Source organism: Arvicanthis niloticus, chromosome 16, assembly GCF_011762505.2.
Source record: "Arvicanthis niloticus isolate mArvNil1 chromosome 16, mArvNil1.pat.X, whole genome shotgun sequence".
In the NCBI taxonomy this organism is placed as follows: domain Eukaryota; kingdom Metazoa; phylum Chordata; class Mammalia; order Rodentia; family Muridae; genus Arvicanthis; species Arvicanthis niloticus.
Window position 1 is genome coordinate 27,617,954 of NC_047673.1, and position 72,089 is coordinate 27,690,042.

Genomic DNA, 72,089 nt, shown 5'->3' on the forward strand with positions numbered 1-72,089 from the left:
AAATTGGGGAGCCAGTTGAGCACTCGTGTGCAGTCACTAATTCCTGCTTTCTACTCTTGAACAGGAGTATGGAATGACTAGATGTTTTGAATCCCTGTATTTTAACTTCCCTGTAGTGGGAGTTGCACTACCACCCCTCCCAGGATCCTCAAATGAAAGACACACACACACACACACACACACACACACACACACACTAGCTTATTTTTAAAATTCCTTGGCTACCTCAAATGCTGGACATTCCTAAACCTTCCCTGTTAGCCCGGGCTCTTTCAGGGAAGTGACCAGTGACCACTTACCCAAAATCTCACATGGCTGATTGGCTTTACCTCCTGCCCCTCTTTTATCCCAGAGTTCTGGAGATTGTCTGTCTTCTCCCCCTCTGCATCTTAGCCTGCACAACTCTAAGGGTTCCAGCCTTGCCTAGCCATTGGTGGTCGACATCTTTATTGATTGATCAAAAACCAACTGGGGACAAGGACCTTTAGCAATTGGACATGCAGATTTCCGATAGAATCAAAGCATTGGAACCAATCTCTAATATTTCCCTGTAGAGATGACCTGGAACTTGGAACTATGAACCAAATAAACCCTTTCCCATGAAGTTGTTGTTGCCTGTTGCCTGTTGGGCATGTTGTCACAGCAACAGGAAAACAAAATCAAAAAGCTGAGACACCTCTAATACAGCACACTTCTGGTGGTAAGCAAGACACCAATCATTTATTTATCATTTTATTTATTACTCTGTGTGTGTGTGTGTGTGTGTGTGTGTGCATGTGTGTGTGCATGTGTGTGTGCATGTGTGTGCCTCAGCACATGTGGAGGTCTCTATACTGAGCTAGTCATGTGATGGGCAATGTCAGGTGTATGCAAGTTAACATGTGGGTACCTGTCTCCGCTTGGGGAAGCAAGCCATGCAGGTACTGAATCATGCCCATGCACAAGACAGGTGCTTAGAGACTTCAACCTTCTCCTTCTGATGTATGCGCCAGACCTGAAGAACTAAATAGAGGGTGGGACCAAGTAACATCATCACCATCACAATAATATGAACATCACATAGTGTAGTCAGTCATAAAAGATAATTTTAAAAGAAACCAGCTAACTAGGCAGTATATAGTGTTTTTTTCTGTAAGTTCAAAAAAAAAAAAAAACAGGTAATAGCTTCTCAGCATTCTACAGTGGTCTGGTCTCTGTAGATGCTGTGTCAACACACATCATCATTCAGAGGATATCCACTGTTTCTACTGAATTTCTTTTTTTTTTTCTTTTTTTTCTACTGAATTTCTTTCTACTAATGACATGTGTATCATAACTGATATCTTTATATTTTTTCCTTTTTCATTTATTTAACATTTTATTTATTACTCTCTCTCTCTCTCTCTCTCTCTCTCTCTCTCTCTCTCTCTCTCTCTCTCTCTCTCTGTGTGTGTGTGCGTGTGTGTGCCTCCACACATGCGGAGGTCTCTACAGAGGACTAGGAGATAGATATTTTGTTACTCTTGACAATGCAATAGAAATCCAGACAGAAGTTCTCCCTGGGCCACCCCAGTAGACTGAGTACTAGAACACTATCCCTGAACTAAACTATGTGATCTCCAGCAACCCTGCTAGTGGCGTTTTAAAGGCACATTATTTTTGTGAGACCCTTGATGAGCCCCTACCAACACCCATAACAGGACAGCAACTCAACATGGGGTTCTAAAAGCCAGCAAAGCTTTACTGAATGGGCTCTGATTCCACAGAACATGTATTAAAAAAAAAAAAAAAAAAAAAAAAAAAAAAAAAAAAAAAAGTACAGAGAATCCTGCCCGTAACTGTGTTGTTTACTAATAGGGGTTAAAGGTTATTAGCTATGACACTGAAAGCAATTAACACTATTATTGCAGAAACAATGATCTATGTCCATTTGGGGCGATCGCTTCTAAATTCCACCTTGCACTGTTGTGACATGCGCGGCTTTTAACCCGCTCATTTTAGCAAAACATTGAAAAGATTAAGCAAGTGTGCCTATGCGGAGACAGGCTGGACTTGATTCCTCCAATCCTGAGTCAGCCCTCGTGCCCAGATACCCGGTAGGGATTTTTCTATTACAGTATGTTGCAGGTCAGGATCAAAAGGGAAGAGTTGGGCTCAGGGTCACGTGGGTGTCACCACAGGTACTGGGCTGCGCTTAGGGCCCGCCAGGTGTACCCCGCCCAGTGGCGTCTCTCCCGCTTAGGACCCTTCACCCCACCAAACACTAGAGTAGAGAGAGGTGGAAGACAGGAAGGTCATCCTGACCCCAGCCACTGGCGCGTCTGGGCGCAGTGATCGCAAGGGACAGATAGAGCGACCACACCGCTTGGGCTCCGCCGCGCGCCCGCGCCGCACCGAGCCGACTCCCGGGCGCCGCGGGCTTGTGGTCCTTGCCTTGGGAGAGGTGAGGGCGGGTCCAGGCGGCGGGGACCGCGCTGGGTGGGGGTCGCAGGAAGTCGCAGCTGCTGTCACTCTGACGCCCAAGCCGTGCGGCTCCGCAGAAGATCCCCGCGCGAGCCTGGGTGCGCGCGGCCTCACGGCTGCATTCCAACTTCTCGACGGAGCCGCGCTCCAGCCCGGGCGCGCGCTTCCGTCCTGCGCGCGCTCCCGCTCCCGCTCACACTCCCCCGACCCCCTCCCTCTCTCCACTCCTCTCCCTTTCATTCTCACGCTCCTAGGCCGACCGGTGGAAGTTGCATCCTGGACAGCCCGGGCTGCGACGCTGAAGAGCTCCGAGCCAGTGCCCGGCCGAGCCTCCCGCCCGGATCCCGGGCAGAGACCGCCCAAAACCCGGTGCTGACCTTCGTCTGCACCGCTCTATGGAGTCTCCGCTGCTCTAGTTGCAGCCGCTCTGCACCCCCAGAACTGCCAGGGCGTCCGGGATCTGCAAGCCTCGGTGAGTTCCTGGTCTTCCTGGCCATCCTTGTTACAGTGGGAGAACCTGTTTACCCTGCAAACTTGAGGCGTGACCAAAGCAGAGCAGCCTGCCTTGCAGGACCTGCTTCAGATGGCAGGGAGGATAAACAGGCTCTCAGAGTCCAAGGCGACAAGCTCAGAGGTATAAAGATGAAGACGAGTTCTTGTTTCTGGTCGCACGTGTATCTTTCCCTTTAAAAGCCGTGACTTGGGAAATGGTTTTCTACCCAGCAGGAGGCGGGAACTAAGATAACTCAGCAGCCTGAAAGTTTCCGAAGCTGAGGATGAAAATACAGTTTATTGGAAGGAAAGTCAAAATGGGATACTGGGATCTATACAATGATAGGTGCCTCCTGTGTGCGTGCGCCTGTTTGCACTAACTTGAACTCTTTTGTCATAAATAACATGCAGAAAGAGACAAGGATGCAAACAACTCCGAGCCTGGCCTTTCTTTGTGTATTTAGTTGGTGTGCATGAAATCTTTAAAATGCACCTGGGAAATTTCGTGTAGGAAAAGGTTACACTAGATTCCTGTCGCTTGGAGATTAAGGTTATTCCCAACACACCAGCAAGAATTGGCATTTAACACTTTCCCCCCCAGATAAAAGCACTGTTGTTCCCAGGGCTCATTAAAGTATCTATTCTTTCTGCTTCCTGGGGGAAAACAAATCAGTGATTAATTTGTATTGAAGTTTAGTGAAGGGAAAGTTGTAGGATTTTTTCAGAGGTCAAGACCCCTGCCAGCCTGCTAGGACAGCATAGACAGCTCCGGGTGTGATCCATCAGTGCCTTGGGGGTGGGTCTCTGGAGGTGGAGATCTCTGGGGAGGAATGGCCAAGAGCCACTGGCTGACTTGTGTGTGGTGTATTTAAAAGGAGACTGGGATGAGTTGCAAAGCATCTCATCACTAAGGAAACCATTCCAGAGAACTGCTGCTTTGTTGGAGCCACATTTGAAAAAAAAAAAAAAAAAAAAAAAAAAAAAAGCTCTTTATATGCTCCTTTCCTCACTGAGAAGAAAGCCTGCCTCTAGACAGATCTGGTTGCTCTAATGATTCTCTTTGAACATAGTTTGCCCTTTGGTATATGTCTTAGTATACCTAAGGCAGTTCAGGTATTCTAATGTTTCCCCTTGCCAAAGGAATGGTGACATTGAAAATGCTTGGTCTGCATAATTAAGAACTTAACCTGATTTTAAATGTAGAGGGTAGGTAGCAGTGGATTCCCAGGAAACCTCCAACCTCCATTGTGTGTGTGTGTGTGTGTGTGTGTGTGTGTGTGTGTGTGTGTGTGTGTTTATAAAGCCGAATCGTACTGATGTTTGGTGGACTGTAAACAAGAAGTGCTAACTGGGCTTAGTTTTGAAGGGTAGGGGTGTCTGCTTCTTTAAGACTTGGGGGTATGTGTGTCTATCTGACTATCAAGGTTCTGTCACTGCTTTGAAGAAGCCATGGCTGGCTGTACACAGCTTCTTGACATTGAGAGAAAAGTTCCTGGTGACTCTCTGGCTGAGATTCTTAAACAGGATCTGAGGAAAAGATGTCATTGAAAAGAACCTATGGCATGACCAATCGTTGCGACTCGTCGTCGATGCCAATGGCCATCTGTACGCTCCTGTTCTCACTCTTACACAAGGAGGATGTGTTCTAAATACAGTAGCATGGAAGTGTGATGGAAACTGTGGACTGTGAGGAGAGACTGGGGGACTAAAGCCAAAGTGATCCCCGAGGAACCTGACAGAGTAGTGAAGCTAAGGGGCCAGCTGAGTGTCCCTTGACTTTTTCGACTCACTTCTCCAGATAGCCCGAGAGAAGTTTGATTAAGGACCTTTGATAAGAGGTTCTCAAAGTGGGTGAATGTTATTCATTCGGGGAACTTCTAAACCAAAACACCAAAGAAGCAAGCAAAGAAGGCATTTTCTGAGTTGTAACCAGGTCTCCTAAAGTGAAGCCCAGCTTGAGCCTGAGAGACTGGGGGGGGGGGGGGGAAAGGCATAATGATTTCTCTGAAGGTGATTGTGGGGAATGGGTGAATGGTGGTTATAAAATGCTTACTTTACTGTTAGCAGAGACCAGCAGTTACGAAGAGTGGGTAGAGGTGCTGGGGAGATAGCCTGGTCAGGTGAATAGCACCCATTGCTCTTTCAGAGAACCAAGAGGTCAAATCCCAGCATGGGGACAGCAGGCAGCCATAAATGCCTGTAATTCCAGGCATCCATGGGATTAGACACCTCCTTCTGGTCTCTCTGGACACTTGTACACACACACACACACACACACACACACACACACACACACACACACACGGCGCAGGGCTGGGGAGACAGACAGATAGACACTGGGTAGAAACAGAAGTGAACTGAGTGTATCAACACAGTGACACGCCCTGTGGTTGCACAGAGGGTTTACTGCATTGTTGGCTGAAGTGAAGATTTACCTGTAGAAAGAATTCCCAAGTCAGCCCATCAAGATACATGAAGGAAGAACATTTAATGGAAACTGAACACTACCTGTCCAAAAATCAGGGCTGGGAGGAGAGAGCACAGGCATCTTTGACAGGATCTGTGTGGAGGAGGCAGAAACAGCAGGGCTGACCTGGAAGAAATGTGTTTTTTTTTTTCTTTTATATAATATGAGCAGAAATCTTGTTATATGTGACAGTCTTGCCTTGAGATTGTTTTATTCAGATTACACTATTAAACTGTAAAAGGGAATTTGCAATGTTTAAGCTAATCTGAAATGAAACAATATTTATCATAATTCATCTGCCAGTGCTTTGTACTACAGGTCTGACCTTAAGATCCTGTAGGGCTGGAAGCATAACTCAGTAATCAAGTAAAGCCCTTAGTCTACCCTGTTGTAGAAATTATTTAATCCAAACACGAGATTTCTACCAGGCCTTTGACCATTTAGTTCCCAGATAAAAGACACATACAACCTTTATATTTACATCACAAGAGCCTTAAACATCACAAGAGCTGGGCAGATACCTACCCTCTATGCTATTAGAATCTACTTTCCTTTCAATAACCCTGTGTTATCACTTACCGTGTTTCCTCTGAGCTGCTCTTAACTCCAATTGGCCAGCCCTCAGGGCAATGCTCTTTTCTGGCTCACCTAACTCCTGGCAGCTTCTCTTCTCCTCCTACACCTTCTTCTCCCTCTCAAGGTTCTTCTCTGACCCCAGGCCCAGGAAACCTAAACCTCACCCATGTTTCTTCTGTACAGCTATTGGCTGCTGGCATCTTTATTTACCAATCAGAAATACCTTGGGGATGGGGTCACATAGCATCTCTTGGGTCTACATGTATACCCCAAATCTTGGGGGTTCACATTTAACATTATAATAGACAACAAGACCAAGCCTCATACCTCTAGCATCGTGTTCCAATGCTAAACAAGGTTTAGATTAATCTTCCTTTTATATATACATATATATTTTTTCCTGTTGGTCGCACAGACATTTTATTTGAATCTGGGGATCCATTAAGGACGTGTAGGGCATGATTCATTTTGAAATTTTATGGGGAAGGCTCTGATTTCTCAGAGGAAAGTTCAGACTAGAAACATGGAAACATTCTCCCCTGGTGAACAGATCTCCCAAGGTCATTTGAAGGACTTGTGGTTGGTCATCTTCTGCACATAGGTGGATTCATTATTTTTGTCTTTGTCTTTCCTCTCTGTACTTCTGTCTTTCCTTCCTTAGTTATTTCTCAGCATGTCTAATGATGTTTTGACTTCAACTCCATCCCTTCATCTAGGTAGCCTGGGTGGGTTGTGTGGCCTTGTTTTCTAACACACAGTTGTGTGTCACATGGGCACAGTCCCCTTCATTTTTCTCCCAAAGCACTTTCTACCATTGGTGTATTGAATGCTCCCTTTCTGGTGACAATTGGAAAATTGTCACAGTGACTTAAGCAGAAAAGGGCTTAGTGTGGAGATGAAGTGGTCACAAGAAAGTTACAGAGGGAGGATGCTAACTGAAGGGAGAGGGGAGAGTGTTTGTGAGCTCCATGGGATTCCTGCCAAGCAGCTGGGCTGAAGTGGCCCTGGGGCTGCTGCCTTCATGGCCACTGGTGGAATTCTGAGACTCAGCCACCAGCTGACTTCATGACCATGTCATTTTTCTGTATTCCACTAATCAAAGGAAATGCTGCATTCTTTACCCCAGGAGCCAAGGGAGTAAACACTGTTGCCAACAGCAAAAACAGGCCAGCCAATAGCATCCCTAGACACATCCTGATTCCTTCTCTAGCTGTTCTCCCGGTAGAACCTGACCTCTATCTTACATCCTTCAAAGAACTCTGAGAAATGGAGTCTAGAGATTTCTAATCTCAGAGTTGATGGAATGAACACTTGGAGACTGAGATTTGAGTGGCAGGCCATCACGTCTAACACATATCTAAAATATCGTCGTCAGAGACAGAATATTTAATTCAAAGTAAGCTAAGACTGATTTGGGGTAATATTTTGTTTTGTTTTATTTTAAAGTGAAAAAAGAAAGTTGATAAACAAGTTTTCTTTCAAACAAGTATATTGTAGGTACAGAGTCAAAATTTCTAGAAAGAAAAAGTGTTAAGTAAATAAAACTTACTGAGTTGTGGCTATACATCTAAACATAAAAATATTCTTCAGTTTGGGTTGGTAATCAAAATAAAATATTAGGAAAATGAGCTTTTATATGTAACTGTGTGTTTCTATGGTGTTTGTTTGGTGCTTACTAGTGTGGATGTGTGTATGTGTGTATACAGAGCTTACCGGTCAGAAGTTGGTATTGAATGTCTTTCTTTGATGGTTGTCCACCTTCATTTGTTGAGACAAGATCTCTCTGTGAACCTGATGATCATCAATTCAGCTAGCTGATAAGCTTGAGGGATCCACTTGTCTCTCCAGTCTCTCCCAACCAGTGCTGGGGCTGTAGATGCAAGCCATGATTCCTGACTTCTTATATGAGTTCTAGGAATCCCAGCTCCAGTCTTTGTGCTTCCCCAGCAGGCACTATAGCTTAAGCCATCCTTCTTGTCCCAGGGGAAAAAAAGACTTTTAAAATGATCCTCCCCACCAAAGCTTCAGAGAGCAATACCCATTCCATGACCCATAAAACAAAGGAAGACCACAGTCCATTCATAGTCTATGGTTGGCTGGTTCATTTATTAGATGAATCACCTGTGAAGTTGTGTTTTTGCTGACTCTTTCCTCTGCAACATTCACAGTACTCTCTTTAATGCTGACAAAGACAGAAATGACTTGTTTCTTGGAGAGCAAAATAAAAGTATGCTTGGATTTACTCCAATCACTTCTTTCATGTCCTGGCTTTGGTCAGATTCCTCTCCCCGCGCACCCCCCCCCAATCTCTTCTGTTAGTAAATTATGACCTTGTTTGCACTCAGAAACTGCATTAGGACATCTAGGAATAGTCTATCATTAAATAAAGTCATCTTCATTTTGCTGCTAAAACTTGGGAAAGGAAAGGAGACCAAAGCAGACTGGGACGCATAATGAGTTTGTTAGTCTGTTGCATCAGTGTTCTTGTATTGAACGTTAGCTCTTCAAAGGTGGCAACCAATTCATTAGCTTCCCTAGTGATGGATGAGAAACATTTAAATGCAGAACTACAAATGTTACCTGGATAAATCATACTCTCATGTGACTGTATGCTTTAGGTGTAGTGGAGGCATCAGTAATTTAGCTACTCAACCTCTTGCCATCAAGAATGAACATAGCTAAATGTTGCCGTGATCCATGAATAGCCTTTCAAGGGCATCAAGCTGTTGTTCTTGAAGCCCACGTATTGCTGTTTGATTAATTATAAAGGAAAGTAGGCGATACTGACCTTTCTATGTTGTAGTGACATGTAAATGACCCTCCCCCCATTCCAGCTTCTCTTCCTTTCCTTAGTTTTCCTCTTTAAGTCATAGTTGAGCAAACATTAGGAGTAGAGCTCTGTGTTTCTTTCTCTGGGCTGTAAGGCTGACACATTCTTGCCTTGTCCAAACATATTGAGTGTACTTAGAGATAACGATGTTTACAAAACTGCTGTTGCAGACTTCGAGTCAATATGGGGCTAAAAAGATGACTGGAGAGTTAAAAGTGGTTGATGCTCTTTGCAGAAGGGCTCACCTCAGATCCCAGAACCAACCTGATGGCCCACAACCTTCTGTAACTCTAGTTCCAGAGGGTCCAATGCCCTCTTCTGGTCTCCGTGAACATGAGGTACATAGGTAGTATGCACACATACATGCAGGCAAATAGTCATAGACATAAAAGTTTAAGAAGTATTAAAAGAAAATCACAATCATATTTTTTTTTTTTTGCTAAGTATTATATAGTGTAGGCCATCCAAATATGGCTCTTCCTGGTTAGGTCAGTGGGGTGCTGATTTGAAAGGAAGGTGAGTAGTAAGCACATGTGTGGGCTGTTTGTATATTTCGTTTTTCATGTCTTTTAAGAAATTTGAGGAGAACCAAGCAAGACTCGTGGAGGGACTGACATCTATGGTGTAGATGTAGTGTTAAGACGACATGTGTGACAGTTAATCTCAGTGGTCAGCTTGCCTAGATTTACAGTCACTTTACTGGCTACTTTTGTGTCAACTTGATACAAGCTAGAGTCACCAGAAAGGAAGGAGCCTTAATTGAGGAAACATGTTCATAAGATCTAGCTGTAAGGCATTTTCTTAAGTAGTGATTGATGGGGAAGGGCCTAACCTACTGTGGGTGGTGCCAACCCCTGGGCTGGTGGTCTTGGGTTGTATAAGAAAGCGGGCTGAGCAAGCCACAGGAAGCAAGCCAGTAAGCAGCTCCTGCCTCTAGGATCCTGCTGGTATGAATGCCCGTCCTGACCTCCTTTAATGATGAACAGTGATATGAAAGTGTAAGCCAAATAAACCCTTTTCTCCCCAACTTGCTTTTGGTCATGGTGGTTCATTGCAGCAACAGAAACCCTAACTAAGACAGTTTTCATGGAAACACACTTCAGGGTATGCTTATATAGATGTTTCTTGAAAGGTTTAACTGAAGAGGGCTGGCCCACCCTGAGTGTGGATGGCACCATTGAGCTGTGATCCTGGTTTTCTGTGCTCAAGAGGAAAGTGGGCTTCACTTTTTTCTTTTCTGGCTTCCTCACTGTGGATGAAATGCCTCATGCTTCTGTATCTATGCCTTCCCCACCATGACTTCTCACCATGGTAGTTGAGTCACAATGACAAGAAAAGTAACTAAGACAGCGTGTTTCTTTTAAGTATTGAGAGCAGTGGCTTCCTGGCAGAGATGGTGCTGTGTTTGCTCATGGTGAGATAGAAGGCGCAATGAATTGACTTCTGACTTCAGAGAATATTTGCATTGACAATAAAAAAAAGATCTGAGGAGCAAAGGCAGCAACAGAAGTCTAGGACCATGTGTTTGTTTATTTTTTATTTATGTGGGGGTGGGAGCAGGTTAGTGGACATGTGTGTGTAGGTACCCTCAGAGGCCAGAAGAGGGAATTGGATCCCTGGACCTGGAGGTGTAAGTAGGTTGGTGCTGACAAATGTGGATGCTAGGAACTGAACTCGGGTTCTCTGGAAGAGCAGTGATAGCTCTTGGCCTCAGAGCCATCTCCCCAAGCCCCATGCCTTTCTTTTATCTATTTTTTTTTTAACCTATAGGAATTGAACCATGGGATTCTATTCAACATTCAGGAGTTTTAGTATTTAAAGTAGTAATTTCATAGGAAGGCTTCTTTTGATATTTGAATGTGATCTGTACGTAATAAAAATCAGTTAAAAATGATCACACTTTATAGAGTTTCACTGGACATCAAATCTATAGTCATAGTCATAGAAGAAAATGCAGATATACATATTTGCCAACAAAGATGAAGGAACAATGGTTTGTTCAACTAGATGTTGTAGAACTAGGTGTAGCAATATCCTTGATGTCTTATTGTCAAAGCCAGGACAACTTTGAGAGTGAGTGGGACACTATTAGTGACTGTCCTGGGGAAAGAAGCATACATGGAGACTGTGTTATTAAATATGGAGTGACCAAGGTTTATGGTGACCCAAGATTAAGACTTATTATGTCTGTGGTCCCTGGTGTTGCCAGAAACCATATGGAAATCCATGGTCTGTGCCCCTGCTGACTATAAAGAACAAGGAAGGTATTTTTGCCATGTTATTGATGACTGCAGACTCACAGTTGAGAAAAAGAGACCTAGAAGGCTTCTGTGACAACCCCTATTCCCACTTTACTACAACCCACCCCCACCCCCAAGTAACAGCCTAGACATAAAGCTGTCAAAGAGAACTGAAAAATTGGGATGAGGATGCTGAAGTCTAGCTCTCCACAATTGATGGCTTCTGGTAGGAGTAGAGGCAGGAAGGACTCAGTTTTCATTAAGAGGCTGGCCACCGGGAGTTTGATCATGTTCTTGTCAACACAAATTGGACTTAGTCGTCTTCTTCTTCTTCTTTCTCCTCCTCCCCCTCCTCTTCTTCCTCTTTCTCTGCTTCTGATTTTTCTTTCTCTTCCTCTGTTTCTGCTTCTTCCTCTGCTTCTTCCTCTTCTTCCTCCACTTCCTCTTCCTCTCCTCCTCTTCCTCCTCTTCCTCTTCTTCCTCCTCTTCCTCCTCTTCCTCTTCCTCCTCGAAGTAAATGGTGTAGTCATTGTCTGTGTCTTTGTCTTAGTCTTCTTTTGGGGGTAGTTGTTACAAGGGCTGGGGGGCAGTCCTGGGAGAGCTAGAAAGTGAGTGTGGTGGGATTCGTGATATAAAATTCACAAAGAATCAATAAACAATATCATGTTAAAGGACTTTACTCCTGTACATGAGTGTCTATCTATCCACAGCACTGACTTTTTACAAAATTATTAAGCAGCCCTAACTAAACAATTATGTTTTGACAAGTTTTAAGGTATAGCTCCATGTTACTTGGTGATAATCACCTCGTTGGACAATGGCCACAACTGCCCAACTCCAGAACTCTTTACCTTCTCAAAATGGAGCATCAGGCCCATTGGATAGCTCCCCATCTCCCCACCTTCAATCCCAGGTAGCTTTTGTCCTTGTAATTGTGACTACTCTAGGAACCTCACAAAAGTGGACTCACACACTTATATACTGCATTGTCCCTGGCATATTTCACCTGCCATAGTGTGTCCAGTGTGTGGCACCCGTCATTTGTCCATGCCTCTAATCTATGTTGTAGTGTGTATCAGAATCGTCTCTTTTTTTTTTTTTTTTTTTTTTTTTTTTTTTTGGCTGAATAGTTATCCTAATTAGGATTTCTACTGTTTTGATGAGACATCATGACCAAAAGCAAGTTGTGGAGGAAAAGGGTTTATTTAGCTTATACTTCCACATTGTGGTCCATCACTGGAGGAAGCCAGGGCAGGAACTCAAACAGGTCAGGAAGCTAGAGGCAGGAGCTGATGCAGAGGCCATGGAGGAGTGCTGCTTACTGGCTTGCTCCCATGGCTTGCTCAGCCTGCTTTCTTATAGAACCCAGGACCACCAGCCCAGAGATGGCATCCCCCACAATGAGCTGGGTCCTTGTCCATCAATCACTAATGAGAAAATGCCCCACAGGGCTCTCTATGGCTGAATCCTATGGTATCTCCCATCACATCCCACTCAAGGAAGGAAGCCCATTTTCCTGTCATAACCCCCACAGTGCACAGACCACAGATGCTGCTAGGAGAAAGGAGTTCCATCTAGACTTTGAGTTTTTATTCAAGTGAGCATCCTTCAGCTGCACAAAGAACCAGCAGAACAGTGTAAGGCTGAATACCAAAATGTTCCATGTAATCAAGAACATATCTGTAGCAGGGAGTAGGGACTTCCTGGGAAAGAGGAAGCAACAGTTGTTGGAAGCTGGAAGGAAAGGAAACGGGCTCTTCCTGGATGTGATCACTAGTCACAGAGACAAGTCTTCTAGCATTATCTGTAGACAAACATAGCAGAAGACCATTGTCAGAAACATTTGCACGGGAGATCTCAACCAAGCTCTTCCCTCATGGAATACAAACATCAGAGAATAATTCTTTGAAACTGCATGTAATTCCATCTCGCCAGGTAGTTACAATTTTAGGAAGTAATACTGTCATGTCTAAAACAGAGGAGAACTTGCCACAGTCACTGGGTAGGAATCACTCTCCCTCTTTGCATCCCTATTCATCGCCGGCTATGTGTAAATCTCACAGGAAAAACTTGTACATCTATGAAAGCACCCTTGAAGTAATGTGGTAAACTGTTGACCATCTGTAATAAATGAACTCCAAAAAGCACATCTGCGGAAGTTATGGGCTAATCAGAAATAATCGATGAGGTTGTCGTTTTCAAAACGTGAGCCCAAAGGCCTGGGGGTGGGGTGGGGTGGCTCAGGGATTAAGAGTACTTGCCGTTTTTCCAGAGGACCCAGATGTGTTTTCCTACACCCATATGGCAGCTCACCACCATCTTTAATGTTGGTTCTAGAGGATCTGCCCTCCTCTGCCCTCTTCTGTGAACAACAGGCATGCACACAGTATACAGACATACATGCAGGCAAGGCACCCATGCACCAAAAACTGGAATAAAGTGATAAAGCAAGACCTGCACCCAAAGTTAAATCTTTACAGCTGTATTGAATAGAGAGCATCCTCCTGATTATTCACACCGAGTATACTTGTATTGATAAAGATAGGCAACTAGTGGGCAGGTGCATCGAAACTCGCATGGCAGCTTTATTCATAATTGCTAACAGTTGGTGGCAACTGAGATGTCCATAGGTGAATGGTTATACAAACTGTGATATGTTCATACAAAGAAGTATTAGCTCGGACTTAAAAAAAGAAATGACCAATAGGAAGACCCAAAGGAAATTAAGATGCAAATTACTAAGTTAAAGAAACCAGTCTTTTTTAAAAAAGGAAAAGGATGCTATGGATCCACTAACTGACATTCTGGAAAAGTAAAACTATAGATAAAGTAAAACGATGAGGGTTGTCAGGGGTGAAGGGTACAGGGGAAGATGGCTAGGGGGCATTTAGGACAATTTAGGGCCATAAACGGTTTATGTTATTGCTGTAGTGGATACACAATATTGTACATCTGACAAAATTCAGAATTGTCCGCTCCAAAGATGGAAGACTAGAATAGACTATAGATACTGGTTACTGATAATGAATCAACATTGGTCCACTCATCCTAACCTGTCTCACCTGTGCAGGCTTTTGGTTTGAGCAGATCATAAGATACTTTTTTTTTTTTTTACCACTTAGACATTCTGTTGGTACAAGATGCATAAAGCATTAATTCGAGGGGTCTGAATGACAGTATGTCAAGTACTGAGCGCATACATATATCTACGTCACAGTGTGAGGAGAGCCCCTGTCATGTGCTCAGCAGAAGAGTCTCCTAAGTGACCTTCAGGTGCAGACCTTGCGCCTGAGCTTTAACAGGTGGGGAGAATGCACACAGGCTTCTAAGTCCAGTAATCCCCTCTTGCCGTGCAGTTTCATATTGGTTAAACACTTGGGGAAGAACCCATAGACTTCATTTACTGATATGCATTAACCCAGACGAAATGTGAGGTAGAGCGCTGCAAAGCTGTCGTCACTTTGTCCTCCTGCCGGCTACTGCAGGCCTGACCTGGCTTCTCTGGATCACTTCCTCTGTAGAAAGCGTGAGGCTTTGTGCCAAGTTAGCAGCAATGTGGGTGAGCTCTTATTTGGCATGGGCACATATTGTGGTTCCTGTATAAGGTGTATCCTACATGAGTCCCATAAGAAGCTACACAGAGACATCCATAAGGATGCAGAACACGAAGAAATATGTCAGTAAAACTGTTGCGCTATCTACTGCTAGCGTGTTTTTTTTTTTTAACTCAGCCAAAGTAATTTATAATCTCATGTCTGGTCATCTGTCTATTTTACTTGTTAAAATGCGGGCTCTTGGAAATGTATTGGCAGCGCGTGCACACAGAAGCCTTTAATCCTCATTATGGTGATGCATTTTCTTTGGCATAAGCAGGATGAGTTTCTGTGTCGCAGACTATGTTACTGTAAGTTTTGAAATGTAGAAAGTCCTAGAAGTCCCAATAATGGCCCAACTGGAGAAGACAGACTTCATACTCTGCCATGTGTTTCACTAGAGGCAAGAAATATTTTGCCAATTATTTGTAAGGTTACAAACTTTTCATGTGTAGTAGGTATGCCTATTTATATGTACATGTACTGTGTAAGTGCAGGGACCCTCAGTGGTCAGAAAGGGATATTGGATCCCCTGGAACTGGAGTTCCAGGCAGTTGTGGGTGCTGAGACTCGAACCCAGGTCCACGGCAAAGAACAATACATGCTCTTCACTGCTGAGCCATCTCTTGACTCTTGTTCCAAGTTTTAAACCAAACTTTTAATTCAAAAAGTACCTTTTGAATTATCCCACTGCTATGAGTCTTGGGATTTATTCATTTAAAGTAAATCTATCCATTTAAAATGTAGAAATTTGAAGATAAATTGGAAAAAAATTTAAGTAAAATATATACTGTTTCTTGACATGTTTTTTTTCCAGATTTTTTATTGGATTTTTAAAATTTACATTTCAAATGTTATTGTCTTTCCTTGTTCTCCACCCTGGAAACCCCCATCCCATCTCCCCTCTCCTGCTTCTATGAGGATGCTCCCCCACCCACCCACTCCCGCCTCCCTGCCCTCACATTCCCCTACTTGGGAGCATTGAGCCTTCACAGGACCAAGGGCCTCTCCTCCCATTGATGCTGAACAAGGCCATCCTCTGCTACATATGCAGCTGGAGCCATGGGTCCCTCCATGTGTACTCTTTGGTTGGTGGTTTAGTCCCTGGGAGCTCTGGGGGGTCTGGTTGGTTGATATTGTTGCTCTTCCTATGGGGTTGCAAACCTCTTCAGCTCCTTCAGTCCTTTCTCTAAAATAAATGTCCCTTAAAACGTTAGTTACTGAATATGTGATGTAGCACCTACCCTTGTTAGGACTGTGCATAGGTCACTCCTGCTTTCTGTTTATTTAAACTAGACCATGGCTGCTACAGTGGGTACTGAAGAGTCCAATGCTTAGTCCTTAGGAACGAGATGCATGTTGTCTGTGCTGAGGGCCTCTCTGGCGTACCTGACCCTTACCTCTGGCATCAGCATTGGTTTTGCATTCATCTGCCTATTTTTGACCCATCTTTTTCTCCTGCATGAGCTCTGTGATATCTAAGTTCCTACAAGTTGAGGAGACCATGAACCAAAGTTCTGAAGGTCAACGGAGAATGTGGATCTTTCCAAGAAAGGTTGGGAGAACCAAGTCATTCCGGGTTGTTTCTGTTATTTGTCATGAATTTTCAAAAGTACAGTGTCTTGCCATTTTTGAAACAATGCTTTTGCAATTCAGCTGGTTAGTATATGACCTTACAGTCAGTGGATATATTCTGCTTTCTTGACAATAAATAAATTATGCATAAGAGAAAACAGATTGTAGCTTGGGTTTTATGTAACATTCCTTTCTGTCCATTTGTGAGAAATATTTTTCTCCCACCTTGGGAGCTTTGGGTTGACCACTCTGTCTGATTTTTAAAGTTTTAAATTTAGAACCAGAACTCTCTCACCCTGATTCATCTGCTTGAAAAGTAGATTATAACTGTTTCTCCTGAAGGTTAAAAAGGGTATCTGTGGCTTTAAATCTGAAGTAATCATCAGTGTACAACTATACCTGGGCTTATCTCTGAAGAAACCAACCCAGTCATAAACTGCAGCATGGAAACTGAAAAAAAAATTAAACCTTTCCAAAACAATCTGGTTTATTCTGGGCACCGACCTAATAACTCCCGCTGCTAGGAGAAGTACAATTTGCTGCCACGGGAAGGTTTAAAATGTCAAACACGTTCTTGCAAAATACAATGCAAGCTGCCTGCGGACAAAAGCATCTTTTTGACTGGCGTGATTCCTACTTCTGTGCAGCTTTCATAATTGTAGCACTTACTCAGGATTGAAAGCCTCTCCACGTGATGTAAACAGTCACGCCCCCCCCCCATGGCCCTGCGGAGGTTTTTTTTTTTTTTTAAGTTTTATTTATTTTTTTATTTATATGAGTACACTGTAGCTGTCTTCAGACACACCATAAGAGGGCATCTGATCCCATTACAGATGCTTGTGAGCCACCATGTGGTTGCTGGGAATTGAACTCAGGACCTCTGGAAGTGCAGTCAGTGATCTTAACCATTGAGCCATCTCTCCAGCCCCCTGCGGAGGTTTTCATGGGTGCAAAGCAAGTGTGAGCTGCTGCAGACAATGGAGCAAACTGGAAGACCCACCTACGAAGGTCTCAGTGTCTCTACACAAGACAGAACCCAGAGTGTGGGAGCCCAGCTGAAGAGGAGAAGGCTCTCATGTCTCAGGTGCGGCCAGCCTTCCAAACATCTTCATCTCCTTATTAAAGTAGAGAGCTAACACAGCCTGTACACAGTCAACATAGGTATCACCAAGTTCACTTATCCAAAACTGATACCTCTGTAACCTGTCGTTTTGGTTCATGTTTTAGTTAGGACTCCAACAGAAATGGTTAACAGTAAGCCCAGAGTAGGTAAGATGTAGCACATTAGAGAGTGAAGGAGCCTGCTTGAGACCACTCACTGGGTGAGAAGTCACAGCAGGTAGCAAGACAGGCTGCAGAGCGATTAGAAAACATCCCTTTTATCCATGATTCCACATCCACAGATTCAACCAATTGGAAACCAAAACTACTGTGGAGGGAAAACCCCACCTAAATACGTAATTTTTATTCTTACTGTTATTCACTGAATGATAAGATTTGACAACTATTTGCAGAACATGTGCATCATACCACTTACAAAGGACCTAGAGATGATGATATGCTTGCAGGGCGATGTGCGTCATATGGGATAGGTAAATGTTGTTTTCTATGCCACTTGAGCATCCTGCAGATCTTGGTACCCTCGAGGTGGGAGTTCTTGGATAATTCTTGTAGATAATAGGTGACTGTATTCAAACCAGGTAAGGCCCCAGTGAGTATCACTACTTCACAACTCGCCGTCCTAATTTGTCCTCAGTTGGAAACTGGTATTTATCAGCTGCTTAGAAGGAGTAAAATTATTTAGCATAAATAGAAAGTGGTTTTGTGAAAGCCATTAAAATAAATAATACCTCAGTACTGAAACAGATCCACTTCAGCTGTTTTCTTCATTAAATATTGTGACAGCTTCTTCTTTAACTGATCTAAACATCAAACTCAGCACAAATTTATTTAGCAAGGACTCCAGATTAATACAGCGGATGGCACACGCCAACACCTTCTAATGTGCCAGAGCTGTGTTAGTTTCTTTTCCACTGCTGTGATAAGACACCATGACCAAGGCAACTTATAGGGGGAAAAAAAGAGTATATTTGGTGTGATAGTTTGTATATGCTTGGTCCAGGGAGTGGCACAATTTGGAAGTGTGGCCTTATTGGAGTAGGTGTGGTTTTGTTGAAGGAAGTGTGTCACTGTGGGAGTGAGCTTTAAGACCCTCATTTTAGCTGCCTGGAAGCTAGTCTTCTCCTAGCTGCTTTTGAAACAAGATGTAGAACTCTCAGCTTCTCCTGCACCATGCCCCCCTGGATGCTGCCACACTCCCACCTTGATAATAATAACGGACTGAACCTCTGAACCTGTAAGCCAGCCCCAATTAAATGTTGTCCTTATAGGAGTTGCATCGGTCACAGTATCTGTTCTCAGCAGTAAAACCCTAACTAAGACATTGGGTTTTACAGTTACAGAGGGTGAGTCTGTGACCATCAGGGCAGACAGCATGGCAGCAGGCAGGCAGGCATGGAGCTACAGTACTAGTTGAGAACTTACAACCTGAGCCACAACCATGAGTCAGAGAAAGCTACATGGGAATGGTGAGGCAGTGACATGCCTTCTTTAACAAAACCATACTTCCTAGTCCTTTCCAAACAGTTACACACACACACACACACACACACACACACACACACACACACACACACACACAAAGGACCAAGTATTCAAACATATGAGCCTATGTAAGCCATTCTCACTCAAACCAGCACAAGAACAGAGACAAAAGTTTGTGGATACCTAGAGAGCAACTCATTTTTGCGGTCTGGATCAGGGAATCACCTATTGGAGATGGGGCTTGAGCCTGTAGTGTTCAGTACCATATCGTGTCCCTTCTCATTTTTGCCTTATGATAAATGATAATCCAAAGAAATTCTGGACCCTGATAGTATCCAACATCATTAGACCCTCAAAATTGTTCATCCTCCAGAAACATGGGAAATTGTCTTAGGGTTTTACTGCTGTGAACAGACACCATGACCAAGGCAACTAGGTTCAGTCTATTATCATCAAGGCAGGAACATCCAGACAGGCATGGTGCAGGAGGAGTTGAGAGTCTGCATCTTCATCTAAAGGCTGCTAGCAGAATACTGGCTTCTAGGCAGCTAGGATGAGGGTCTTGAAGCCCATGCCCACAGTGACACACCTACTCTAACAAGGCCACACCTACTCCAACAGGGCCACACCTTCTAATAGTGCCTCTCCCTGGGCCGAGCATATACAAACCATCACAGATATGTAGGTAAGTAAATCATGGGCAGCACGAAAATAAGTTTTTTGATAGTTCAGGAAGGATTGGATTGAGAGGTAGAAGTGTTCTGCATGTTTGTATTCAGATATTGCTTCCCTCTGGAATCGTGGACATCTTCACTGATGTCTTTGGTCACTTAAATAATAAGGTGGTGGGTGAAAACACAAAAAGAATGTCACTAAAGGTTTAGGATCATGTGTCCCATGATGGAAATGCAAGGTTGGGACATTGAGTCTGTTCACAAGCTCTTGCTCTCCTCTGTAGCTCCCACCCAAGGCTCAACCTCATTGGACCACAGGTGGCAGGGGTGGTGACTTTAAAGGCAGGGGTGGTGATATTCTTCTCGTGTTAAAAATGACATAAAAAGATGTCTTGTTCCTGTTAGTATTGGTCCGTCTTAGGATGTCTGGAGTTGGGTTGTTTTTAACTTTTTCCCACCAAAGCAGTATAAGCAACACATCTGTTCTAAGCAAAGCTGCTCTTTAAAATTGGCAAAACCTCCTGATTTTTTCTAGTTTCTCTGTTAGTCACTTTCCCACTATAATGACAAACGTTAATCCACCCAGTGCCAGATGGTATATTCTCAGTGGATGGGTGATTGCCAAGGTGTAATGTTTTCAGAACATTGTCTGATAAAGCCACGCCAATGGTAACTGGGACCAAGCTTAGAGGTTTCAAGCTTTGTTACAAGTTTGACTTTGCCATCGTTCCTCACAGGCTGAAGAATCTTTTAATACAGCTGTTTTTTTAAAAGACAGTTATGTGCGCCCATGCATTAGATGGTTTAGCCAGTAACAGTGCTTACTGGCCAAGCCCTGCAAGCTGAGATCAATCCCCAGGTCCTACATGGTAGACAGAGAAAGCTGAATCCCCAGAAGTTGTCCCCGTGGCCTCCACATGTACACTGTGGCACACGTGGGCACACACATACACACAATAAGGAATGTAATTTTAAAAAGTCAATATATACTATTGACATAGTGAATGAGAGACTCTTGTCCAATTATCAATGTCATCTATGTCAAGGGACTGTGCAGAAGTAAGTCTGCACAACCTTCCTGGGTTGTGGCCTGTTGATAAAGTTTGATGTCAGAAGGGAACAAGGTCCACAGATCTTTCTGATTCTGATCCTTTAATCTAGAAATGGGTAAGCTTGCCCTTTAGATGGATTGGCTCCATGTGGATTTTTCTCTTCTAAATGAATGCTGTCCAATGACAGACACTTTGACAATCCCATCTTCTTTGTCATCAAGAACTAGATACTTGTCATTAAGTATAAAACAAGTTGTTTCTTGTTTTCTAATCTGAGGTCTGGGTATTGTTTATAAATTCAGTCAGTTTAAGAGGCCTATGAAGAGGACCATGTTCCTGGGTGCTGGCTGATGATGGCAAACTCCTCCATCTTGTGTGTTTAGCTCTTACTGGATCAGGCAACCCAGAAAGCAACATTGTGTGCATTCACAAGAACATCAAGTGTATGTATTCTTCTCCTTAGTAGGTATTTTCCTGTTTAACAGTGCCAGTCAATTACTAGATGTATGTGTAGCCACGCTATTCCTTAACTACCCTGACTTGGCCTGGCTACATTGCAAGCAGCAGCAGGTCTATGGGACTGAAGTCAGAAGTCACACAGGTCTTGTGTGTGTATATATATACAGCCTGCATGGAGCCTACTGGGAGGTTGGTTCTAGGATGCCTAAAGTTGTCCTGCAGATACTTAGACCCCTTATGGAGAGTGACACAGTGTTCCCATATAACCTATTAGCTTCCTTCTATACACTTCTAAACATTTACATGAATTCTATTTCCTAATGCTAGCTGAATGCTATATAGAGAATTACTGTATTATTTAGGAAATAAGGATTAGAAAAGGGTTGTAGATGTTCAGTTACAGATCCAATGTTTTTTTCCAAAGAGCTTTAAATTTTTATTTAGGTAACCTGTGCGTGTACTTATACATACAGAGGTCAGAGGACAACTTTCTGGAATTGCCTGTCTACCACCTTGGTATCTGGCGATCAAACACTACAAAGTTGTGTTCTGACCTGTACATGCATTCTACGGCATCAGTGTGCCCCCCACCCCCACCCATATACACCTCCCAACACACAAAGCACTTCAATACAAATGCAAGGAAAACTTTAAAAAGGACAATTATAGCTTCACTTGGAAATAGAAATAGGAGTAACCTCCAAGTTTTACACTAGCTACCTGCTGTCTGTCTGTCTGTCTGTCTGTCTGTCTGCCACGCCACACCTTGCCAGCCCCTGAATCTGGGTGTTATAATGGATATGAAAGCATCGGGGTACCCTTGGGCTGCATCAAGAATCAGAGCTTAGGGACTGGGGAGGTAAAGCTGTGGAGGCAGAGCTTGCCTAGCATGCACGAAGCCCTGGTTTAATCCTCAGCACCTCAGACTGCTGTGTTAGCACAGGTTACCTCAGACTGATGTACTAACACAGGTTTATAAAGAAGGATCAGAAGTTCAAGGTTATCTTCAGAAAGTTCCAGGCTAGCCTGGGACACATGACACTTAAAATAGCGGAGGTGGGGGCTGGGAGCACACACCAAAGAGGAAGCAATTCCTTGCAGAATTGTTTCTACAATTTGTTATTCTTGCTTCTGGTTGTATTTTTGAGAACTTTGTATATAAGCTCTGCACCTGGAACACTTCTGCCCCTCCCTTCCCCCAGCTCCTCCTGTGTTCCCTTCGAAGTTCGTGTGTGAGTGTGTGTGTGTGTGTGTGTGTGTGTGTGTGGTGTGTGTGCAAACATGTACATAGTGCCTGCCGAGTCCATCTAGCACACTTGTATGGACTCGTGCCCAGGGCCGACCACTTGTTTTTGTTGGTAGCACATTCTTTCAGCATGCCAACATGTTGTGACTTCTACTTTTGACTTTTTATAAGGCTTAAAATATATTGGTATTTCAGATTTTAAACTGTGCCTTTGCTGGATTTAAAGTGACTATTATTGAAGCACCTAGCCTAAATATCCAGCATATGGCTGATATTTAAAAGTATTTTATTAATTTATTGAGCATCTTATAGATAGCTTGTTCTATATGAAAAATAAAATAAAATAAAAACTGGGGAAGATCCTCTGACAGAAATTAAGAAATAGGATTGGGCTAGCGAGATGGCTTAGCAGGTATAGGTGCTTGCTGCCAAGCCTAAGGACCTGAGTTCAGTTCCCAGAATCCTCATGATAGGAGTAGAAATCCAACTTTCATAAGTTATCCTCTAACCATCACACACAAGCTGTACACACACACACACACACACACACACACACACACACATTAAATAAATGTTTAAAATAGCAAACAAGAAAATAGATGGGGGAAAGCATAAGATGGATATTCCTAGAAACTTTTGAGCATTTTCCAAATAACCTGAGTTGGTGGCAGGTGCTAACACTCAAGACCAGGGAATAGCAAGGGTCCCAGATCCACATCCCTTAAGAAGGGTGTTAGTTGCCTGCTGCAGTATCTCTCAGAGGCATAAGGAGCTGGGTCTGGGAGAGTGGAAACAATTAGACACTGACCAACTGCTCCTTGAAATGAGTGCTGTGCGGAAGGCCCGTTGCTGGGCAACTGTGGCAGGAACAGGAAGCTTACAGAGAGATCTGCTCCCTTCTCCGACTCCTGCCTTCCAAATCCCCAGTTGGTAGAGTCACCTGGCAAAGAAGAAATGTTGCTTGTCAAGTTCTGCCCTCCAAACACAAAGGGGGGAGAGGGGAAGTTTAGAAAAGGAAGCTGTTCATTTGCTGACAGGTGTGGTCCCGAGGATGTTAGTGACTGTTGCCCTGGTGATGAGCAGGTGGCTACACTACCTAAGCAGGACTAAGCAGAAGTAATGGAAAGTTTTGTTTTATTGTAGTTTAAAACACACACACACACACACACACACACACACCTTACTATTTTAACCATTTCTAAACACTCATTTCAGTGGCATTTATATACATTCACATGACTGTGCAACCATCACCACCAGGAGAGTGTTTTCTTGTCTGAAAGTTAGTGAAAAAGATCTGTGTCTCTGCCCAGGCCTCTTTTAACAGCAGCAGCAGCAGCAGCAGCAGCAGCAGCAGCAGCAGCAGCAGCAGCAGAGCAATCCCCCATGGAGTCCATCTCCAGGTACAAGAAGTCATCTATGAGTCCTCCTTGTCCACCATTACAGTTTGGCAAAGGAACACCCTAACACTCTGTAACAGTAAGGAGGAGAGACTGTTGTAGCTCATGGCTGCATGGCATGCAGTAACAGCAGTGATTTGGAATTGGAGCAAAGGGAGGCGTGCTATAAATGACACTGAAAACCTGGTGAACAAACACATAGGTTCTCTTGTTTAAAAGGGGACACCGAGATAAACAGTGAGGATCGGTCTCCTCCCTCTTCCTCCCCTTCTTTCCCTTCCTTCCCTTCTGACCTCCCTTTTATCATTTTCTTTATCCTTTTCACTTTTCTCCATGCCACCCAGTTTGCTGGGTGACAGCCGCAGACCTGGCGTTGTCGGGTGCTCTGTGATCATAACCGTGAAGCTGGCAGAGAAGAGGAGAGGAAAGCCATCAAGCTGGGGCAGCCTAATTTAAGGACTTCGTCCTTAGAGGCGGCCGTGAAATGAGGGCTCACCCTAGACCATGATCTATGTTCACACGTGAAAGGACTATTCATTTCTTAGAGCTGTCAGAACACACTTTAAACGGATGAGAGGATCTAGGAGCAAGGAGAAAAACTGATGACTGAGAAGAGAGGAAAGGAAGCAGGAGGAACTTGTTCACTGTCAAGAGTGTGATTCAATGTAGGGCCATGAGGTTGGCTTTATGGGATGCACAGTTCATCTCCTTCCTTTTGAAGAAGATATTAAAAAAAAATGCAAGTAGGTTTAGTGGGGTGACTCGCATGAATTTATCATCTGCTGATACCTGTGGGTTTGGCTTTGTAATTGTCCTTCGAAGGATGCTGGAAGGTTACCACAGGTCCAAGGACTGCTGTGAGAATTGGAGGAAACCTGGGATTGATGGAGTTGTCTCTCCTTGAGAGGCAAACTCCTTTGGCGTGGAAGTAGGTGCATCTGCAAGGTAAGGCTCATCTTTATGCAGAAGAAGACACAGGTCCCTAAATTCTCAGGTCCAGCTTTTATCCAGAACTTCACCTAAACTACTCTGCAAGGTGTGAATACTCACACACTTCATTAACTTCTGAGTTCTTTATTGCTGAGCTTCAGTGACCCTGTGCAACTTTAATAGTTGTGGGAATCATGCTGTCAGCTGGAGTTAACACCTTAGTCATTAGAGTTTAATTCTCTCCTTCTTGAGCTAGTCGAGTGCTTTACCACCTCCTTAATTCATTCCCCAGAGAGAACAGCACTAACTCTTAAATGCTAACTCCTCCGTGTGGACACCGAATTCCTATGACCCAGGTGGTTAATAAGTTAGGTTTCAGCCACTGGAAGCCACCAGTCTACTCTCCGGGTTATTAATGATGCTGCCCAGGATTTTCGTATTTTACTGAGTGGATTGGAACACAACTGCCAATGCTTTAAAAATCGGGGTTCAGAGATAAGTTTCAGCAGTTGAAGGCACTTACTGTGCTTGCAGAGGGTTCAGTGCCGAGCACCCCCAGGGAGCTAACGACCATCCTTAATTCAAGTTCCAGAGAATCTGTTGTTCTCTTCTGGCCTCTGCAGGTGCTTCTCATATGTGGTACTTAGATATAGGAAGGGAATCACTCATACACAAAAATTAAAATAAATGAATAGTTTTTAAAATCAGTTAAGATGAGCAGGGGAGGTGGCTCAGGGCATAAAGGAACTAGGCTCGAAAGCTAGGTTCCAGAGACTCAGGTTCAGTCTCTCAAACCTGTGTAAGGAGCATAAGACTCTTTAGTGGCTGAGTGTAGGACCCATGACCAGACTATGCTATTTGATTTCTAGGGCTGCTATAGTATAATGGCCACAAAGTGGGTCGCCCATAACAATAGAAATGTCCTTTTTCAGGGCTCTGAAATTCAATATCCTAAATCAACTTGTCAGCAGGGTCATGCACCATGGAAGGTTCCAGAGGATATCCTCACTTTCACTACCACTGCTAGTTGCTCCAGATATCACTGGCTGTGTCACTCCTCCTGAAATCACTGCCTCCCATCTTCCCCTTCCTCCCTTCTCCTCTGCCGTGTGTTGTAAGAACACTTCCCTTTGGGTGTAGGCTGGACATGGATAACCAGGATAATCTCATCTTGAAGCCCTTAAGTACATCCACAAACTCCTATTTCCAAGTACACCAGTTCTTGCATGTCCCAGTGATGAGGGCATCTTTTAGAGGACCACCATTGAATCCACCAAAACATTCTGCCAGGAAACAGTGAGCAGGGAAACTCCCTTGCTGCAGTGATTAAGGAGACAGACATGGCCCCCAATCTCAACAGTTTTCCACACTATGAGATTGTCCCCATAAAAATACAGTTAGGAAAAATTACAGCTTGGTGTTGGACAGCCAATAGAACCTAAGGACAACCACTAACAGTTTTCCACACTATGAGATTGTCCCCATAGAAATACAGTTAGGAAAAATTACAGCTTGGTGTTGGACAGCCAATAGAACCTAAGGACAGCCACTGCAGGATGATAGCCAAATGTATCTGAATAATATAGTGTGGTGTAGAGCCATCTATACAGATCTGTACAAATAGATGTATACATCTATACAGATAAGCACTGCTTATCTGTAGGAGAGAGGAGCCCCACAGAGAATGTGACTCAAGGTCAGCCTCAATTATGTGTCTGCAGTGGTCCAGAGGAAAAAGGAAATTGCAGACAGAGAGGGAACTGCATAAAGACACAAACTGTACTTAGATCATAAGCAGAGAGTGGAGGCAGAGTTGAGACCAGAGGCTTGTACCACAGTGTACATGAGTTCTTTGTCAAAGCAAGATCTTCTTCATGAGAGAAGCCATGCATTGATTTCCATCCTGATATAAAGTTCTTATCTCACTGAAATCAAGGGCTTGCCATCTTCTGCCAGGGGCATTGGCAGAGTTCAGGTGTCTATGCAGGCGCGTCATGAGCAGAGCTGCCCAAGACCAAGCTGGACCCAGACCAGGGAAGCCTTTCTGTAGCATGCTAATGTACTGGGATTTTTGTTCATCAGAGCTGACTGTGGAAGATTACCAGATGAGCTTCAGAGTATAAATCTATGAAAGCGGGGAGTCTGAGATGGCGGGGATAGGGCCCCATTACAGTTATCTGTTTCCCAAAATCCAGTTCTTTATGACATGGCTAGTTTGTGAAAATGTTGTCATCAGTCCACAGTGAGATAAAAACATTTACAAACACAGTTTAATTACCTTTTTATAAAGTTAATTTTTATTCAATTTGAAAGGACTCTTCTTTCTGAGATTACAGTCTCCCACCTTCTGTGGGAGTAACAATCTCCCTCCATCTGAGCAATTATGGTGACAGTAAATGCTGAGCTTCAAAATCCCTGTGTGTCATGCTATCTGTCATCTGTGATCTCCAACTCCTGTCCTAGATTTCAGTGAAATATCAGCTTTTCCTAGTTCAGCAAAAATCCCCTTGAGATTTCTCTGACTGTAAAACCTCCAAGAGAAGAGGATTCCTGGGCTAGGTAAGTACCCAACCTCAGGCCAAGGAAATGAAAAGGACTTGGGAAGACAAGGTAGCGAACAGAAGAGTTCTAGACTCTGAACAGGAGAGGCAAGTTGGGGGAGGAACCCACAAAATGAAGTCCCTGCCAGTCAGGTTTTCTATAATTTGTACACATAAGGACTCTTTGTGAGACCCAAGTATATCACCAGCTTTATACTTTCAGTGAGAAACCGAGAGTGCCTGCTTTAAAGCTAATTTTATTATAAAATATATTTTGTGAAAGATGCTAATACAACCTCATATTTCCCCCTCTATTTCATTCTAGAAAAATTTGTGACTATCTGTGCATTCATTGTTTTCTAGTTAAGCTCTATAATCTTTATTTGCAATCTCTTTGTAGAACAGTTCCCCATCCCCCAGCCCTGGCTGACCATTCATCCTGACAGCAAAATGGACCAGTGATGAATGACTGCTCCTGGTATAGCTGTCCAGAACATTAGCATCATCTTCTTGTGGGCTGCTGTTGTAAGATCTGGTGCTTTGATCTCTGAGTCAACTGGAAGCTGGTTTTGTCAAATTGACACCAGCAGGGGATGCCTCCAGGAAGTTGGTCACTCGATTTCTAGTTCCCTTAAATTTCATATTTGATTTCCTCGTTCTTTTCTGGCATTTTCTAGTCTGTGAACTCAGAATGAATTATATAATCTAGTTAGCATAAAGAAGACTGAGCCATTGCCTGTGGAAGGGCCAGCTGCACACGCTCACATTCTCCACCCGGATATCATTCTGCTCGCTTTGACCGTGAGAATAACAGTCCACTCCAAAATAGAAGTCCATTCAGACAAAGAATCCTGGAAATTTTTGAAGAAAAGAATAAAGTTTTGTTGGGAACATGTTGGGTCGTTTATTCTTATTGGGAAAAAAAAACCACACATTTCCTATTTGTCCCCTTCAGTTTGATATACTGATAGGCATTGTAATTGCAGATGGGGTGTATTCCCCCCAGGGTTCTGTATTTTGTTGTTGGAAGCCCTGTTTCATAGGCTTTCTGTTGGAAGGCCCTCTGTTTCCTTTGCTGCCATGTTCACTAGGATCTATCTCTCTGGCGGATCTTAGGGAGTTGCTGTGCAGAGTTCTCAGCATTAATGAGACCCTTTCATCTGGCTCATTACTTAACATAGAGTTCCTGTCACTCCAAACCGTAGAAGCAGCTCTTCCCACACGTGCTTTCAGTCAGTCAGTCATTGCTCACTCCTTTTGTACACGTCCATTCTTCTTGGGTGATCTCTCTCAGGCCAGAGTCTAGACAGTGGGAAAGTGCACCCCTATGCACCTTCCTTTCCTCGTCTCATGGTCGCCAGTGCAACTGTTGGCTTGTATCTGCACCCTCAGACTTCTTTGATGGCATCGAATTGTCTGTCACTCCAGTAGATGTGGTGAGGTGACATCTGTGAAGGTCAAGTGTTAGCAGCCCGTGTGTTCCCGCCTCATTCTTGTTCGCTCTGGATGATTCTCCTCCGATAGGATGTATTCCCATGCCCCTAATTGCAGGTGCTAGGATAATGTTTTATCTTGTTTCTTTGTTGGGTTTTATTGTTGTTTCTTTTGTTGGGTTTAATTGTTGCTGTTGCTGCTGTTTTTGTGATCTCCAATCCAGTCCACTGTCCAGTCACTGTCCGTTTTACGTGTCCTTCAACTGCCACAAGAACCACCTACACCTGGAACCTCCTCGTGTACTCCCTCTGATGGTACATCACAGCATTGACCATCTAGGAGCCTTGAGTCAGAGGAGGATCTGTTTAACCTTTATCCTTGGCGTGTTATCTGTACCCGAAAGCATATTTATCCTTGAGAATGCTCCATTAGTTTCTGTTAAATAAATGATAGCTTGGGGTTAACTCAGTAAAGAAAATTCTTTAACCCTAACTCTGCCTTCTCTCTGTGGTTTAAGGTACGACTGACTCTCTTCTAGGACAGCTCACACACATACTGCACCTCAACATTTCAGAAGGTTTGTATTATAGAACGGTTTCCCGTTAGTGCAAGGAAAAGCGGAGACAGTGTATTTATTTTAATATCAAATGCCTGACAGAGGTGAAGGACTTATCTGAGTTCAGGCTTATAAAGATAGATACTACTGTGTTTTAGTTTTTCTCGGTAACTTCCTGGAGGAGATGACTGGATTCAAATACTTTAGAGAGAGGCAAATTTGGATCTAACTTAGGACAACTAAGTCAGTAGCGTACAAGTATATGGAGAATATGAGTGGAGGGTATAGACAATCCGGGCTGCTCACCTGTACCTTCTACATCACGTTCTACTCTTTCCTTTGGCTGCTTTTCCCGAGTAAAACATCAAAGCCCTCATCAGTCCTTGGAGAGGGCTAACAGGTCTGCCACTAATGCCTGAAGAAAAAGCACATACAAAACCAAGCCATAGGGTAACAACATGTGCCCAGGCTGGGAAGGGTTATCCAAGTGAAGAGACTTTGCATCAGACATAGCCTACAGGCTCAGTAAACAAATTTATCTTATTTACAATTAATGCAATTGGGAAACAGGTACTTACCTATCCTGGAGATATCTCGAAATCTCTCTCTAATGTACTTCCTAAAAACGTCCTTTTTTGAAGTTTAATAGTACAGACTAGATACCTACCTGTGACTTTCAGATATCTAGAGCTCAAATGTCATTGCAAAAGACCGGAGAGTCCTCAGACATCCTTAAATAGGGATGATCTGTGCAGTTTAGAGAAGGACCTACCATGCCTGTTGTATTTTGAGATTTGAATCAGTAAGTTTATTAATTCTATAGAAAGAAAAAAAAATAAGAGAACAGTAAGTAGCAGAGAGAGAGAGAGAGCGCAAATCATTAGCAGACCGAGTGCTCACAATATCTGGCAGAGACAGCCACAGTAGCTGGACTGAGGGAAAATTGCGGTCTTACAGACATGCAGTAGAAAGGAAGACTAGGGAAGTTAAGGGAGTCAGCTAGAGTTCCTGAACAAGCTTTCTCTCAGTGGCTGAATGGCCAGCTTCTTTCCCTCTGGGGGCATTTTTAGGTCACGGGATAAACAATACTAAGCACTTTTGGTAATGGGTCACCTTGTAGCTGTTCTAAAAAATGCAATGTTTTTATTCTTGAGGTATTTTGCTCTTCTCTTTCCTCCTAGTCTCAGAATTGGGGGAAATGGAAGAGCCGACCTCACTTCCAACGTCAGCTTCTCGGTGAACTCAAACATCACCTGAGAATAGGTCAGTACAGCATACGCTACAGAGACCAACATAGGGGCAGGATAAAGAGCAATAGAAAGACACCTGCATCCCACTCAGTCACCTTGGCAATTTCCACGTGTATCAGAAAGCATATGCTGTGGCCTTCTATGTGTGCAGAAAAAAGGACCTGCCCAACACAGACAGCAGTGACTGGTGCAGATTGAAGTCTGATGGCCTCACTAATAGATAAGCAATGAAGACTGGGTATCTATTAGAGTGGACTCTGTCTTTGATGTCGGACTGCTCTTGGAATCTCATTCTCTACGCCATAATTTCTATGTTACAAAGAACCTTTTGCTATGTGGGTCACTTTTTCCTTGGGGGTGGGGTGGGGTGGGTGTTGTTTGGTTTGGTTTTTTTTTTTTTTTTTTATTGTTGAAAGTCTTTGATAGATTTTATGATAACCTTATAAAAATAAAAGTATGAGCAATGCTGGTTGACTAGGAAAACTTGTCAAAAAGAGGAGGAAGAGCAGCTGATGCCGTGAATGGAGATGGCTGTCTCAGTCTCTGTGAGCTCATGTGTGCTGCATCGGTCCTGTTGTGTCCGGAAGACACTGTTTCCTTGGTGTCCTTCCATCCCACTGCCTCATACAACCTTTCCTGCCTCCTCTTCTGTGAAGTGCCCTGAGCCCTGAGGGGAGAGGTTTGAGGAAGACATCCTATTTAGGGCTGAGTGTTCCAAGGTCTCTCCTATTCTGGACACTGTCCAGTTGTGGGTCTCTGTATTAGTTCCCATTTCCTGCAGGAGGAAGCTTCTCTGACGATGGGTGTAGCAGACTGTCTCCAGTCCTTTCACTGCTGCACTCCTTCAGCAGAACAACAGTACTAAGTGGTATACATCTTAAACCAGTGGATTTGAGATGACTCTCTATGCTTATGATTTTGGGTAAAAGTACTTTTGTTTAGAAACTGTCCTGATAATTCTGGCACATTCCACATGCTAGCCTTTCTTTGTAGCTTCCGCCTCCTCTAGTGGAATGGCACATAGGTCAAGAGGTCAACCTGGCAGTGGCAGGTTTTATATTCTTATTTTGTTAAGTGTCTTGTTTTTGTTGTTTTTTCTTGCAGGGCCTGGATTCCCTTCAAAGACTCATGCTGAGTGGTGGATCCTGTGAAGAGCAAAGGATCAGGCACATTGACTTGATTCCCACTCTTCTCGCTTGTGTTATATACTGAAAGAGTCCCGAGAAGCAACTGTTCCTCTCTGAGGCAGGAGACTGCCATGATTTACCAAAATAAGAAGTAATCCATGTGATCGCAAGATGAGTCAGGTTAGTAGCTCCCTACTTTTACTATAGTTCAACGGTTGGGGGTTGGGGGGAGAGATTTAGTGGTGTGCATATGCACCAAACCCAAATCCTATAGTTTAAAATGTGTGTTGAGATGCTAGAAAGTAGATTGAAGCTTCATTTTTCCACTGGGTGGGGGAAGGGAATAAAAACTATATGGACGTATTTGGTATTTGCTAGTCCTTTTATAAGATAACATATGTGTGTATATGCACTACGTATATTTACATGTATACACACCACACACAAACACAGAGAGAGAGAGAGAGAGAGAGAGAGAGAGAGAGAGAGAGAGAGACAAAGAGAGAGACAGAGAGAGACAGACACAGGGAGACAGACACAGAGACAGAAAGAAAGAAATGGAGACAGAGAAACACAGAAACAAACAGATATACATGCAAAGACAGAGACAGAAAGACAGAGAAAGAGACAGAGAAAAAGACAGACACACAGAGAGAGCGAAAGAGACAGACACACAAGAGAGACAGACAGACAGAGAGAGAGAGAGAGAGAGAGAGAGAGAGAGTGCTGTATCATCTCAGAATAATCCAAATGTTGTCTCTTTCACACTGAACTCATTGTAACTTCAGAAAGGGTCATTTGGCAGCAGAACATAAAGGTTGTTTTGAGGGAGATGTCCTCTGCCTACCAAGCCTGGACAGAAAGTAGCCGTGTCACCACAGACTCGCTGAACCTCTACCACATCTGTATAAGGTCTTTGAAAGAATCCTTATCTCCCACACGCACTCTGCCCCACCCCCGCATCTCTTGGTAACAATCCTGGACTTTACTCCCTGGCTCCCTTCTTTCATCTGTCCTGGCCTTCCTTCACACGCTTATTGGTCTATGTCTAAAAGCCATAAAAACATCATGGGCTCGCCCATGAAGATCCCTTTTGTCCATGCAAAATCAATAAAACTTCCCTTTTGGAGACAGGGGAAAGGGATCCAGCAAGCCACAGGCTGCTTAAAGATTTTTCCACTCAGAAGCAATTCTCATCTTTGTGGATCGTGATTGACACTCACAGACAGTCACGTGGCTTTGCCTGACTCGAGAAGATGAAGTGTTTAATCACACATGCAGAAGAGATAATCCAAACACTTGTGATTTCTTAATGAGGGCTCTGCTTCTGAGAACAGGAATTTCTAAATGTCCTTCTAGCTAGTCCCCAGCCAGGATCTGCTCTGTTAATTTCACATTGTTTCCTCTTCTCTCTTGCTTGCTCTAAGGAGTATAGGCTACAGCACTTGGTGTCAGGACTAGCTGCATTAGGCAGGGCAGACAGTGATAAGATCAGAAACCCAACAAGCTTAGATTGAGGAGGCGTTGACTCTGCCCTGGGAGGTTGACTCTGCCCTGGGAGGGTTAAGATTAGCTTGTGGGACCACAGGAGCCCAAACCACAGAGACTGGAATACTGTAAGGCTGTGTCCTGCTACCCAGACCTTCTCCTCTCCTCTCCTCTCCTCTCCTCTCCTCTCCTCTCCTCTCCTCTCCTCTCCTCTCCTCTCCTCTCCTCTCCTCTCCTCTCCTCTCCTTTCTTCTCTATGCTTACCTTCCCTGACCTCATTGCTTCTTCTTGGAGATGGGTCTTTTCCATATGGTGGAAAAGAAAGAGCCAACAGCTTGACCTTTTCATCTTTCCAACTGTGACATCAGAAGGGAAGCCACTTGCTGTTTAGCTCCACACTGAGATAATCTGCCGAAGGGTCCATGAGAGCCTGATTCACCTGCTCACCCTGACCAATGACTGAGTTCAGGAATGTGGGTCATATGCACAGCTACATCGCAAGTCTACCTGAGCAGTGCAAGATGCAAGTGATCAGAAGAGGGCCATGAAATAGTTCTAAGTTTCAGCACGGAGCTTATTATGAATGGTTCCTACCCTTCCAGTCTCTCTTGACACACCAATGAGTACCACGCCTTTGCTCCCAAAACATGTTTCAGCCTAGAGCCACTGAAACTGGGCATGTGCCTTACCGTCACTTACTGTCTCATCATGAGTGGACCCCCCCTTCTTCCCTCTTTCCTCCCTCCCCTCCTCCCTCCTCCCTGCTCCCGTTTACAAACACACATACACAAAAACACACACACCAAAAGCAAGCAACAACAAAACAAGCAATAGCAAAAACTACAGGGTTATCACTACAATCAAGAAATATGAAATATTTCTATCTTTTCACACCTCCCAGTTCTCTCTCTACCCAACACTCTGGCAAGCACTGATCTCACTTCAATTTGTCTTAGTTTTGCTCCACTGTACTTTTAGAATTAGAAAACACAGTTTGCATATCCAGAGTTTAAAAAACAAAAACAAACAAACAAACAACAACAACAAAAACAGAAAAGGAACTCTGGACCATAAGCAAGATGTGAGCAATGGATGGAAGCCAGGAGCTGGCAGCTCACACCCAGCTTTTCTGAAATCATAGTGGGAAAGTCATAGGCTATGGGGCTTATAAAAAAAAAAAAAAAAGTTGGAAGCATAAAAAATGGCAAGCAGCAGTGTGGTCTGAATACAGTTTCTGAGACCTAAGGTTGGGGGGGGGGGTCACTGTGAAGGCAGGTGGGGTTTGTGGTCAAGAGAAAAGAACATAGAGGTGTTAACATCCATGATCCTTTTCTGGACTTCCCTCCCCTTCTGCCTGCCCAATCAGCTACCCCTTTTAATGTTGGTAGCACTTGGATCTGGGCTGTCCCTAAAGTCATATACTGTGGTGGTTTGAATAGTTTTGGCCCCCCCTAGATTCATATGTTTCAACCTTTGGCCTTAGGTAGTGGCGCTATTAGGAGGTGTGGCTTTATTGGAGTAGGTGTGGCCTTATTGACGGAAGTATGTCACTGTGTAGGCGGGCTTTGAGGTCTACTATGCTCAAGCTCCACCCAGTGTGAAATAGAGTCTCCTCTTCGCCACCTTTGGATCAAAATGTAGAAGTCCCTGCTCCTCCAGCACCATGTCTCCTCAACACTGCCACGCTTCCAACCATGATGACGATGGACTAAACCTCTGAAACTGTAAACAGCCCCCAATTAAATGTTTGCATTTATAAGAGTTGCCTTGGTCATGGTGTCTCTTCACAGCAATAAAAACCCATAATTAAAACACATTCTAAGGACTTGGGTGCTCCTGATGGCATAAGTAGGGGTGGAAACTTTCGGGGGTGGGTTCTGATTGGAGAAGGTGGGTCACTGTTGGTGTCCCCTGGAAGCACATATTTTATTCTAACCCTTCCCTCTACCTCTTTCCCTTGGCTTCCTGAACACCATATGGTGAGTGATATTGCCTAGCCATGTGCTCCCAGCCGTGATGTTCTCTCTCGGCTCATGAGCTCAAAGTAAGTGGGCCAAATGTCCATGGAAATGTGAGACTAAAGAAACCCTCCCTCCTTCTACGTTGTTCACTTTGTTATGGAAAAGCTAACATGTCCATGGAGTTGCTTAGTTTTGCCATCGTATTTATTATTTTCATTGTCATTATTCATGTTTGATTTTGCTTGTGTCTACTGGGCTTACATTGTAAGTTTTATGGATTGCTTAACTAGTGACACCAGCTGTCACTCTCCCTTGAACATGAGTCACTTGAAGTGAAAAACAATTGTTCCTAAATTTCTTCCATTTAAAAGAAGCAATTTAACACTCTGGTTTCTCTTCAAATAGTATTTAAAAAAAAGAAGCAATTCATCTGTCTCAGGGAAGATGAGTCGCAAGATACATAACGAGGCCTGAAAGAAGAATACCCTAAGGCTAACTAGAATGCACTTGAAATTTCAGGTTAGGAACTGAAGAACTTCCAGACTCGGCCAGCATTGTGAAGTAACATTTGCCTTGGAGTCAGGTGACCTCCAGGCAACAGTCCAGACCCCATAGAGAGGCCAGACTAGGTCATAGAATAGACTGTCCCCTCCTCTTGTTCTCTTCCCTCCAGCCTCTATGAAACCTCATAGTCTCCCAGACTGTTTAAAAGCTACCTTTATTTTACAGTTCTTTTTTTAAAAAGATTTTTTATCTATTGCTTTTACAAGTATACTGTAACTGTCTTCAGACACACCAGAGGAGAGCATCCAAACACTTTACAGATGGTTGTGAGCCACCATGTGGTTACTGGGATTTGAACTCAGAACCTCTGGAAGAGCAGCCAGTGCTCTTAACCGCTGAGCTATCTTGCCAGCCCAGTTCTTTTTCCCCTCTTGTTCCATTTATGTATGTGTGGTTCAAACTGGATTCTGAAATCCCACAAGCACCTGTGCTCATATGATTCTCCTGGTCCTTTGGTTCAGATTCTCAAGGCTGAGCCAGTTCCACCTATGACCTTGTTCCCACTGGGCTAGTTTTCACCTACGTCCAGTCAGCGTTGCAGAGAGAATTCTGTCTCAGATTGCGAGCGATGACAGTGCAGTCTTCAGTTACAAGGTTCACTGAAATAGTGTGGGTGAAAAGGGGTTACTCAGGAAAGGCTTCCTGTGTTTTAAGGACTTCCTGGAAGTGGAAATCACTGGAGTAACATTTCTCAAATACTTTGTACAGAGTATTAGTCTGTGGGAAGAGACAGAGAGTAGTGTAGGTCCAGTGGTTTTGAGAAATGGACAGTTTTACAAACCAACTTGGAGTCTTTTCTGAAACCCATAGGATGCTGGTGGCCCTTTTCATGTCACAGAGAAGACACACCATTCGATCTTGGTCTACTGAGTCCTTTGACTTGGAATATTTTGCAGGTCTGAGATTTGGTGACACACAGAACAGGAAACCTGGCTAAGATCATTTCCATGTTCCATGCTTCAACTAGAATCCACTGCTGGTTTTCCCCTCTGGTCTTATTAGCTTAATAAGCTATCAGACTCGGAAGGAATTGGCTTGTTCAGAGCACATGAAATTCCCATGGAAATTACTCTCAGAAATTCAGACCCACCCACAGAATTTCAAAAGTGGTCCATTCACAACCAATAATTGACTGGGCAGCATTTAAGCCTTGCATGTGATACAATAAGAACGAAACGAATTCACCCTGCTCACCCATTTAAAAAGAGTAGTTTCCAAGGCTACTTGGTTTTGGTAGAAGCCAAGTAATTTGGGAGAGAACGCAGAGAAAAGTCTCTAGGGGATGCTATTCAGATACTAGACACTCCACTTCAACTGGAACCATTTTTCTTAAAAACTTTGGCATTTTGTTTTACCATTTTAAAAATTCTTCCCTTGCTCATTACATCCTAAACTCAGTCTCCCCTCCCTCCACTCTTCCCAGTTTCTCCCCTTCCCTCCCCCTCTCCACCCAGATCCATTCCTGCTCCATTCCCCTTCAAAACAGAGCAGGCCTCCCATCGATATCAAACAAACATGGCATAACAAGATACAGTGAGACCAGACACAAACCCTCATATCAAGGCTGGATGAAGCAATCCAATAGGAGGGAAAGGGTCCCAGGAACAGGCAAAAGTGTTAGAAACACCCCCCACTCACACTGTTCAGAATACCAAAGAACACCAAGCTAACCGTACTTGTATGCAGAGGACCTAATTCACACCCATATGGGGTCCGGTTTTGTTGCTTTAGTCCCTGCAAGCCTCTGTGAGCCCTGCTTAGTTGATTCTGAGGACTCCATTCTTGCAGTGAATGCGCATCGGGAGGAAGCCAGTCTATGCCATTTTGCTTCACTGTGCTCGTCAGTGCCATTTTGTTTAAGGTTCTCCAAAGTACACATGGCCTGGTTGATTCTGTAAAAGGGGTGTGGCATTCAAATAGACAAGTTCCTGAGATGGAGATTTTTGACTCGAACGAAAAGCACACAGGGGCTGGGGCTGGGAAGATGGCCTGGTGGGTAAAGTGCATGGCTCATAAGCAAGCAAGACAGGAGTTCAGGTCCTCAGCATCCATATACATGCCAGTGTGCGTGTGAGAAGGTATGTCTATAATCCAGCCCTTGGGAGGTAAAGAGATTGCTGGAGCAGGTTGTCTAGCTAGACTGGCCAAGTCATGAAGCTCTGTGTTAGTGAGAGCCCCTGCTTCAATATCTAAGATGGAGAACCATTAGCGAGCACACCCAACATCAACCTCTGGCTTTTACGACTGTGTGCTCATACACACAAGCATGCATATTGCACATAATACACATAAATAGGTAAACAAACAAATGAACAAGCAGAAGGAACGCATAAAGAATGTTGAGGTTCCTCCTGTATGGAGTGCGGCATCCTTGCACGGCTGCAGGGATGAACCTGAGTAGCATGATGAGGGAACAGAGAGAATGTGGACCAAAACACAGACGGAAATAGCTGAGGTCAGGTAGACTGGACTCTTGGATGGAGAAACCACAGACAGCATTCTGGAAGCTCTGTATGTTTATTACATGGTGTTCAACATGGAGTTAGGGTTATTTTATGCAGCTGAACAAAGAGGAGGGGTCATTGCATACAGATTAACAAGGAGGCATTGCATGACCTCAGGAGCCAGATGAACTTAACTGGATAACTGTAAACACTTTTGAAGATGCCCAAGCTGAGAAGCAACATGATTGGATATACATTTTAACTACAGAGATTTAAGTAGCTATTATATAACCAAAACAGGGACGGGGGCATTAAAGGGCCAGAAAATCTTTCTGCAGGCTGTGGATATAGCTATTTATTCAAAAAGAAAAACCAATGAACCTGGAGAAACTTCGAATCCAAGCATGTTAAGAAAGATAGACTTCGTAAAGTTCAGTGCACATGCGCTTGCTTGCGTGCGTGCGTGCATGTGTGCGTGCGCACATAGGCCAGAGATGATCCTCAGGTGTCATTCCTCAGTTGCCGTACTTGCCATTTAGGCTAGGCTGGTGGGCCAGGGAACTCCAAGATCTACCCGAGTGAGCCAAGGATCACAACCACACAGTACTTCCTGTTGGGAATGAGAGCATCCTGCTACAAAATTTAAAAATCTACCTTGAATTAGATAGAATTTTATCCAAATGAATCCATTAGGTACTAATGCCAGCCATGCTTCCAAAATGAAGACTTGATCCTGTGCAGAAACTTGCAGTGATTAACCCATCCCCAAACCATTGGTTTCTGAAAGTGGGCAGATGAACACTGCACACTTGCTAAGGTTAAGGTGTTGGTATTGAAGCTCCAGTAAAGGTTTCTTTACAGCTACTGGAAAGTACAAAGACCAGCATAACTTTTGCAGTTGTAGGTTCCATTATCAGGAAGTCTATTGTCTTGGTTAGTGTTCTACTGCTGAGAACAGACACCATGACCAGAGCAAGTCTTATAAAAATAACATTTAATTGGGGCTGGCTTATAGGTTTAGAGGTTCGGTCCATTATCATCAAAGCGGGGACATGGCAGCATCCAGGCAGGCATGATGCAGGAGGAGCTGAGAGTTCTACATCTTCATCTGAAGGCTGCTAGTTCCAGGCAGCTAGGATGAGGGTCTTAAAGCCCACATTCACAGGGCCACACCTTCTAATAGTGCTGCTCCCTGGGTCGAGCGAATACAAACCATCACATCTATGCACCTCCTTTAGCTGAGTCTGCTTCATTCTCTCGCCTGCACGCCTCACGTTGGCCCTGCTTTCCCCAGGATGGATCCTGAAGCTGCGCAGCTGGAGAAGCAGCATGTGCACAAGGTGTACGAGAGCACTGCCCCCTACTTCAGTGACCTGCAAAGCAAAGCCTGGCCGCGTGTCCGCCAGTTCCTGCAGGACCAGAAGCCAGGCAGCCTCATCGCTGACATCGGTAACCCGTTCTTTCATTTTGCCGTGTGTGGTCTCCTGTGTATCCATCGACACCCATCCTTTTCACTCCTGTCCATTCTAAAAAGAAGCCCAATGTTGTGTTAGCAACATGGTAGTCTCTACAACAGTGATTCACAACATTTCCTCTTGCAGTGGTGACCCCCAACCACAAAATTACTTTGTTGCTACTTCATAGCTGTCACTTTGCTACTGTTATGAATTGTAGTGTGAATATCTGATACGGAGGATATCTGATATACCACCCACAGGCTGAAAACTGCTGCTTTAGAATAATTCACTTTACAGCAAAAATACATATCAAAGTCACCAAGCAGAAAACATCTTCCAACCTACACTCACAGACCCATGCTGGGCCTTTATGCACATCCTCCAGCAACACCAACCTGTAACAGTCGGAATAAAATAAGGGCGGAAACAATGTAACGTTAGACCGTTTCAGTTTAGAGACCCTCACATTTGGAAGACATGTTCTGTGTACTTGGCTCATGTTGAGGGGTTCCATGCACTTTTATGGAAGACCCAGACTTGTGAGATTATGGACAAAGTCTTACACCCTTTCGTTTCTCTGTTGGGTCTCTCCTTTTGTTTGTAGGCAGTGTTTCATTAGGGCATGCCTTTAACTGGGTAGTACTTCCATAATCATTGATTTATCTGGAGAACTTCAGCTCAGCGTTTTTCCGAAATGAGAGGTACTAAACCACACTTAGTGTTAAGACTAAGGTTTAAGGTGTGGTTGGATTCCCACTTCCCACTAACTCCACTTTTCAGGAATCACAAGCTTGCTGTGCCCAGAAGAACCTAAGTCTACTGTTAACTCACTCTTAGTCTAGGTTGACATTACTCTTAATACTGACAGGAGAAACTGCTGTGTGCACACAGCATATGACAGAGGGTGTAAGCGATACAGCGTTTAAGAAGAGGCACCCATCGTGCTGAAGGTGGGAGTCCAAAGATCTCTAGCATGTCAGTTTTTAAAACCAAATATGGTTTCCTGGGGGTCAGGGATGTGGCTCAGGGATAGCATGCATGCTCTCTATGTTCAGAGCCCTGAGCTCAAATCCCACCACCACAAAATGAGGAAAGGTATCTGATTTTAGAGGATGCAGTGATCTCAGAGGTTCTACTGTCCACTATCCATGCAAAGCACAGGACTTTCATATGGCCGGGGAAGATAGGGGCACTTCACTAAGGAGGTTTGGGAGAAAAGCACGTATAATCAAGTTGTATTTTTCTTACATCCTCCGTCTAAATAAAATAAATTCTAAAATGCAGCAAAGGTTTAAGTGTAAGAAAATGAAATTAGGAAGGTGAACTGGTTTTAAAATTGTCCTGATACAAAAAGCCTCTCTATGTCTTTTGTTTGTTTGTTTATTTGGTTGGTGGTTGGTTGGTTGGTTGGTTTTTGGGTTTGGGATTTTGGGGACAGGGTTCCCCTGTGTAGCCCTGGCTGTCCTGAATCTTACTACATAGATCAGGCAGGACTCCCTGCCACAGCGACTCTCCCACTTTAGCCTCCCAAGTGCTGGGATTAAAGCTGTGCACTGCTCTCTCCCAGTGCCTCTCTCTATATCTCTATGTGTCTCTCTCATCCATGTTTTAAAACTAATCTATAAAAGAAATAAATTGGTTGTCATATTTGTGGTGTGCTCTAAAAGTATCATAACCACTGGGTTGGTGAACACCAACTCACTGTCCCGGAGAAGCCTCTGGGGAGGGAGGTGAGCTATGCACTGATCATGTATTCTTGTCAGTTTCCCTTGTTTGCTTGTATTTCCATTTAAGGGTTTCTTATTCACTGTGTCTTTCTGATTTGTTGATATTGAACTCTCAGTCAACACATTCTACTCATGCTTGCACAAAGCACCGTCTCACACACTCTGCACACACACACACACACACACACACACACACACACACACACACACACGGTAGCCTTCTATCAGGAAACACAAGAATGCTTCAGGAAGGGGGGTGCATTTGTAAAAAAAAAAAAAAGAAAGAAAGAAAAGAAAAACACACAAAAAATTACAAAATCATAGGCATGAAATAAACTGTGAGAAATATATCAGCAAAGTAATGTCATCAATATTTCCAATAGAAACCCACATGTACAATAAAGGTATGCTAATGAAAATCCAAAGATGAATTGTTGGGATACTAAGGAAAGACACTCCTATATATAGTGTTAGCTGACATAGACTCCACTTAGTCAAGGGCAGAGGACCCTTTACTTACCTGAGCTTTGTTAGGACAGTAATGTAGGAGACACCAGAATCCAGAGAATGCACTCTGAGTTTTATGTATCACTGGTGTTACCAAAACTGTGAAGAAATCACCAGTTATACCTCTATTTTCTGGGCTTGTAACTGATGTGCTAAGAGTTTACAGGAAAGGAATTAGGCACAGTCCATCTCTGGGCAGATTGTGAGAGTTTTATAAGCTTTTACAAAACTGGTGGGTTTCATCCCAGAACATTGCAGTTGGCACCAGAGCATGAGGTCAGCCTGAACCTGGGTGGGTACCAGACAGCTTGGTTCCAAAGTTCACCTGTGATGGGCTGGATACATGTGTGGCTCAGCAGGGCCTGGCAACCCATTAAGTGGCCAGAATCAATTATTGCACATGGATTTTCTTCTGGACAATAATCTGAGGGCTGCAGCAGCCCATTTTGTTGCCTTATAGTACACACTTCATAATGACCGTGCAAGGGCTGTCAATGCTGGGTTTAGGGATATGAAAAAAGCTTATCAGCCAGATAAACAGCTAATACAGAGTCAGTAGTGTAGAAAGACTGTACTGAAAACTTTGATCCTATAAACATTTAGAAACTATAAAGTCTAAAGATCTAAAAGCCAGCAGAGTAATATATCAGCAATATTTCTAATAGAAACCCACATATACAATGAAGGTATGCTAATGAAAATTCAGAAATGAATTGTTGGAATACTAAAGAAATATGCTAATATGACCCTCATTGTGACCCTGTCTACAACCAGAACAGGAAAGAGCAAAATCTTTTCTTGCTTTACAGAACATTTAAAAAAAAAAAAATTAGTGTAAGGCCCCAGATGCTGTCATTTGTGAGAACTTGCAAACTCAGAAAACATGATGCTTAATGAAATAAATCAGACCCCCAAAAAGGCAACAGCTACATGATCACAATTAGATGTGAGACCTAAAAGCATTGGACTTACAGAGTCTATAGGAGTGATTCCCAGAAGGTGGAACAGGGATGGGGCGGGAAGAGGACGAGTGAATCGTGAGATGTCAGTCAAATGATACTCGGGTTCAGTTAACCAAGAGAAACAAATCCAAATGATAAAAAAAAGAAGAAGAAGAAAAATACCAGCAGCCCAAAGCCAAATGGTGAAATGGTGAAAGCTTATAAATGAATGATTGCATGAAGTTGGAGAATTCAGATGTGCTTTAAAATATCTTGGCAGATAATCTACATACAGGGATTTAGTTACAAGCTGTGGAAGGGAGCCTAATGAAAGAAACCACTCCAGCGTATCGAGTCTCCAGACACTAAGTAACCCATGCTGGGGACAACCCTTCCCACCAGCTCGCTATGCAGTCATGACCTATGTTGTGAGAATATAAGAGCCTCGTGCCTCTGGGTGGATGTGGCTGGATTCCCCTTTCATGGTTACACAGATGGTTGTGCCACATACAACATCTAGCCTTTGACACCTTCAATATATTACATATTCATCTAAATGAGTTGCCCAGGATTAAAAGCTGCATAGTATCAAGGCTAATGGCACCACATTACCAGACTGTTTTTTCCCTGCATTTTGGCACCATAAATTATAGGATGAATGATAGTCTTTGAATCACTGACTAGATCTGTAGTAAATACATATTTTTGCCAATTTGGTTCATATACGATTTATGTATTTAAGCAAATCAATAAATAGTAATGCTTTGGTTACAAAATGAAGAGTGTTTTTTAAAGAACAATTGAAATTCAAGAAGAAAGAATGCTATTCTTACCGGAAATTGGCTAAATCCCACTCTGCTGGATTTAGCCAATAAATAGGAAGGTTGGCTGGGGAGGGAAGAGCTACGTCACTAACAAGGAGGAAAATCGAAAGATGAGCACTTTCTCCTGACCCAGGTCTGTTAGCTAGAGGTTGTAGGCACAAAGCTTTTATTGGGTCTTTTAAGAAGCCATATAAGTAAATCAGACACTGAAATAGTATAATTTTAGGGTGGTCAGTGTTTTTCTGATAAATGGCTCTTGCTATCTGTAGATCATCGAGTGCACTGGGCTCTATAAATCTAAATAAAAGTTTTTAATTAGAAAGCTGTGGCTCATCTTCTATTTTATTTTTTTCCCCTGGGAAGAGCTAATTTTGTGGCTAATGTTTAGGATAAGATGGGTAAAGAGTATGGTGTATCTGAATGAAAGCACCATGATTAAACATCACTTTGTATGATATAGCCTAATAAAAATTAAAATCAAGTTGTTGGGATACAGAAAGCATGAATCCCCTGACCCTTCTCTCTTCCATACACATACCCAACAGGAAAAGAGAAAATGGCTGTTTTTATTGCAGGGTAGAAGAAGACAGAGAAAAACTGCTTCACGTTTCTTGTTTCACATGATCCAGAGAAATAATCTATGATAGCTGTACTTAATGGCTTGAAGTCTGTAGCAAGCAAAAGGACAAGGACAAATAGCAAGTGGTACCTTAGACAGAAGCGGCAAATAGGTAGAAAACATCATCAAATCAATCTACAACATCCAGTAGAGAGGTTGGGGTGAAAGACTGTCTCACTAGGGGCTGGAGAAATGGCTCTGTGGTTAAGAGCACTGACTGCTCTTCCAGAGGTCCTGAGTTCGATTCCCAGCAACCACATGATGACTCACACCCTCTGTAATAAGATCTGATGCCCTCTTCTGGTGTGTCTGAAGAGAGCGACAGTGTACCCACAAATATAAATAAATAAAACTTTAAAAAAAAAAAAAAAAAGAGAGAGAGAGAGAAAGAAAATGTCTCACTATATAACACAGACTGGCCTGAACTGGCCATCCACCTACCTCAGCTGAGAATTACTCCCATATCATGTGGGAAATTACAAGTGTCTGCCCCTGTACCATTTGGGAAACCCAAAGAATAGAGATTAAGGGAACACAGAGCCTTGCATAAACCACACCCTTTGTGGTTCAACAGCAGCAACTGAGACATACCCAGGAAACATTGTAACTGACCCATGTGGCCATGGCAGTTTACCAATGGGCTGGTCCATTTCATGTCTCTTGTATGTAGCATGGAAGGAAGCATGTGGGTTGAAGTTGTCACCTAGCTGAGCTCATAAAATAAGAGAGAGACTAGAGCTGGACCTTTTCCCAGCTAGGTTCTACTCATAATTAACACCTGCCCTACCAACACTGAAAATGATTTTTTGTGCACATAATAAGACAAATTCCTCAATAAATAAGACTCCTCTTGACTTTTCTCTGGCTGCCTTCCCAGTTTCGATGGCCATATCTCATTGCTTTAACTCTCTAACAACCATCCGTTCATTTGATGCATAAAAGTTAAGAACAGTATGACCAGCACCATGTTTGACCAATGACATATCTCTTCAACTCTGGACTCAAAAAAGGAACTTAAACTGTGCATTATATTTTTATCTTTCAACAACAACAAAACATGGAAAAAGAACTCTTTTAGGTGACATATCAACAAAGAACAAAATTTTAAAAGTAGTTGTCCCTTGTCTGGGATATACCTAGGTGGCAGAGCCCTTGCCTAGCGTGATGGGGCCCTGGGTTCAATTCTAAGTACAAATGGAAAGCAGGGGGATTTTTCCTACAAATATTAGAAAAATACTCGTTTTTGTTATTTTCAGCAACTATTCACCCATCTTGACCCAAAAGATTTTGATGAATTGGAGCCATGCTCTGTTAAGTTCTGTAGACACTGTGTGGTACAGAGTACAAAACTGAGAAGAAAGTGAGCATTCGGACACTCTCCAGTGTCTCTTCAAAACTGGGCATAGTTATTAATGAGATTTTGCAAGGGAACAGGGTTGTTATGGAGCTTGCTATGGTATCATGAATGCTCATATACATCTGAGATCACGGGAAGGCCTGGCTTGTTGATGGATGTGACTTCCTCGCTAGAGGAAAGCCTTCTCCTTGCCATCGTCTCAGAGATGCGCTCAGAAAGGAGCAACTACATCATGTTTGGAGGTTCTGTCCAAAGTGATGTCATTGGAAATGAACATGGGAGGATGAGTGGAGAATGCTAGAGAGCTGGGCACTAAGAGAAAAATCCTGAGCCTCTTTGTTATGAAAGGCTTTCTGAATATCTCCCGCCATCTGACATGATTTATGAACATCTTCTCGCCAGAATTCTTGAAGCGATTTCCTCTTTCTTTTCTCAGAATGTGTCTCCCAAGCCAATAAAAGGAGAAATGAATTTTCAAGATACTTATGAAAATAAGGCTATCATCTTTGACACAGACAGGACATTAACTCTAAGATACAGAGTGATTTATACTTTCCCTGGGGCTGTCTTCAAATAGCAGATACTTCGTAAGCATTAGGAACAGTGGTTATGAGATCTAAAATAAGTATCAAATCTCAGCCATTTATATTGAAAGAATAATGTTGGAAAGCTTAATTTTTTTATTCCTCCTCTCCACCATCACAGCTGGCACCAGGGAACCTCTACTCTTTTTTCTTTCCTTGTCATTTTGAAATAGTATATTAAGGTGGAGTTATTAAAAGCTGTCCCAGACTTATTACTCAGAAGCAGCTAACTCTACATTTAACTAGTGAGTGATCCTTTTGTGCCACAGAAAAGCCTCTAAATAAGAAATGCCAGTAGATTAAAAAAAAAAAATCAAAGTCAGCTCACTTGATTTCTTCACCCACCTCTGGGACCTAATTTACATATTTGAGATTGAAGATCATAGTAGGAGCATACTAGTGCAGATGCATGTCCCTCTCATGCCAACTTCTTGGAAGACTGAAATGGCAAAACTCCCTTGAGTCCAGGAGTTCAGCCTGGGCAATACAGAGAGAGACCCAGTCTCCAAAGAGAAGTTGGTGGCAGTGCTAGAAGATGGGTGGGTGTTCCGTGGCAATTCCTCATCTGTGTTACTCTCTATCAATCATACTATAAGATGTGATTGACCTCAGTCTTTGGATTGGATACTTGGGCCTTTGCCACTAGAAAATGAATGTCAAAAATGGTCTTTTTTTTTTTTCCCAGACCCTTTGTTAGAGCTATAGACTGACCCAATAGAGAAGCCTTGTACCTACCATTAACCCGAGAATGCACGGAAAGATGTTTCTTTTTTCAAGGTCATATTTTTTAAAAACCACATTTTATTGTCTAGATTTTTTTATCCATAGACATTGAAAAGCTGTTAGCAGTAATTTGTTCAACACAGTCAGAAATTGATAAGACCCATTGATGTAGACATTTGACACAGCATTCACTCACAAAGTGAGATGTATACATCACCATGAAAATACCTACCCCTCATGGTCAACCTCAGTTTCTGGAAGCTGGGGCTTGTGTTTCCCAGGGACAAGCCAGCTCATGAGATTAGGTGGTGCTGATGTCCTGAGCTCCATGGGCAATGCTTCAATAAATATTCCATTCATATTTCTTTCTTCAGTACTCTGACTTTCCTCTCTTCTGTATGAAACTATGTAAGTGTTCTCTGAAGTGTTGCATCTTGGTCATTTAATAGAAAGCTTATCCATTATAGCACACATTAACTTGCATTGTTCCAGTATGAACAGCATGTGACATTGGTTTTTCTCTTACAGGTTGTGGAACTGGAAAGTATCTTAAAGTGAATAGCCAAGTACATACTCTGGGCTGTGACTACTGTGGGCCTCTGGTAGAGATTGCCCGGAATAGAGGGTGTGAAGTCATGGTATGTGACAACCTTAATCTCCCCTTTAGGGACCAGGGCTTCGATGCCGTCATCTCCATAGGAGGTAAGGCAGTCAGGCCACAATCACACTTTGCCATGAAAAACCACAGACAACTCACGTGACTCAGTGTCCATTCTGTGTAGGCGTCTATGTAAAGCATTTTGTCTAATTTTACAATATATGGCTTATTAGACTCCTGCCTAATACTGTTACAATATATAAGCAGCTTTACCTTTCAGGCTGTTATTGTGTTGTTTTTGATGATTTGTTCCTATGTGTTTCACTACTTACAAGATGAGTGTTTGGGCTCTTATTCATTGAAAACCTACTTTGCTCTATTGAGATCAGGTCAGATCCTCCTGACACAAAGGGGATTATTCAGGTTTCATGTTAACAAAAACAAACTACAGCATTGCCCTTGTTAACAGAAAATTCTAGAACTAATGTATTGAACATCCCCTGAACAAGTATGTTATCCACTGGTACTCAAGTTCCTGGAAAAGACAGGCCCTAGCTCGTCCCAGATTTCATTGTTTTAGCATGCCTTTCTGTTCCTAATTCTAGAAGTTGTTGATGAGTCTAGGGTTTTGTTTTGTTGTTGGTGGGGGGGGGGGGGGTTGCTCACATTTCACAAGCCTTCCCAGTAAGCTCCATGTCAAAGAAAACAAAATAACAGAAATATCAGCAAAGTCCATGGATACATGAGACATAGCTCATTTTACCCTGTACTCCTTACTAGGAAACCCTGTATTAAAGCAATCTTCTAGCTGGACATCATGATACACACCTTTACTCTCACTCAGCATTTGGAAGACAGAAGCAAGTAGATCTCTGTGAGTTAAAGCCAGCCTGATCTACATAGTAAGTTCTAGGACATCCAAGACTACACAGAAAGACTTTGTCTCAAAAATTGAAAAAATAAAACAAATGACTCTTCTGATAAGTTCTTTTCAGTGGCAAAATCTTTTACAAAACGAATTATTTGATTGAACACATTTTTTTTAAATTAGCCTTTTGAGATAACAAACTTTACCAAACTACCAAAATAAGGTGATCTTATGGAAGTTGACTACCATTCATGATAGTATATACATATAATATACTATTTATACTTTCCTGAACCAGACAAGAGGTTGCTAGGTCTCCTCAGATGGGAACTGTATGTTTGCATAGTGGAAAGACACAGGCCTGCATGCCATAACCTTGGGAATGGTCAGGAACAATGGAAGATGATGGCCATGGGAACCTCCCTTATGCTGTCTTACTTCTCTGTACTTGAGACTGTTAGGTACCTTTTGTTGTAAGTATTAGTCTGTGCAGGCTGCTATAACAAAAACATCACAGACTCCTGTGTTTTAAACAATAGACTTTTATTTCTTCCCTCAAAGAACCAGCATGCCAGCTCCTTGGGAGGGTTTGCAGATGGCTGCTGCCTCCATCCCTTTTTGCTGATTCCCCATATGACAGAGGTAGAGGTTGAGGATCAGCCTCTTCTTATGATGACAGTAATCCAGTCATGCAGGACCACATCTGAGCCTAGTGATTTTCCAAAGGTCTCACTTTCTGGCTTTCTGTGGACATAGTCTTCGTTGAAGTGACACAGATACATCAAAGGGTTCATTTTGACCTAAGCGACACCACACTAAGCTCTGAATCTTTAGTGGGAAAGGCATTTTTATTTAGTCACTTTTCTAAAGAACTAGAAATCAAAGAGAGTTTGGGAGAAAGATGGTCTTTGCTCTCATAAACACAAAGCTGCCTATGTTGGTTTTAGAGTCCACAAACTCCTATCTCAGTGCCACTCAGCTACTGTGATGGGGAGTGTGGTGTTGACTCCTTACCTGCTTTTGAGAGATGCTCCATGTTCCTGTGTTCTCAGCTTAAAGGTCCCACCTTTTCCTCAAAGAAAATGGAGAATGCTACACTCTCACTTGTGTCTGTTCCAAAGCTTATGTTAGAATTTGTCTCAGTGCTCCTGAATGTATGTAGCCTGTTATGGAAGTGGATTCATTATCACAAGGAAAGTCGCTAAACCAGAGAGTTCGGGAGAGATCGGCATAACTTTTTCCAAGAAGAAGTGAACCCCCAGATAGTACAGTCTAGTACAGTCAGGTGTCTGACAGGAGCACAGGAAGGCTTACTTATTACATTTGTGAGTCAGAGGCAACTTGCCACTGAAAAAAGCCCACCCAACATAGCTGATAACTCATGGATAAGTGTCACGGTGTTTGGGCAGCTTCACCAAGAGTCTCCTCTCCCCCAGCAACTGCTTACTCTTTGTATAGTCTCAGTGAGCAGCTCCTAAGTCTTGTGAATTTTGTGAGCTTCCAGTCTTCCAGTCTCACACTGCACCTCCCTGAAGTTTTCAATTCAGAGGAAATAGCTGCATAAGTGAGCTTGGCAGGGTGTCCCCTAAGCCCCCATGCCTCACTCAGTTCTCTTTATCCTGTGTGTCCTAAGCTGTATCAGGAGGAAGCCAGAAGCCCCTCACCTACGGAATTAGGATCATCTGGAAACATGACCGAATAGATTTCTATTGTTCATACTTTACCTAGTCTTTGGCATTCTGTTACCATGGCAGAAATGTACTAACACACCTCATTACTATCTTTTAATTAAAAAGGTCTTGAGAGACATGGTGGTACATACCTATAATCTCAGCTCTGTGCAGGCTGAGGCAAGAGAATCATGAGTTTGAGGTCAACCTGGAGGACACAAAGAGGTGTTGACTGAAAATAAATTAACCAAACAAAAATATCCTTTTAAGTTCCCCAACATACTTTTAGGAACTATAGCTATGAGGTAACATGGTAAAGTCATTTTCAGTTATATTTCACATGTAGAGTAACATGAGAAGTTTCAGAAATCATGCTTACATTCATATGCGTTTATTCCCACTTTGAACTGCGTATTTGGGCATTTCTTGCTTGTCCTGACATGAAGACATATCTTTTCTTCACTTCTTTATTTTCTTGCTTGTTGGAGTCTTTTAATAACAGAGAGACAGCTGTCATACTCGGCTATACACCTGTCAGGCTTCCCTGGCTGCATCCCTGGCAGATTCCTAGAAGGAGCACTTTTTGCCCTTAGAGCGATTTGGCAAACAATCTAAAATCTAAAATAATCTAGCAATGTAGACTTGGTGTAAGTCAACTCCTCCTCACCAGGCTCTCCAATACCCATCCCTCAGGGAACATCGGGCAATACCCAGTGACATTTTGGGGGAATCCAAAGTGGACAGGTATATGTGATAGGTGGCTCCCCCACAACAGGTCTCATCAAGACCCGAATGTGTTTTAAAGTCTGCTTTCTGCCAAACCCCTAAGTTCTGAGTGCTTAGCTAGACCTACGCACTTGGAAAGTTGGAGAACAGAAAGTCATAAAGTATACGATCTGACAGGGTGTTAAAGGAAATCTGCTGTTGCCATTTGGTCCTGTAATCCAAAAAATGGATTCAAGTTATTTTTTTTAGCCTATCCACCGGCAAATTTCTCTCAGTACGTATTTGGAGTGTATTTGTGGACTACATATATGGAATACTATTTTTGCATTTGAGTTGTGAGTGTGATTCACAAACGAAAATGTTCCTTTACTTTTTAAATTTTCAGCATAGTTTCTCAGCGGTGATGACATTTCGGATAAATCTCACCATAGTGACGCTCACGATGCCTCCTAACAGAACATGTATATGGGTGTGTGTGTATATATAACATGTATATGTGTGTGTGTGTGTGTATAGCACATTTGACATGTGTGAGGAAATCTTCCACCGTAAGCTTCTTTTTCCTCCAAAACATTTGGCTTGGGGCTGGAGAGATGGCTCAGCTGTTAAGATCACTCGCTACTCTTGTGGAGGACCGGGGTTCGGTTCCACAACCCAGGTTGGGTGGGTCACAACGGCCTAGTGCAATTCCAGAGGATCCCACACCCTCTTTAGCCTCCATAGGCATCAGCAAACATGTACCATTTGCTCACACCGGTCATAGGCATAAATAAAAATTTTAAAACACTTGCTTTAAAAGTTTGTTACCCAAAGAGAAGAGTGTGCAGGCTAAGAGTCAAGGCAGGGATTGGAAGGATGAGGCAGAAAGACACTGTCACTTTGACTTTGCAGACCTGTAAACACAGGATGGCCCTACACAGAGGCTGGAGAGAAAATGTTCCACTTGCACATCAGGGTTTTCTTCTGAGGCACAGAGAGGTTGGCCCTGCCACCACAAGCTAAGGCTCACATCAGTAGATATGGCACCTGTTAAAGAATATCTGCAAGACACTTGAATTGTCAGGGTCGGGGAGACCCATGAGGGCCCCCCCACCTATTCAGAAGAGAAGGAGAGAGGGAGGGGGAAGGGTTGTGCAAGGGGGTGACTGAAAGGGGGGAGTAGTGTAAAATAAATAAGTAAAAAAAATAAATAAAGAATATCTGCAAAACAAAACAAAAAATAGTTTGTTACCTACTACCTGTTAAGTACACATTTAAAACACAAGAGTCACTTTTCTGCATAAAATTATAATTAAAAATGAATTGTTTTGTACTTATCAATAAATGAAGACATTGTTTCCCATACAACACCCTTTAAAGCCCAGTAGAGTCCTGGAACGTTGAAGACCTATTAGTCTATTACAAAGAGATATTTATTGCATGTTAACAATCCTGTTTTAATGTGTTTCCCCTGTCCTCTCTTTGGGCTTTATAAGATCAGTGCAGTGAATTGTCATGATCCACAGAAACTGTGTTCCAGAGAGTCTTGTGGACACTGCACGGCAGCTCACAACTGTCTGTGACTCTGGTTCCAAGGGGTCCACGCATGCAGGCGAAACACCAACCCATGCACAAATAAAACAGCCGATAGATATGATAGATTGAAAATAATGCAAATTGTATTCTTGAGTGACCTCCCTCCGAAAACTTTTTATATATAGATCAGACTTTTAATGTAGATCAGACTTCCCTTTAGTTCTTTGATGCATACCTGTGGCAGGTGAACCTCAGAGCACACTAGTTTAAAATCCTCACTAACAGCTAAATGATGTGAGCACCAAGAGGATGGGTTCAGCTCCTGTCTGCCAGCGCTGCCCACATCAGAGCCCGGGTTATTCAGCTTTGCTTGGAGCCAGTCTCCTCCCTGATCTGGGTAGAGGCCCCTGTTCCAAAACAGAGCTTCCTCATGGCACAGTGCTGTAGGACTTATAAACGAGGACTTTCTATATATTTGTTTGGTGAGAATACACCTAATAAGACAGGGGGTACAGTTCAGAGGTAGAGTGTCTGCTATCATGCTCAGTCCCCTGGGTTTGTTACTTACCTAGCGTGACATAATCATTGCTACTAATAAAATGCACCCACAATAAATAAAATGCACACATACACATAGCGGATGCAAAGATGGATTTTATTCAGGAAACATTCGAATCTCCCTTTGACTTTTCAGGGACTAAAAGTAAAACAGTAACACATTTCTTTTTAAACACACACAATTTTTGTATTTCTAATTATCATTAGGAAGGGCTAAGTTCATGTTTGAACCTGTGGCCTCTCTTTGCATCATCTAACTAAAAAAATATGTAATATTTAACCTTTTTCTATATCTTCTTTTATTAATATCACTCACACCAATGGTTCCTGGTGTTCATCCTTTGCTTCTATAGAAATAAGTTATTCAGTAGAACAATGAGTTATTTCCTGGACTCTAGCAGAGAACACTGCCTCACTTAATGTCCCTTTCACATTTCAGTAATTCACATTGGTTATCCTTGTGATAGCCAGTTTTCAAATCCCATAGGCTTTGGGGCTGAAGAGAGCTTGTTCATTATATATAGGGTCTTGTTTTTTTTGTTTTTTTTTTTTTTTTTTAATTAGAATGGGGGGAACTTAAAATCTCGCAGAATTTGCTCAAGTTAAAAACTGTGTGTCTCTAAAAGCCAGACCCATATTGTTTTCCCAGTTTATTGTGATAAGGCTCGCTGTAGGCCAGAATTTCATAACCAGTGTGTATGTGTTTATGCATATGATATACACACAATGACATCTATATTTTTTTCTTTTTTAGTCATACATCATTTTTCTACAAAAGAAAGAAGAATTAGAGCAATAAAGGAAATGGCGAGGGTCTTAGCTCCCGGAGGCCAGCTGATGATTTATGTTTGGGCAATGGAGCAGAAGAACCGGCACTTTGAGAAACAGGACGTGCTTGTGCCGTGGAACAGGGCACTCTGTTCCCGGCTGCTGTCAGAATCCCACCAGTCCTGGGGTCATCAGGGTGAGCATCCCACGAACCAAGGCTACCAGGGCCCTGGTTCTGCGTGTGGCTGCGCAGTGTGCTTTAAGGGCAGATGTGATTCCAAGCGGTCCCACAGTATGGACTACGGGCCTGCGGTGGCCAGAACCTGCTGCGAAGCTATTTCAAAGGGAGGAGAGAAAGAGAATGGACTATATAGCAATTTTGGAAAATCCTTTCGCTCCTGGTTTTTCTCTAGGTCTTTGGATGAATCAGCCCTGAGGAAGCAAATTGAAAGAGTCAGGCCCATGAAAATCCCAGAGGGCTGGGCCAATAACACCGTGTCCCACCAGCCTTCCAGACACCCCAGCTTAGATTTACATGCTCAGGAGCCATTTTCAATAAAAGGACCGAACTTTGATGAGGTGTTCGTAGACACATCTTCTCAAAGACACTTAGGCTGGCTGGGAGCACCCGGCACTTCAGACAACTTCAGTGGACACAAGGAAAGAGAAAGCAGGAGAAAGGAGGGGGGCAGTTTTCTGGACATCACTGATACCGGAAACAGTGTGGCTGCAAGTAACAGTAGAGATCCTTCTGCCAGAAAAATATTAAGGAGGGTTTCTGCATTCGACTCCATGGATTCCAACTCAGAAGACTCAAGCTTTGTGGAAGGGCAAAAGGAGGGCCCGGATTCTAAAGCCTTCATGCGTTACTACCACGTATTTCGGGAAGGTGAGCTGTCCAGCCTGTTGCAGGAAAGTGTGTCTGAGCTGCAGGTTCTGAGCTCGGGCAATGACCACGGTAACTGGTGCATCATCGCAGAGAAAAGGAGGAGCTGGGATTAACTACATCGCTCAAGGCAGAGGCTACAGTGGTGGCCCATCCTCTGTTCAGTGGGGCTGGTGTGGGTACCAGAATCCGCATCAAATCCAGGTACGAGTTGGTACTTGAGCACTTTGATGTCATCCTCCAAACTGTTGAGTAAGCACGAAGTCTGGCACTTACTGCATCCGCTACAGGATCTGCCTGCTGACGGATCTGAGGAGCAATAGTATAGGCTTGATCTTATTCCTTCCAGAGAAGAAATTATTATAATATGTGTATGTTGAGCATCAGTATTTTGGTTTTTAAATATTCTACTGTTAAATATATTCTTTAAAAGCAGTATTTATTTTTTAAATAAATTATGTTGGTTCTCAGGTAGTTACTTAGATCTCCGTGGAAGGAACAGTGACACCTGTTCTGTTGCTGGGAGTGTGTTTAAGGCTTGCTGTGGGGGTGTCTTGTTTCCAGACTTTGTCTCTGAACTACATCAGGCCTTCTATTATCTCCCAGACTCTCTAAATCGCATTCGAGCATCTTTTGGGATGATCAACAGTAATGATACTGCCTTCAGTGTTGCTCTGAAGCTTCTTAACGGCGCTGCTAGCAGAGGGTTAGTGTTAGAGCAGGCGGCGTGCAGAATCAGCATACATCCACAGCACCACAGAGAGAAGAAAAAAAATAAATGAAAACAGTTAGCGTGCGGAGAGCGTCACATGGATAGGAGACGCTATGTCCTCTGGTGACATTTGCCCCAAAGGTATTAGGAGAATAAATAGCCAACTGAAGTTGTGCCAAAATTATCCAGTTTCCAGCTAGGAAATGCTCACCTGAGTTATCTGAGAGTCTAATTGGAGCGGTTTTACTTTGGCTATGAGAACAGATCCGAAAAGCTTCATGTATTTAGCCGTAGTGGACACATAGCTGGGATTTGCTGTTGCATGGCATGGCATTTATTCCCTTGGAAGTGACCACATTAGATCATTAGATCAATGATCCAGACCGAATCAAAGCTTAGTCACAGACTGAATTTCTGTTACTCTGTGGTGCAGTGATTAGACTGGTCATTGTAAAATACATATGTGACTTTTTCCATTTTTAAGACTTAACCATGACTCTGATTAATTCCATGCTGTGGATCCCAAGGAACAACCATGATGGAACCAGAGACTGAACTCAGAAGAAACAAAAATAAGTTGGTCAAGGACTGTAGTTCCAGATAATTCGTTAACAAGCAGAAAATCAAATAGTCATTGTACTTTCTGGACCAAATATAATGATGGAGATTAGATTAAAGTCCAATCTTCATTTTTTTTCTCCCATTACAAAATTAACAAAAATTAATCATGTATTTATTTGGTGTTTATCCTCTTCAGAGATTTTCCTGGAGCTTAACAAAAAAAAATGAAGCTACTTTTGAAGACACAGTCAAAGGTGCTTTGAAAACCCAAAATGTATCTTGTAAACTATCAGATAGCTCCTGAGGTTCTTCAAGTTAAATTCCCATCTCCTCATCCCTGTGGTGGAAGTGGTTTGTGTGCCTTGTACTTTTTGGTGCACATTTTGTACAGAGGGACTTGAAAATACACATAGGGGTGAAGTATAAGTTACAATTCACTGTACTTTCCACTTTTTCAAGTGAAGATATTAAACTGCCTGTACAGTAGCTTCCTGGGAGAAACAGCGACTCTGAACTAGCAGTGATGACCTATTTATTATGGTTTCCCCCTTCTCTGAGGTCTATGGCACTATCGTTTGGCTTTGTTGCTGGACATCTGAGCCTGACATCCACCCTGAATGAAATGTGCTCCTTAAGGCTTGTTATATGGAACTCAGTCCATTAGGCTGTGCCAGTCAGTATGCTTTACCAGCTAATATGTATAAACAAGCTCGTAAAATAAACACACACCCCATTTTTTTATTCAAATCCCTTTGGAATGGTTTATTGGGAGGCAGGGAGATTTTCATACAGCATTGACAGAGCTGTGAACACTAATAACTGCAGCCTTGCTAAGTGCAAGAATTCTACACATCCAGATGTTGTGTTGTATATTCAGCAAAGTTTGTGGCTGGTAACCTCTCTTCGAGGGACCCTTGTGAAAAACACCCCTACATTCAATTTTTGCCTTTTGAGGATAAAAAGCCATTGGAAACTAGTGTAAATATCTTGATCATTTGCCTGTCTATAGGACTGTCCTCAGAAGGAAACCCAAGTCATAAATGCATACAAACGGAGACATGGTGTGTCCACCAGACTTCATCAGACTTCACTGATCTGTTGAAAGTGATCTGAAAACCGTCTCCACCATTGAGACAAAATGATATTTTTCTAGTTCCTTCCTGGCATCAACACAGAGTCCCACTGTCTGATGGAGGAGAAAGTTCAGGGAAGTTATTAGATAGTTGTGAGAAGTTGGACTAGTGGTATCTCCCTAGCTTGTTGTGGGGAGCTTTGTGGAAACAGACAAATGATTTGGGGGGGAAGTGCATTGACATAAACAAAAGATGCAATCAAAATAATATTTTACTGGGAGGTAAGTGATTGATGAGCTTCTCCAGGTTATTAGGTTTTGGTGTGTATGGGGAGGGGGGGCACTTGTTGGTTGGTTGGTTGGTTTGTTGACAGAGTGATGAAAACTGACCAGAGTACTGCAGTAACTACAGGCCAGCTATGCACACACATTGACTGTCATGCGGATTTGATCCTTCCCTCTTACCTTGCATTCCCATACTGTCTGTCCCTGATCTTTACCTAACCATCCTGATTCTAGAGGCCAGAGATTCCTATGTGTTCAACTAACTTTCATTTGACTCAGAAAAAAAAAAAAAATGACGGTAATCCAGATAGGAAATGATCCGAATGTAAATCAGGAATTCAAAAGTAAAAAAGGAATTCAAATTGAATACTCTTGGCCACTGAACAAATGAACACTAGCGGATCTTTCAAATACATGGGCTCCCAGGAGAGCAGAAAATAGGACCCTAGTTGTACTCATTATGGGAGCGAATGCCTTAAAAATAGGGTGCGAGGGGCCAGGGGGTGTCTTAATGACTTCAGAGGGCCTGCTGTTTCTGCAGAGGACCTGAAATTGACTTCTAGCACCCACATGAGGCAGCCCACAATGCCTCTTCAGGACTTCCACAGTACCTGCACTTGCATGTGCACAGACCCACACACACATACACACACACACCAAAAATAAATAATTTTTAAAACCAGGCTATGAAGATCCAGCTTGATTTAGGAAATTGGAGTGATTATTCACTACTCTGAAGAACAAAGCAAGCCAAGTCTCACTTTCCCTGATGGAAAAAAAGGGGTGGGGTAATAATAGCAGCTAACTAATATGTATCATTTTATTTGTAGTTCCCAATAGCTGTCTCAAATAAATGTAATTCCTAATTCACAGATAAGAAAATCTAAGGCAGAAAAAGAAAATAATAATAATAATGTGCTAAGTTACCAGAATCTACACACGCGGTAGATCACACATTTAGTCAGAGGCAGAGCTAAGATTCAGTGCTAGATGGTCTGGATCCAGTCTGGGTTCATAACCACGGTTCCCTGCATGCCCACCTGCTGGGTCCCAGGCTCTATGCTAAGCAGGCAACTAAGCATGCAAGGTTAAGTGTGATTGTCCCCTGGACAAACGCAGTAAGCATGTTAAGAAAAAAAAAAAAAAAAAAAAAAAAAAAAAAAAACCTCCGCATCTTTCTCCCCTTTACATTTTCTTTTCAGTTTTTCAAATGTATTTGTCTGTGTGTCTGTATCTTTGTGGGGGTCAGAAGGCAACTTGCAAAAGTTGGCTCATTCCTTTAAGATCTTCATGGTCCCTGACCCCTCTTGCTAGCTTTGTTGTTTGTTGGTTGGTTGGTTGGTTGGTTGGTTGGTTTTCTAAATCTATCTCTATTTGACTTGAAGAAGAAAGAATTCTTGATCACAGAGCTCTTTAATCACTTTCTACAACTCTCAAACACACACACACACACAAACCAAAAAAAAAAAAAAAAAAAAAAAAAAAAACAGATCTCTATTTCCCTGTTTTATTAGTGAAGAACTTGGGGGCTAATGCAGGTATTCCATTTTCTTTTTCAGAGCTGTGCAGTGTTCCCAGATGCAAACGATAAAAACCCAGGCCATATCTGGGGTGTTGGATTGCACATAATATTAAGACATAATGACCAAAAATTCAAGTGTCCTGCTGGAACACGCTTTGTATTTGCTGTATGCCTATAGTCACATGGCATTGTTAGTTTTGTAAAGCACAGTATTCAAATCTCGCTCCTGGGGTGGGGGTCAGAGGCAAGGATCACAGTGATGCTAATTAACATGGAGGACATCTGTCTGACTCACTTAGATTTCATTTAACTGAGGTTACCCTGGGCCGATTGGCAGTTTCTAGTGCAAGTGCTCGGTAGATCTATTTCAGAAAAGAATGTGTCCTGCAGGGTAAGATATGAACTCATTTGGAAGGCATGCAGGCCCCTAGTAAGCCAACTCAAGTTATGTTTCAGACTCATTTCCTACAGTTGCACCTGTTTTCTGTTCTGCAGTCGGCTATTTTAAACAATGATTTCATTAAAATTACATAATAACAGGTAATTATCCCATCCCTTGAAGGGATCTGATATATTCAGACTTGAAATGCTGTAATTATAAGCTTTCCTCAAAGACAGATGCACCAGCAGGCTCATTCCATCAATAGACGCAGGAATGATAACTCACTCATCTGGCAAAAGACAGTCCCTGGGATTATAAGAGGTTCAGAAGCCCCACTAGATTTTTCAAGTCCTCTGGTCCCATCCTTGGGTCAGAAACCAGTACTCTGATTTGACTCAGTGGACTCCATCCTCACACCCTCAGTTATATACAAAGCTGGGGTAAGAACTTTTAAAAAACTCTTATCAACCAAGGCCTGAAGTCAAAGCACAAATAGCACTTGGCAGGATAAGAGCAGAAACCTAAGAGAATAATCAAACAGAAAATTCAGGCTATGAAGTGGACAATGTTTTGTTTTGTTTTGTTTTGTTTTGTTTTGTTTTGTTTGAAACAGGGCCTCATGTATCCTGAACTTGCTATGTACTTGAGGATAACCTTAACTTCTGATCCTCCCAGTTTATATGGGACAGAAGATCCAATGCAGGGCCTGATGCACACTAGGCAAGAACTCTGCCCACTGAGTCATCTCCAGCTGTGATCTGTATAGTGCATTACTTACCCTGAGACCCACAGTATAGTGGAGTAGGAGTGTTTCATTGAAGTGTTACCCTACAGTTTGTCCCTCCTTCTATGGATTATAAATAGACAATGGATCCCTTTATGCTTGCTACCTAATCTGGCTAGTCTGATGGACTGGCTAATCTGATGGCTAATCGGATACCCAATTTGGCAAATACATGGTTTGTCTTTCTTTCAAGTAAAGCTGGGAAAAATAAAGCTGCCTCTAGTTGAGTTAAGTGTTAATTCAACCACATGAAAACATCTGATTTTTCTCCACACTGCTTAGTGATTTGTCTAAGGCTCCTATCTCATGGGGAAAAGTGAGTGCCTTAATTTCTGTTTTATTGCTGTGAAGAGACACCATGACCATGGCAACTCTTGTAAAGGTAAACGTTTTATTAGGGCTGACTTACTGTTTCAGAGGTCCATTATCGTCATAGCAGGAAGCATGGCAGCATGCAGATGGGCATGGTGCTGGAGGAGCCAAGAGTTCTACATCCTGGTCTGCAGAAGGAGACTGGCTTTCACAGACAGCTAGGAGGAGGCTCTGATTCCACACTGGACATAGCTTGAGCTTATATTTGAGACCTCAAAGCCAGCCTCCACAGTGATACACTTCCTTTAATAAGGATACACCTACTCCAAGAAGGCCTCACCTTCTAATAGTACCATTCCCTATGGGCCAAACATTCAAAGATGTGAATCTACAGGGATCAAACCTATTCCAATCCAGTCATAGCAATTTCTCTATAGCAAGTAAACCAAATACCAAAGTCCCTAGACAAATCTACACATTTGCATTCACACAGTAGATAAACTATGAAAGACAAGCATTTTCTTAAACACTAATCCTAAAACTTCTGCTTAGATGGTCTATGGTAAGGATTCAAAATTCTCCTGTGTGTTTATCCAGAACATTGGCAATGTTTAAGACCCACATATAAGTGAAAGATCCAAGACACTCTGAATATGTATGGTAATATGTCCCATGTTCTTCAGATGCTCTTAAATATGTATGTATGTATGTATGTAAATATATGTGCATATGCATATTTGTAGACGTACAGTGTTTGCTGACATTACTGACCAAGAAAAAAGTTTTCTTGTGCACTTGTGGAAGACATTAAATTAGCAATTACCATAGAAATGCATTTCACTCAACTGGCCTTTGTTGTTGCTTTCAGGAGCATCTAAGGTGACTGCTAGATGCTTTTGTGACTTCCCTGTGTTGACATATGTAATTGTGTCAAAAGTGTGTAGCTCTTTTTTTCCCTACAATATAGAGTTATTTTAATCTTTTTCCCAGAGGGAACTAACAATAGATTTAGAACACAAATTGATGTAAAACACCCTGACTCTTATACCAACCTAAAGATATTTTATTTACATGAACCAACAGTGGCCAGGATCTTTTCGTAACAGGTACTATAAATAGTGTCATTTACACGCTTGTGATACGTAGTTGATTCTTTATGTGTCTGTGTACTCTTTAGTAATAGTCTTAAATAAACAGGATTGGCCTATTCTTTCTTCCGAATGTGTCAGGCAGGTACTGTTTAGTTCGCTCGCCCAATGCTTGTCACACTTCATCAAAGCTGAACTGGTTTGTACTTGAATTCTGTTTCCGTTGTCTGGAAGCCGGGTTAACCATCTAATGATACAGTATCTTTCATGCGTTGATGGAAAGAATATTATCTACTTTTTAAAAGATATTTTAAGACTAATAAAGATGTTGTAGACCACCCCAAAGTGACACTGTGGCCATCTGTATTTTATATTGCTTGACCTTCGACCTGCTCCATCTCCAGGTTGACAGGTGGCTCTCTTTGGAGAATGATGAAAGGGATTTGCACCTGGCACCGCTGTGGCTCCCACACAGCTCCAAGAAGACACAATCCAGTAGCAGATGGTACCTTAGCATCCTGCTGCTTGGCAGCCCCTCGCCTGTGCTCTCAAGAGCAGTGGCTGTCATCAGGGTGTTGCTTGGCCCTCCATGTCAGCTAGAGAGAAAAAAAAGAAAGAATGAATGAAAAAAAACGTGAAACGTGCCCCACAATCCAGCAAAGCACACTGGTCGCTCTGATCTTTAGAAGCTGTCGATTCTTTCTCTTTGTGTTGCATTTTTGAAGTATTAATTACTAATTGAGCTCCAAGGCTGTCTATTTGCCAGGCATCTGGCAGGTTTTACAGCTGTCTTGGGAGTTCAAATGGGAAGCAAACTTTCAGCTTCAACTTTTCCAGCTTGATTGTCCCACGCTTCACTCTTGAGAAATCAGACTTATACTCCATTGAGATGCCAGTTCTCACAGGGTTCATCTTCAGAGAGGAAGGTTTGAATAGCTTTACTAGCAGGGGTTCTGTTGGGACATGAATAAACATGCTATCCCATGAGGAGAAGGCTCCTGATCTGGGGTGGACCCTCCTGTCACGGTGACTCTGGTCAGGGACAGCTGTTTGAGAAGCTGAGTAGAGCATCCTGACAGCAAGGCTTAGCATGAGATGAGTAGAACCACTGTCTGTGAGTGGCACCGTGGGCCACCTGGGCTCTGTGCCACATGTGAGACAGCTGCCTCCATCCCAATGCACACAAGGGACTCACTGCCTAAGGCCAGAATCCCTAGATACAGAGGAGTTTCTCACCATAAGCAATGTAGTCACATGTCAGAGCTCCACGATAATGAAAGCCAACACTGAAACGGGGGATTCAAGCGACTTTCCCTCCACATGAGCAGCACGCTGTGCCAGCGATGGTGGAGAATGGTCCTTCTCCACACATCCCTTAAGTCCTCAGCCTTAGAGGGAGGAGCCTGAGGGAGAGATGCTAGGTGCTTTGTCACAGCCACTTGCAGGGCTCAAACAGAGCTGCATTAAGAAAGACACATAAAGCATAGAGTGGACAGAACTCAGTTCCCTATTCATGAATGTGGTGATTTAAATACCACATTTCTTTACTAGTTGTTTAATACCACATTTCTTTTCTAGTTGTTTTTGTCGAACAACTTCTAAGCATTCTATATAGGCAAAGGGCTTTTGAGAAACCTTTGAAGACTTAATGGGAGTCAACCCTAGTTCTCAGTCTTGACACATTAAAAGTCAGCGGGATATGAGGCTGGAGAGTTGCTGCAGAGGCTAAGAGCATTGATTGCTCTTCCAGAAGACCTTAGTGTGATTATCAGCACCCACACAGTGGCTTGTGTGTAACTCTGGTTCCAGTGGATCCCACACCCTCTTCAGGCACCAGGCATCCATGTGGTGCATATACGTGCATATAGACAAAACAAATAATTAAAATTTTTTTAAAAAGTGAATGCAAGACTAGTTAGTCCTTTAAGGACAATGTCAGTAGTCAGAAGGTAAGGGGTTGAATGAACAGTTCTTAAAGGATTCTGGGAGACTCTGAGTCATTTGTTAATGGCAACAATGGTACCTTTGATTCTGTGGGCTCTACAGATCAGAAATCTTTATAGTACTGCCTATTTCTGAGGGTAGTTGTCACTGATAGCCCTGTACGGACAAAAGCTGAGACTCTCAAATGCTACTCCACTTCGATGGACAGTGAAGGCACTTGGTTTTGTCCTGAATCGTTATTACAAAAACCACAAGAAGGTGGTTTCGCAGGGGACAGGAAAAGGCAAAGGCACCTGAGAAACACCACCAGGGCAATAGATTCAATCCTTCCCTGTTTGTGGTTTCCCTCTCTGCTAGAGAGGCTTTGGGATGTTCTGGGCAGGTGCTTCATAAACACTCTCTGGATAAGAGAGCAGCTGGCAGTTGGAAGGGAAGGAAGGCGTAGGGGTGACACAGCGGGAGCTCCGGCAGTAAATTTAGAAGTAGAAACAAGACACGTGAGAATAAAAGAACGTGGAGCCTAATTAAGAGAGCTGATTCAGAAGCGGAAAACTGGCCGAGCCGGTTTTAACGCAGACTACACCAAGATCAGCAGGAGGTGCGGGTGGGAACTGTGAAGTGTGGAGAGAGACTGCCCTCTGCTGGACAACTGGAAACTTCCTCTGAAGCCCTGACCGAAATGCTGTTAAGTAACTAAAGGTGAATGACTCCACCTTCACTAGGTCTTTCAAATAAAAGGTAACAAATTAAGTGGATGCCCCGATAAGAATTCAAACAGACCCCACAAGAGTTTATAAAGACAGACTGATGTATCTTCAATGTGGATCACTGGAGAAGAGTCAAGCCATTTGGCGATAGAATGACAATTAGATAGCTGGGCAGTGGTGACAGACACCTTTGTTCCCAGCACCCAGGAGTCAGAGGCAGACAGATCTCCCAGTTTAGGCCAGCCTTGAGCAAATTTCAAGACGGCCAGGCTTATGTGGAGAAACCCTGCCTCAAACAAACAAACAAGCAAAAGAATAATACTCGTGGTGGAGAGATGAAGGCAAATGTTTTGGGAAGGTTGATATGATAAACGACTGGTCTCTAACTGCTGGTGTGATGTTGATAATGGGGAGAGAGATTTGCTAGGTTGAATCCACAAGACTCATCACACTGGGAGGTGTCCGTATATCTCCCTACTGTACCACAGTTACCAGATAAGGGTCTACTCTCCCACAATAGGCTCCTGTGACTTACAATTTCAGTGGGTCACTGAAAAGGTCTGTACACCTGGGGAGAGTCAGATGGGGGCAGGGTCATCTCAGGATGCTGGACAACATGGCTGCCCTCAGGTGTCTATCATAAGGAAGTCGGCCGTGCCATTCAGAACCTGGTCCCTCTCCTCTCACCCTCTCAGAATTCTGCTCCCCTCAGTTTCTCTGCCCTGCTATTGCTGGATGCTCGTTATTGCTCAAATGTTTTAGGCTTCAGAACATTTGCACTTTCTATTCTCTCTTCTAGGAACGCTCTCTCTTGAGTATCCGCAACGTTCTCCTCGTCTCCTTCCAGCTTGGGCCCAGAAGGACTTGCTCTGAAAGTGTTCTCCCTGGAACCATTTTGCAGCTGCCCTTGACATCCCTCCTCACTGCACCAACACATCCCCAGACTCCCTGTTCCCTCTGGAGCTGTGTTTTTCTCTGTGTGCCTCTGATCATGTTTATTTCTCTAATAAAGTGATTCTCAGCCTGGGGATTTCGACCCCTTTGGGGAGGTCAAACAACCTTTTCACAGGGGTCACTTAAAGACCATCAGAAAACAGATATTTTACATTATGATTCATAACAGTAGCAAATGACAGTTATGGAGTAGCAATGAAAATATTATTATGGTTGGGGGTCACCACAGCATGAGAAACTGTATTAAAGGGTCCACACAACACTGGTAAAACTGAGAACCACTGCTACCATATGATACTTCTGCCTTCTCCCAAGACTCAGGGCTTCTTGGGGACAACAACTGGGTTTTTAACTCATTGGCTGCTTCAGGCCTCCAGCTCCACCCCATGTCCCTGCTATCAATCATTCCTTGAGAATTACTGGGTGTAATTGCTGTCCACGCGCTAACCTCTTCCTGACAGTTGTCACTAGCCCCTTTCCTAGGCCTGGCAAATCCATTGCAGGGATGGAGAGAAATTTAAAACAAACAAACAACAACAACAAAAAAAAACAGAAATTGGAGACTTTGAAGACCAAGCTGACACTTTTGCTTTTCTGGTTTCAAGCTCTTCCCTTCCCCAGCAGTTGAGCATCCATCCTCCCCAGCTCAGTCATGCAGAGGAACGTCTGAGGCTATACAGAGGATCTTGAGAGTATAGTGAGCTGACACCAGAAGGGGGCAAAGTAAACAACTGCTGTTTTTTTAGTGCCCAGCATTAGTGTGTATCTTAGTTTTCTATTGCTGCAAAGAACCAAGACCCAAATGCAAGTTGGGAAGGAAAGGGGTTATTTGGCTGATACTTCCACACTGTAGTCCATCATTGGAGGAAGTCAAGACGGGAACTCAAGCAGGGCTGGATCTTGGAGGCAGGAGCTGTTATAGAGGCCATGGAGGGATGCTGCTAACTGGCTTGCTTCCCTTGGCTTGCACAGCCTACTTTTTTTTTTATAGAACTCAGGACCACCAGCCTAGGCATGGCACCACCTACAATGGACTGCCCCGGCCCCCGACCCCCAACATTGGTCACTAATTGAGAAAGTGCATTACAGCTGGATCTCGTGGAGGCATTTCCTCAACTGAGGCTCTCTTCTCTCAGATAACTCTGGCTTGAATCAGGTTGACACAGAAAATCAGCCAGTACAGTGTGGAGCCCTAAAATCCTAAAACTGAAATATTCTAAAAATCTGAAACTCTGAGCTTTGACATGATGCTACAGGCATGTAATAAGTTCCATGAACAATGTTCTTTTTAAATTACCTTTGGGCTATAGGTATAAACATATGAAATGTAAATGAATTTTGTGTTTAGTCTTAGGTCCCAACCCCAAGAGACTCATTATGTATATGTAGATATTTCCAAATCCACAAAAGTCTTAAATCTCAAATACTTCTGGCTTCAAGAATTCTGAATAAGGAATCTTAAAATATTTTCATCCTTCCATCCCCCACCTGTCTTTTGCCGGTATCAACCCTCACTGCCTTAACCAAGCTGCCTGAATCTTCTGAGCCGTAATTTCCTCATGTGTGCAATTTTTCACCTATAAAATCAGATTAATGGTCACAATGCTGGGATAATTAAGTAAGAGGGGTCCTGGGTTGGATACTCAGGAATGGAAACAGCTGTGGAGAGCCCCCTGGCACATGGTCAGGTAGGTTACATGCTTCTCAAACCTATGAGGGAGCTAGCAAGAACCTCGGGGTGGGTCAACATTTGACTTTCTCTTTTCTTGTTATGAGAAAACACACACACACACACACACCACATTAGATACCAGTATTGGCTGAAGGAAAGTCAAATTTCAAATCCAAAGAATACCTGAAGCAGCAACCATGTTTGGAACCAGCAGATCAAATTCTGAATTTCAAATTTAAGCAAGCAATTTTTTTTTTTTTTGATATGACATACATCACACCTATATAAAAGTGTTAGGGATATAGAGTAGAGCAATGCCTGGACCAGCGACTCTCTGTCAGTATCCTCAGGCTCACAGCACTGTTGTTGCTATGGATCCCCATCCCAGAAGCCTGGAGACTGAAGGACCCTGTAGGCCATATACTGCTAGGAAACACTTCAAGCTCACTGTGATAGTCTGGCACTCACACTGGAGAGCCACCTGTGAGTTCTTTCCCTGTGGCTACTCCACGGTAAGAAGATTCCCATAGTTCTGCCCTCTGTTAACTCTGGATTCCCGTGTACTTCTGGACTCCCATGGTACTTCTGCTTAGCTGGCTGTCAGTCACTGAGAAAGTCACCTGCTTTAGAAGCCTTTCCCGGGCTCTCCTTTCCTCGTGGAAACAGACCTCAGTGCTAGTTACAATGCAATGCAGCGCAAAGTTAAAGGAAGCAACTGGACTAGTTAACTATTTAGACTGATAGATATGTCCATTGCCTTGCTTTGATCTTTACATAATGCACATATAACACGGAACCCATAGATGTTCATGATCATTGTGTCAACAAAAGAAAAAAAGAAAAAAAGAGAATTCTAAATAGCAGCACCAAGCACAGCAAAAAGACTGAGAACATTTAGTGCACGCCAGTGAACAGGATGCACCTGGGACCCAGCAGTTCAGACCTTCCACATCTGAATACTTTAAACAGGTCTTCCTGCAAAGGACCGCCTCTGTGAGAAGAGGCACACCTCCGAAGCTCTCCACAGTGAGACTACTCTCTCAGCCGGTGCCACGTTGCACATCTTCTCAAGAGACACTCAGCACTGTGTCCACACAAACACCTGAGTGTCTGCTGAACATTTCACACCTGGAAGGTTTTGTACAACTAGCCGCCAGGGGATCTAGGATCCAGCTACCCATACTGTAGTTCAGAGATAACATCAACCTCATCCAGGATCCTAGAAGCATAGTGTCCTAGGGTTTCTACTGCTATGATGAAACACCATGACCAAAAAGCAAGTTGGGGAGGAAAGGGTTTATTTGGCTTACACGTCTACATTGTAGTCCATCATTGAAGAAAGCCACAATAAAAACTAAGCAAGGGCTGGAACCTGGAGAGACAAAGGCCATGGTGGCCAGTGCTGCCTGGCTGGCCTGCTCCTCGTGTGGCTTACTCAACCTGCTTTCTGATGGAACCCAGAACCACCAGCCTGGGGATTGCACCATCTAAATCAGTCATTAAGAAAATGCCTTATCATAATTATGCTCTAATTGTATTTTGAGAGAAAAGTTTCATTTTAACAGGAAGGGTGATATGTAGGAGGAGCTAAGGTTTGAGGAATACTGAGAGGAAGAGAAGGAGTAAGAAGAGGAAGAGAAGAAGGAGAGGAGAAGCTAGGTGATGAGAGAGAGAAAGACGGGGGAGACAGGGAGGCAGATGTTCATGTATCTCCACCAGTCAAAGATAGTTGATATATCTAGGTTGGGTAGTGGGTTACACCTCTGATTGAGCAATACCAAACTTATAAAGCCTTTGATTAACATTTTAAAAAAAGTGTATAAGTGCAAAAAGGAAAAGGGGGCATGAGATAGGGGCTTTCTAAGGGGGGGGGAATGGGGAAAGGGGATGGCATCTGAAGTGTAAATAAAATATTCAATAAAAAAAATGGAGAAAAAAACAAAAAAGAAAATGCCTTATAGCCAGATCTTCTGGAGGCATTTTCTCAAGCAAGGCTCCCTCCTCTCTGATGACTCTAATATGTCATATTAAACCAGCCAGCACACATAAAAGACCTGCTCATTCACAGACCACCAAGCTCCAACACTGAGGTTCAAGAAGCATTCTGAAGACCTCACACTCAGGCTCCCATTCATATCTCAGGTAACTCCTCTTCTGAGAACCTTCACTCAGGCCCGCCCTCTTCTGCCCATCAATAGAAATAACAGAGAACATCTAAAGCGTAATTAAAAGTGACTCTACTCAGTTGGGAGTAGACTGTCAGGGCATAGCCAGAGTAAACTTGGGGCATATGGACAGGAAGTTCTTAAAGACAAAATGAAGGAACTTCACAAGATATTTTGATACAATAATCCCTGTCTACAAGCACTGAAACACACAGGAGATGTCTATCACTAGGCAGCTGTTGGCACAGAAGTAATTTTTGTGTGAGGTTACAGTGGGCCTTGTACAACTAACTACAAAGCTATCATACTCATGAGAAACCCCCCTGAATAATATTTTGTCTTGTTGACACAAGTGACTCCATTTTGATTCTGGCAACTTCCACATGAAGTTGCCTTTAAAAAATAAACTTCTCTCCTGGATCCAACAGTGTTTATGGTGCTCATAGAGAAAGAACTCCAAAACAAGCCACATTAAGGAAGTCTTATTATAAAGGCACAGTGTACACCCAGAAGATGCATATTAGTTTCTTGAGAGACCCTCTCTCTCTATTTCCCTGGAATTTGGATAGCTCATCCTATGGGGAAGGGGGAACACTTTGACAGAAGGGAGGATTATTCATCATTGAAACACAGAATTTCAGGAATGGATGGAGATTTTCCTATCCCCCAACCTCTAACCCCCAACCCAACATACTTAGTCTTTTTGTCCTCATATGGGGTTTAGGGATGTGTGGCTTCAGTGCATGGTGAAAGCAGCCAGGTTTACGTGGCTAACGGCATGGAAACTCCATTAAAGCACATGAAGCACGTACCATTTTTTTAGTGTCTTATTTTTCCATCATACATATCCATGATCAAACAAAGTCCCATAGTATTATGCTCCATCAGCCTCCATTCACCCCTGCAGTTTGGTTTCTTCTTTCCTTTATCCAGCCTACCACAAAACATCGTTCCCACATTTTCGTTAAACAAAACTCAGGCTGAGCAAACATAGCATAGTTGGCTTTCTCTGGGAAATCTGGGCTCCCTAAGACAAAAGCAACCATGAGCTGAAGAGCTTAGATATCAAGACGCAGACTTGGTCCATAAAAAACGTGCTCCAGGTTCCTAACTTTACCGCATCGAACTCATCAAAGCTATAACAGAAAAAAAAAAAAATGATGTGGATGGACCAGTACCTTGGCTGGTTTTGTGTCAATTTGACACAAGCTACAGTCATTAGAGAGGAAGGAGTTTCAGTTGAGGAAATGCCTCTATGAGATCCTGCTGTAAGGCATTTTCTCAATTAGTGATCAGTGGGGGAGGGTCCAGCCCATTGTGGGTGGTGTCATCCCTCAGCTGGTGGTCCTGGGTTCTATAAGAAAGCAGTCTGAGCAAGCCATGGGGAGCAAGCCAGGAAGCAGCATCCCTCCATGGTCTCTGCATCAGCTCCTGCCCCTAGGTTCCAGCCCTTGCTTGAGTTCCTATCCTGACTTCCTCCAATGATGGTCTATGATGTGGAACTGTAAGCCAAAGAAACTCTTTCCTTCCCACCTTGCTTTTTAGTCTTGGTGTTTTGTTTTGTTTTTTTTTTTTTTAATTGCAGCACTAGAAGTTCTTTCTCTTTCTTTCTGGGGGTTTTGTTTTGAAACATTATTGGAAGTGATGTTCACCTTTCCTACAAGGAATGTAATAAGCTGAGTTTTGTTCAATTAATAATTTTGTAGACAGTGAACAGCCAACACTTTCCTGGAATTGTTAGGATGGGAACTTGGGCACTGGTAGCCCTAACAAGAGAGGCTAGGCCATTTCATCTTCAATGGGCTAAGTAAGGAGGCAAAGCAGTAACATTGTGAAGCAGAAAAAGGACATGTATTCAGTATGTCCACGTGGGGAAGAAGAACAGAGAGGCGTGGTGACGTCCCCTAAAACATCTTTGGGGTGATAACGAGGTGTAGGGCTTAAACAACCAGCAAAAGGTGTGCATAAGTAAGCAGTCTTCATCTACTTGCGGTCCTGGCCACCACACACCTATCGATATCTAGGCTTCAGTTTCTCCTTTAAGTTGTTAGCACTGTGTGAAATCTCTTTTTCCAGGGGACAATTTCCTCCTCTGGTTGGCACCAGGCTACAGCTTTTTCCTTCTCTCAGCGTGAGATTCCTGGGGAAATTCCAATTTCTTGGGGTCCATTGTTTCAACAGTCTGTTAGCAAGAGGGAGGGGCTACCAGTATGTGTTTAGAATGTCTTTTATTCCTTGCAGGAAGTGTAAAGCATATCCAACACACAATGCTGCAAATATTTATCTGTGTGGTGGACACTTCCTCAGCTCTCTGCTCCATCCTGCACACAGGCACAGACAGACACATCCTGCACTAGGTGCAGGAGGCCTTGACTAAACCCAAAGCCGACTGAATAGAGACATAGCTTGAGAGCAATCAAATGTAGAGAGATGCCCGAGTGTAGCCTGCATCAGAGGAGCCATAAAGATTGACAGGAAGAAAAAACATGGATCTTGTGGTCTGCTGCACACTGAGCCCAAGCCAAAAGGAAGCTCTTTCCTGTCCCTTCCCCCCTCTTCTGCAAGAATCAACACTATTCCATCACATCCACCTCTCAACCCCAAGTACCCTCCACAGCCCGCACACGCACACAGAGTTCTCAAACACCAGAGATAATGGAGGGAAGCTGGAGCCTGAGGCAGGAGGCAGGAGGAAAGTTGCACTAAGGACCAGGAAGTGTTGAGAGAGTGGTCCCCAGGGAAGGCATTTCCCATCAGCCTGGAGCAAAAAGAATCCAGTACTCCTGTCTCCTCCTGCCTGCCCCAGCAATGCCCTCCACTCCCTAAAGGCACAAATTCCCTGGAGAAGCCTGGTTTCCTGAGCAGATGGTTCTGCAGCAGTTCAGGGGTTTTGGAATGTAAGGCTTAAGCTGAAAGCTAAAGGCTATCTCATACATCCTGTGTATGCTTAGATAGCCATTGTTTGTCCTTGGCCAAGCAATGTTTACGATGTATAAATATTTAAGTGTGTAATATACGTAATACTGGCTTGGCTATCTTAAAGTCATGCTGTTTCCACCCACCCACTGTAAAGATTAGGTCCTAGCCAAGAATGTCTCCATTAAAAGTTAGACTTCACATGCTGCTGCCTGCAGATGAGAGGCAGGATGGAGACTCATGTCCAGTTCCCCATAAGGCGACCTTCAAAGTAAGAGGACAACAGTGACAGAAAAGGACAAAGCTGTGGCATAAATGTTCTTTAGCAGTACATGGGACCTGGTGATTCTAATATATATATATATATATATATATATATATATATATATATATATATATTCAAATATATAGAGCAGGAAAGAGCCCTCATACTAGAAGGTACACACACATGTTCTTAGCACTTTTCCTCATAGCCCATACATGAAAATAACCTCAACATTCACCAAAGGTCAGACAGAAAAGTAAACTGAGGTGTATTTGGATAGTTTAATGTAACAGAGCAATAACAACTCGCTGACACACTTACTATTAAGAGTAAATTTCACAAGTATGGTTTAAGTGGAAGGAATCAGAGCCAAACACTGGCAGAATTAACACAAGTTTAAAGAGTCAGAGATACAGCTCCTCAAGAGTGAGGCTGGGGTGGTTGGGGGGTCTGACAGCAGATGCTCTCTATTTGCT

The 72,089-nt window shown here is 43.1% G+C and overlaps 1 protein-coding gene across 3 annotated transcripts; it reads left to right on the top strand.

Moving 5' to 3' along the window:
- The first annotated feature begins 2,519 nt into the window (after positions 1–2,519).
- On the top strand, positions 2,520–60,028 carry Trmt9b (tRNA methyltransferase 9B (putative)). Of its 3 annotated transcripts, XM_076914033.1 has the most exons (6): positions 2,520–2,914; positions 29,072–29,131; positions 31,465–31,667; positions 39,239–39,393; positions 47,212–47,385; positions 53,373–60,028. In XM_076914033.1, the coding sequence occupies exons 4-6, from the start codon at positions 39,240–39,242 to the stop codon at positions 54,386–54,388; spliced, it is 1,344 nt and encodes a 447-aa protein (XP_076770148.1). In that variant the 5' UTR covers positions 2,520–2,914; positions 29,072–29,131; positions 31,465–31,667; position 39,239; the 3' UTR covers positions 54,389–60,028. The 3 variants fall into 3 exon arrangements, with proteins under 3 accessions (XP_076770148.1, XP_034375712.1, XP_076770149.1); XM_034519821.2 differs by lacking the exon at positions 29,072–29,131; XM_076914034.1 differs by lacking the exons at positions 2,520–2,914; positions 29,072–29,131; positions 31,465–31,667; positions 39,239–39,393 and having other exon boundaries at positions 47,212–47,321.
- Positions 60,029–72,089: the final 12,061 nt, after the last annotated feature.

Excerpts from the sequence above, each read along its gene's own strand:
- Trmt9b (XM_076914033.1), top strand. The coding sequence starts at position 39,240 with ATGGATCCTGAAGCTGCGCAGCTGGAGAAGCAGCATGTGCACAAGGTG. Across the intron at positions 39,394-47,211 it reads CAGCCTCATCGCTGACATCG|GTTGTGGAACTGGAAAGTAT; the intron begins GTAACCCGTTCT and ends TTTCTCTTACAG. Across the intron at positions 47,386-53,372 it reads TGCCGTCATCTCCATAGGAG|TCATACATCATTTTTCTACA; the intron begins GTAAGGCAGTCA and ends TTTCTTTTTTAG.